This window comes from Silene latifolia, chromosome Y (assembly GCF_048544455.1).
Source record: "Silene latifolia isolate original U9 population chromosome Y, ASM4854445v1, whole genome shotgun sequence".
NCBI classification, from domain to species: domain Eukaryota; kingdom Viridiplantae; phylum Streptophyta; class Magnoliopsida; order Caryophyllales; family Caryophyllaceae; genus Silene; species Silene latifolia.
The window spans coordinates 425373121-425445209 of record NC_133538.1 but is presented as its reverse complement, the minus strand read 5'-3'; the positions used below and the strand labels follow the sequence as shown (position 1 = coordinate 425445209).

General features: G+C 39.5%; 1 long non-coding RNA gene and 1 other non-coding gene across 2 annotated transcripts; both read right to left on the bottom strand.

Moving 5' to 3' along the window:
• Positions 1-38828: 38828 nt before the first annotated feature.
• On the bottom strand, positions 38829-38935 carry LOC141635020 (small nucleolar RNA R71). The gene has a single exon (XR_012539729.1). It is a non-coding gene; the product is annotated as a small nucleolar RNA R71 (small nucleolar RNA).
• A 25843-nt stretch (positions 38936-64778) lies between these two features.
• Positions 64779-66663, bottom strand: LOC141626633 (uncharacterized). Its single transcript, XR_012536237.1, has 3 exons — positions 66495-66663; positions 65774-65890; positions 64779-65055 (listed from the first exon to the last, which is right to left on the bottom strand). It is a non-coding gene; the product is annotated as an uncharacterized LOC141626633 (long non-coding RNA).
• Positions 66664-72089: the final 5426 nt, after the last annotated feature.

Sequence of the window (72089 nt, the reverse complement as noted above, 5' to 3'; positions counted from 1 at the left end):
AAAAAAAGAACGGAAAAAAAAGGTAAAAAAAAACAAACAAAAAACAAAAAAAAAAAAAAAAACGAAAAAAAAAAAACGAATCAAAAAAACCGGTCGAATATAAAATTGGATTCTTACCTGCAGAATGATGGGACTTCCCAAATAAGGAAGCTCGCGGTTGGCTTTTCTATTATTCAAACCAAGGAGGGTCTCCCTTAAGACTAGGCATGCTGGGCTCCTGCGCAACTCCATTTGCTCTACTATGCTCAGAAAACGAGGATCACCCCTCATCTCCTTATCAACATGTCCTTGAAGGACATAGCAATGAAGTAGACAAAACCCGAAGGCCCTGCGCCTTGCGACATAGGAAATGGTAGGGTCTTCCCTATTTATAAATTGATCAACAAAGTCAAACATGGAGACACCTTTTGAAGTCACAAGACGGTCCACCTCAGGCTTGGTCAATCCAAGCAAATCCCTGAATTTATTTTTAAAGCCTTGAGAGATAGGGGGTATAGCCGGTACATTTTCTGAATCCCATCCTCCAATACCAGCTATTTCTTCAGGAAAAGGACAAATTTCGCCTCCCGGAAAGGCGAATATGTGACAATCTGGGTCCAATTACTCAAGACAAGCATCCAAGAAGGGCTTCACCACTTTCACTAACTTGAGACTTATGATCGATCCTAAATTGAAACCACCCATGTCGTGTTTCTCAATATTTGTAAACTCATTCGTCCATTCCTTCAGAAAAATTTCAAAGGCATCCATAATTTTTGGAAATTTTTCGAGAGGATATGTGAGATTTATGTAATAGACGGAAGAGAAGAAGAAGGAATTGTGTGAATAAAAGCTCAACCGAAGCCTCTATTTATATTATTCACTGTTTCCTAAATTCAACTGAGGACGGACAAGCTTGAGAAACGACGCGGCAGTTGCTCCGCCTCTTCCCCAGGTCCTTTTTCCGTGCTGGCAGCCACGGATCTTTCCTATTTTGCTTTTAGCTAAAGTTTCCTATTCCTATAGGAACTCAATTTGGTAATTTCGACTAAATTACCAAGTTTAATGTTTCCTAATCCTTTTCGGGTTCGCTTTTCGAGGCAAAATCGACATTCTCGCTAAAACGCGCACTTACTCATTTTCATTTTTTTTTGGCGAATTATTCACTCCTCTTTTCAATACATTTCACACTTAGACATTTCATTTTTTTTAGGGGGTAGCCCTCCCTACCGTCCGGTCATTTTGCTAATTTATTGCTCATTTATAGGCATTTTTGTCATTTTTGCTCATTTCCGGGCACTTTTTTACTTTTTTTTTTTTTTCATTTTGCGCCAATTTAGGCCACCTATATGCTATGAGTTTTACTTGTCAGTTCTTGTAATCTTCGGCAGCATGACGGCACAAACTGTCACCTGCCAAACCTGTTTTTTTTGTGAAAGCTAACCTTCAGGAACAATAAACACCCAGCAGCAAAGGCACTCAGGCCATTATATACACAACCAAAAGACAGTATATACATCAAACTGGGGGCTCTCGCCCAAAACAAAGTCCGAAAGGTCGAAAATGTGCAGATATAAAAAACAACAAAAAACAACAGTTAGTCCTGGCGACCCCTCAGCTCAGCTACGGTCGCCTCAAGAGCGGTAACCTCGGCATCCCTGGCCTCAAGCTCTCTCAACAAATGAGCCATCTCCTCCCGGGATTGCGCCAGCTGGCCCTCCAGGTCACGCTCTCTCTACGTAAAAATGGATAAATGCCTCATTTTAATAAAATGAAGTAACATTTCGTTGCAACAAAATTCGAAATATCGAAAAATAAATAAGGAAGGGAAAGATACTGTTGGAGTTAGTGTCCTCCACAATAGTGCGTTAACATAATAAATCTCATTAATGGAATATCATCAGATATTTAATTATTTGATTCTCGTCCGTTGATTAACGTAAATCGATAAAGGTTGGTTGACTAGAGTTTGACGTTATTGTCTTGAGACGGCGGTGATCAACTGACCCCTTTCGGTTACACCTAAAGGAACGAACCCCAATAGACAACTAATTAATTGTATGAGATACAATTTATTTAGTCCCTTGATTTGTAGACAAAAAGTTAGTCGATTATTTTTAGAGAGATTTCGAGTTGCGAACTCGAGGAGCGGCAGTTATTATTTAGTTATGCGATAATTGAATAATAAGTTTTTGGAAACGGGTTTTAGTTAATTAACTGTTAATTTACTAAAATTGTACTAATTGATTAATGTGATTAATATTAGTACGTAAATAATAAGTGTAGTGGTACACGTATATTTACGGAGTGAATTGGACGAATTAATTATGGAAGTATGTAAACAAGATACGATGTTTAAAATAAAAAATACATCGATTTTTGCGACAAATATAAGAACCAACATGGACCCGTAAATGGTCAAGTGGACCGTGTAAAATAAGAGTAGTGGATGATTACTCACATACTCATTTCACCTTATTTTGTATACTACCATAATTTATCTTATGTAAGAGTTTGCATGTGATGTAAGATAAAAACATAAGACAAAATTTATCTACTCCCTCACTCCACCTCCACCCGCCACATCCCTTCCTATTTCACTCCATCTATTTCACTTCTATAATAAACATGAGAACAAAGTGTTTGTGGCTCGTGTTGTTGTCTTCCTCGAAAAGGAGTTTATTTCTAGGAGACAGAGTGGGAGAAAATTTGAACTTGAAGAAGTTCGAGAGCCACAAACCAAGAATGAGGTAGAGGAGAACATGGAGGATAGCATTCCCTCTTCCTCTGAAACGGTAATTATTCCTAGAAAGTCAAGTAGGATTTCTAATCCACTTGACCGTTACCTTGGTAACATCGAAGAAGATGGTGTTTTGTTACTTTTTTAAAGTGATGAACCCACTACCTACAAATCGGCCATGTCTAGTCTCGACTCCTCGGTTTGGCTAGAAGCCATGCGGTCCGAAATGGATTCCATGTACGAGAACCAAGTATGGGACTTGGTGGATTTACCTAAGGGAGTGCGACCCCTTCAGTATAAATGGATATATAAAATTAAGCTCGGCGTGGATAAACATGTGGATGTTTACAAAGCTATATTGGTGGCATAAGGTTTCACCCAAGTTCATGGTTTACACTATGACGAAACCTTCACTCCAGTCGCTATGCATAGGTCCATTAGGATAATCTTAGCGGTTGCCGCATTTCATGATTATGAGATTTGGCAAATGGATGTCAAAATCGCCTTCTTGAATGGGATTCTGGAAGAAGAGGTGTACATGATACAACCTGAAGGTTTTGTTGATACATCTACCCCTAAGAAGGTGTGTAACCTTAAAAAGTCCATCTATGGTCTTAAGCACGCATTTAGGAGTTGGAACCATCACTTTGATCATGTTATTAAACAATACGGTTTAACTAGAAGTGTGGAAGAACCGTGTTTGTACATGAAGTTTAGTGGGAGTAAGGTTGAATTCCTTGTCCTATATGTGGATAACATATTACTCATTGGGAATGATGTTCCATCACTCACTTTCGTTAAGGAGTGGCTAGGGAAACGCTTCCAAATGAAGGACTTGGGAGAGGCACAACGAATCTTGGGTATCCGGATCTATAGCGATAGGTCCAATAGGATACTAGCATTGAGTCAAAAAGCTTATATTGACAAAGTTCTTGACCGGTTCAATATGAAAGACTCCAAGAAAGGATTTCTACCTATAGGCCAAGGGATCACTTTAAGCAAGTCACAGTCTCCCTCCACCCCTAAGGAAATTGAACACATGAAGACCGTCCCTTATGCTTCCGCTGTTGGGTCTATCATGTATGCTATGATTTGCACTCGTCCCGACGTTGCGTATGCCTTTAGCATGACAAGTCGGTATTAAGCCAAGCCTGGTGAGAGTCATTGGATAGCCGTAAAGAACATCCTTAAGTACTTGAGAAGGACTAAGGATTCGTTCTTAGTGTTTGGAGGAGAAACTGAGTTGCGTGTAAGAGGTTACACGGACGCAAGTTTCCAAACCGATCGGGATGACATGAAATATCAATCTGGCTATGTGTTTATGCTAAATGGAGGAGCTGTTTGCTGGAAGAGCTTCAAGCAAAGCGTTACTACGGATTCTACAACAGAGGCTGAGTACCTTGTAGCGTCTGAGGCTGCGAAGGAAGCTGTTTGGATTAGGCAATTCATGGAGGGGCGAGGAGTAGTCCATTCCGCCAAAGATCCTATCACACTATATTGTGATAACAGTGGAGCTATTTTTCAAGCAAAGAGCCTAAGTCTAGTAACAAATCTAGACACATTGAAAGGAAATACCATGTAATTAGGGATTATGTGGAAAGGAAGGAAATTGACATTTATAAGGTTGGAACAGATGATAATATTACTGATCCCTTAACCAAGCCTTTATCAAAGGCTAAGCATGATGGTCATGTCATCGCTATGGGATTGAGACAAGTACCAGATTTTCTTTAGATTATGGATATGTAATAATTGGATAGTGTATATTTTATTATATATATGATAATCACATTCATTGTTTTCGTATTCATTCTTTTATGAATCTTTTATTTAGTGTGACGAAATTTTAATACCTTGTTTATCTGAATAAGTTGTGGAGACAATGTTGAACACTATTCAAGTGAATAAGATGAACATTGTATTTTGTCCCTAGTCACTTAATGAGGTGACGTCTCGGAGTGACTAGATTGTAAGTCGATTGATGGTTGTTGAACACCATAAGGTCATACGTGATGACTGGTCGATTACATAGGCAGAGTGTATGACACTTGCCGGATACTGACCATTTAGAGAGTCCCTAAGCTCTATTATAGACGCCGGGTCGTGGCGGGGATCTCTAAGATGTTCTAATGAGTCGATTCTTTTGACTGGAGACTATTATCTAAGCAGGTGCAGTTTTCGAGTGACTTTGGTATTTGTCCTAGGTCGTGCCGTGAAAGGAGGCCAAAAGGGCATTTACTAGGTCATGGTGAGCTATATTGTGCAAAAGGATAGATAGGGCATACGGGAATTGTCCACCCACGTTGGGTAACTATATCTCAAGGCCACTCGAGGAGTTAATGACTACAAATGCGTGGCCACGCTCGGAAGTAATCTGTGAGATATTTTTCCGATCAGGTAGTCACACTCCCGATCTAGAAAACCACTCGCGATGTGTTTATGTGCATGTGCGACCTGAAAGACACCTTGCATTGAGTGGGATATTAAAACGAACAAGAGAATTGGTAGCGCACACCTTGTGTCGGACAAGTGGGAGATTGTTGGAGTTAGTGTCCTCCATAATAATGCGTTAACATAATAAATCTCATTAATGGAATATCATCAGATATTTAATTATTTGATCCTCGTCAGTTGATTAACGTAAATCGATAACGGTTGGCTGACTAGAGTTTGACGTTATTGTCGTGAGACGGCGGTGATCAACTGACCCCTTTCGGTCACACCTAAAGGAACGAACCCCAATAGACAACTAATTAATTGTATGAGATACTATTTATTTAGTCCCTTGATTTGTAGACTACAAAGTTAGTCGATTATATTTAGAGAGATTTCAAGTTGCGAACTCGAGGAGCGGCAGTTATTATTTAATTATGCGATAATTGAATAATAAGTTTTGGGAAACGGGTTTTAGTTAATTAACTGTTAATTTAGTAAACTTGTACTAATTTATTAACGTGATTAATATTAGTACGTAAATAATATGTGTAGTGGTACACGTATATTTACGGAGTGAATTGGACGAATTAATTATGGAAGTATTTAAACATGATACGATGTTTAAAATAAAAATTACACGGATTTGTGCGAAAAATATAAGAACCAACATGTACCCGTAAATGGTCAAGTGGACCGTGTAAAATAAGAGTAGTGGATGATTACTCACATAATCATTTCACCTTATTTTGTATACTACCATAATTTATCTTATGTAAGAGTTTGCATGTGATATAAGATAAAAACGTTAGACAAAATTTATCTACTCCCTCACTCCACCTCCACCCGCCACTTTCCTTCCTATTTCACTCCATCTATTGTTCATTTATTCACTCTACCTCAGTTCTTCACTCAACACTTTTGCATGTGAATAATTTCTCCAATATCTCTCTAAAATAATATTCATCACTACTAAGCTTGTTAGTACAAATAAATATTATTACTAAGACTAGTTAGTAATATTATTAATAATAGTCTAGGGTACAATATTAACAAGTTCTAGTTCAATACTTGTTATTATTATTGGGTTAGTTATTGGGTGCAACAAGAAGGAGATCTTCTTTTTGCAGATTTGCAAGGAGGATCTTCCATTTGGTTTAAGCTCAAGAACAAGCTAGTAAGGTGAACTAATTTGTATCCTTTTTACCACTAAATCAATGTAAGGAAATTGTTTTTCCTTATACTTTCTTTTTATGCTTTCATATTAGCATGCATGTTACATAGATCACCTAAATGACAATTTATGAGATCAATTAATTTTTTAGAGAGTCTAATATGGATCTATGATCTTTCACATACTTGTCGTCCCGGGCCACCTACGATTGCCTCGATTGCCCTAGCTCGCAGCCGGTTGGCCATCCTCCACGGCTCTACGTATCTGGACGGTGCCACCTGCATTCAAATACAAAGAAGGTTCAAAAAGGAGCAAAAGCATTCCTATGCAATAAAAATAATAAAGACAGCCAAAGTTGGGGGCTTACCCTCCTCACGACGTGCTGCCACTCCTCCAAGCCAGCATATGTCACCTCTTTGCTGAAGTCGCGGATCTCCGAGATCGTCGTCATGCCCGCCGCGTCAGTGTACTTCAGTGTCTCTGGGTAAGCTGGAGGCTCGATGCCCGCTACCTCGATCTCCTATAAAGTTCAATTGTCTCTTTATTTGATGATCGTTTGCCATTCATCAAATCAATTCAAAAACAAGTAAAAAGGTAAAAATTCTTACCACGATCGGCCAATACGTCAACCTCTGACGGACGAACTCGGAGTACTCCTTGCCAGGAAGAAAGAGGGCGTCACCACCCGAGTTAGCAAAGTCAGCCTCTCTCTCAGCCGCAAAAGGCTCCCTAAACATCGTCCGTGGAGGATCGATGGGGACCGTAAAGGTGTCACTAGAGCACTGCCGAGTCAAACACTCGCCCAAGTACCACACCAGTCCCATGGGTGTCGTCATCAACAGCCGACTCAAGCTCCTGGGACGAAGGACTTCAACCACAAAAGCTGGAGCCTCATGGTAGCTCTCCCAACGTCTAGGCACCCATTAAAATAAGAAAACGAGGGGTCATTCCTATGATCGGCTCTAAACGGGAAGGGGTCATTCCTATGATCACTTCTAAATAAAAAGACAGAAAAGGAAAAGTAATTGAATAAGGATCAAAGGCACTTACGCTGTCCAACATCAGGGTATTCACGCCCCTCACATAAATTTCGTAAGAAGAGCGCTGGCTCTTCCTACGGCACGCCACCCAGTCCCTCACGACAGGGTACGCCCTCGGCTCGGGCTCCGTCCTCTTGGGCGCAAAGCTCGGAAAGTAGTACACCCACGCCTACAGACCGAATAATAATTATTTTTCTATGAAGGCAATAATCGCAATATAGAAATGAAGAAATAATGATCTTTCATAATTCAAAGGAAAGGTTCATACCTCCAACAGGAGTCCAGGACCAACAATGGCAGGAGAAGTCCCTTTCTCCATCAGCTTCGGACGTACCATGGCCCTCATGTAACGGGTGAGGACCGCAAAGCCATGAGTAATCTAGTCCCAACGACCTAGGCTACTCAAGTCAACAAGAAAGGGAAGAAGCTTCATCGATATCCTCTCCCCTTGTCTCCAAGGTAAATCGAAGACATGAACCACCACAACCACAGACGAGCCCTCTACTCAGGATTACAGGGAGGAGGAGGCATAATCCTCCCCTCCATCGTCACCGTCGCCGGGACCCTACTCTGCAAATTAGTCCCTGACGTAGGAACTTGGTACCAACCAGGGAGCACTGGCAGCACTCGCCGCTAGGTTCCAGCCAATCAGCCTCCTCGCCTCGGCAGAGTCTACTCTCATGGCTGTCAACGGCCGCACCAAGGGCTCCTCTCCACATGGAAGACCCGAGATCATGCCGTAGTCCTCCAAAGTGACCCCGACCTCTCAAAAGGCATATGGAAAGTCGAGGTCGTGTCCCAGTACCGATCAAGGAATGCTCGAATCAGGCTAAGGTTAACCCGAATCTTCTTTTCCCTGATCGCCCTCCAGGTTCCTACCAAATCCCCGAAGGCTCCCACCTCGATGATGGCCTTCTCCTCCTCCTCCGACAGCTTCTCGAAGGCATCCATTATCGTCGTGTAACCGGAAAAGGACCTCAAGTTCTCGTCCTCCTACATCAATTCAAATCAAAAGCTATCTTTAGCAAAATACAAATGAGAAATGAAACGACAAATAAATAGGAGAGGTAATACATAATAACAAGCTCAAAACTTACCAAACTACTCGCCGTCCTGTAAGACACATGGCTCTCTGCCACCCAAATAAGATGTCTACCATCCCATTTCACGGCCCACTCAGGTGCACCCACGAGCTAGCGGCCGCCTCGCCCCATGTTGGCCCTCCGTCGAACCTCCTCAATCTCCTCCACGAACTCCTCCTCCTGTCTCTCTCCCGCCACGGGAGCACGAGAAGGGTCGAAGTCCACGTCCATGGGGTCTCTCCCCGACGTAGAAGGAACGTCACCTACGAAGTCAAGACAAATAAGGCCATTTCAAGCCATGACAAGCCTCTTTGAAGCCATTTCAAGCATTTTCGAACATTAAAAGTGGTTTTTCTCGCCATCTTTGGCCATTTCTTTCAAAACCCAACCACACATGTGGTAGAAGAGTGTCCTGAAAGAGTTGTTACAAATTGAAAATTTGATATGATAGCAAGTTTACCCGTTACATAAGGGTTCCAAAACACCGAGTTTCATAAAAAATGGACAACCCTAAGGTCATTTTCGAAGCAATTTTCAAAACAGCGAGAAACCGTCTCATTTTTCTTCCAAATGCTCAATACTTGATGAAAATTCAAAAAGAATACATGGTTGTGTTCCTAACATTGCCAATTACCCATTTCTAACGTCAATTTTGCAAGAGAAATCCATTTGAGGCAAAAGCCCCAAATTTTCGAAATAGGGGAAGATGAAACCCTAATTTTTTCGATCAAATTCAAGCAAAAAACACCAATTAAAGCAAGAATAAGATACATACCTCGATTAGTCATGATTTATGGCACAATTAGATCAAGTTTTGGTAAGATTTGTGGGAATTTGAGAGAATTTAAGAGAGAATTGTGTTTTGTGTTTATGAAAATGAAACACGGTTTAATCGAGTTTTTACCCTGATAGGGACAAGCCCAATAAAAGATGCAGAACTCGCTGCGCCTCTGCCAAAAGTCACAGCTTGTGCTGCGCCTATTCCCCAGCGAGTCTTCAGCTCAAAATTTGAAAGTTCGTTATAAGTTTGTTATTTGTGGGCCCAAGTTTTGTGCGCCTCTTCTCCACTTGTCTCTCTTGGGCATTCTTTTCGTTCAGACCCAAGTTTTTTTTAATAGACTGCAAAACCATCACAGTATTTTATTTCCTAGCAAAGAACCTTTCAACACAGTTCACGGGCTCATCTTTTATTATCAGGATTTCGCTTGCGACAACCGAGCGGATTTCCAACGGTGCTTAGGATGCGCCACAATTAGTCAAGCCTCTTCATTTTCCTCGACGGTGTTTAAGATGCACCTTTGTCAATACATTTATATTCCCCGCGAGAGTTCATTATAGCCAATGTACTTCTCGGGAAGTGAAGTTTTTTTGAGAACTGACACAAGCAGATCCCCCCAAGAATGATTCAATCCCGACAGAGTCATCCATATATTCCACCATCAATATTTTGTAGTGTTGCTCATGACTATCCAGATGTTCCTAGTCGCCAATATATATTTCTCCAGCGATATTTTGAAGTGTTGATGTTGACAATCAAGACATTATATGTTTCCCCAAGCGAGATTTCGTTGCCATTCATAGCCCACGAATTTCTCAAAAACAGAGTTCGCTTGAGACCGACGCAAGCAGATTCTCCAGCAGTTTCTCCCAACGTCCTACTGACCCTCATAATCCTAATGCCTTCAGACACCAAGTTATCTTCAGACAAAAAGTTTCGCCGAAATGCCTTCAGTCCCGTTTCACCCAGGGGTGTCCCAGGTATGGTTTTTTCCTATGGCTGGCGAGCTTCTTTACATAGTCTAATGGACTTTAAACAACCCTACCCGATAGTCGACAGACTCTAAAATGTTCCCGACGACGGGTCCTTGGTTCAGACCCCTTGAGCTGCCTTGTGTCGCCATAGTCGTCAGGTTGTCATCTTCGATTGACCTGATGGCTATACTTTGACTTTCGCCTTGTCTAATCCTCAGTCAAAGTGGGGGCTCTGTAGATACCTCATTTCTACACCTTCTGCCAACCACCCAGTGATGATTGGGCCGCATGTTTGGTACACGGAACGATTTATGACAATCCGTAAGTTTATCGTCTGGTGATAGCTCAAACACTCAAGTTTACCCCTTGTCGTCATCTATGATGCGTGTGTTTTATATAAGGTTTTTACCTCATTTTTACACGCATTTCTGTACTATGTACGTGGCATCTAGCTACAAATACCCCCGAATAGTCGACTTTGGTTCGTTTTGTGTAAATTGCAGGAATAGACCGAAAAGAAGATAAATCAAGCCCAAACTCATCCCATTTGCATACATTTAAGGAGAATAGGGAATCGGAGCTTGGAATCTAGTACTTTGAAGACGTGTGAGCTGGTTTTGGAAGGTGTCATAGTGTCTAACGTGCCAAAATAGCTCGATCAACTACATTTCCAGTCGATCGAATGCTTTATATCATGAAGACTACACGATCGAGTAACATTTCTACTCGATCGAGAAGGCATTACAAGGAGTTACTCAATCGAGTGGTTTATTTCCACTAGATCGAAGTGGTTTGCCCTGTAATTTAGTTTTTCCGCCTAATTTTGTATGGGCTTTTGTAAGTAGGCCTTAAGATTAGGTTTAGAATAGATTTTTCGTATGCTACTTAGGAGTAGACTGCGTAATGCACAAAGACATCATCTTTCACTACTTCATCTTTTCCACTGCTTCTCTTTTGTTTTACACTTTCCTACTCTAGAACTCGGATTCGGAACTTGTACTCGGTACTATTTTTCCTTTTATTTCTTGATCGTAATTATTATTTTGTTTCTATCTTTCTCTCATTCCTTTCATTATTGTTTTGTTTTATTCGTCTGTTTTTATTATTATCATGTTTAATTCTCGTTATCTATATACTATTGTTGTTGATTCGATAGTAATGTGTAGCTAATTCCCTTTTGCTAAGACTAGGGAATCCATGATTATGAATTTAGAGTGAATGAATTATTAGGTTAATGTTTGTATAGTCCTTGTTAATCGCTGCACTTATTTGTATCTGTCTAATTGAGTCGACCCAATTAGGCATTTAAATTACAGTAAACCTTGACCTGGACTGGATGGTTGGAAAGGGCGAGACTCGTAGCGAACTTTAGGGCACCGTAGTGAGGGCGGAAGCTAAGCTATTTGTGCTTTAGGGCGAATTGAGACCGGAAGGAGATATTCACTACTCATTTGACCATACTTGCATTGACCTGAGACTTAGATTGCTTGAATGAATGATCATGGTGAACCGTCTGTCTTAGTTGTTTTTCCTTTATCTGCTTAATCTTTACTCTTTGCCTTTTCTCTTCCTCATTCTCATTTGTTTAGAACAACCCAATTAAACCCCCCAAATCGGTTACCGTGACGAACTTAGACAAAGTTGACGTTTTCCCATCTCCCTGTGGAGATCGACCCGACTTCCCTAGCTATATTAGTTAGAGCCAGTTGGTTATTTTTGATCGGTATACGACTGCCCTGTCAATCTACGCACCTATACGGAAGACCCGAGATCATGCCGTAGTTCTCCAAAGTGACCCCGACCTCTCAAAAGGCATATGGAAAGTCGAGGTCGTGTCCCAGTACCAATCAAGCAAAGCTCGAATCAGGCTAAGGTTAGCCCGAATCTTCTTTTCCTTGATCGCCCTCCAGGCTCCTACCAAATCCCCGAAGGCTCCTAGCTCGATGATGGCCTTCTCCTCCTCCGACAGCTTCTCGAAGGCATCCATCATCGTCGTGTAACCGGAAAAGGACCTCAAGTTCTCGGCCTCCTGCATCAATTCAAAGCAAAAGCTATCTTTAGCAAAAGACAAATGAGAAATGAAACGACAAATAAATAGGAGAGGTAATAGTTAATAACAAGCTCAAAACTTACCAAACTCCTCGCCGTCCTGTAAGACACGAGGCTCTCTGCCACCCAAATAAGATGTCTACCATCCCATTTCTCGGCCCACTCAGGTGCACCCACGAGCTAGAGACCGCCTCGCCCCACGTTGGCCCTCCGCGGGACCTCCTCAACCTCCTCCACGAACTCCTCCTCCTATCTCTCGCCCGCCACGGGAGCACGAGAAAGGTCGAAGTCCACGTCCATGTGGTATGTCCCCAACATAGAAGGAACGTCACCTACGAAGTCAAGACAAACAAGGGCATGTCAAGCCATGAAATGCCTCTTTGAAGCCATTACAAGCATTTTCAAACATTAAAAGTTGTTTTTCTCGCCATCTTTGGCCATTTCTTTCAAAACCCAACCACACATGTGGTAGGTTGAGGTAATTCAAGTCTAACAAGTGTCCTAAATCAGTGTCCTGAAAGAGTTGTTACAAATTGAAAATTCGATATGATAGCAAGTTTACCCGTTACATAAGGGTTCCAAAACACCGAGTTTCATCAAAAATGGACAATCCTAAGGTCATTTTCGAAGCAATTTTCGAAACAGCGAGAAACCGTCTCATTTTTCTCCCAAATGCTCAATACTTGACAAAAATTCAAAAAGAATACATGGTTGTGTTCCTAACATTGCCAATTACCCATTTCTAACGTCAATTTTGCAAGAGAAATCCATTTGAGGCAAAAGCCCCAAATTTTCGAAATAGGGGAAGATGAAACCATAATTTTTTCGATCAAATTCAAGCAAAAAACACCAATTAAAGCAAGAATAAGATACATACCTCGATTAGTCATGGTTTATGGCACAATTAGATCATGTTTTGGCAAGATTTATGGGAATTTGAGAGAATTTAAGAAAGAATTGTGTTTTGTGTTTATGAAAATGAAACACGGTTTAATCGAGTTTTTACCCTGATAGGGACAAGCCCAAGAAAAGACACAACACTCGCTACGCCTCTGCCAAAAGTCATAGCTTGTGCTGCGCCTATTCCCCAGCGAGTCTTCAGCTCAAAATTTGAAAGTTCGTTATAAGTTTGTTATTTGTGGGCCCAAGTTTTGTGCGCCTCTTCGCCACTTGGCTCTCTTGGGCATTCTATTCGTCCAGACCCACGTTTTTTTCAACATACTGCAAAACCGTCTTAGTATTTTATTTCCCAGTAAGGAACCTTTGAACACAATTCACAGGCTCATCTTTTATTATCAGGATTTCGCTTTCGACAACCGAAGGGATTTCCAATGGTGCTTAGGACGCACCACAATTAGTCAAGCCTCTTCATTTTCCTCGGCGGTGTTTAAGATGCAACTTTGTCAATACATTTATATTCCTCGCGAGAGTTCATTATAGCCAATGTACTTCTCGGGAAGTGGAGTTTATTTGAGAACAGATGCAAGCAGATCCCCCCAAGAATAATTCAATCCCGACAGAGTCATCTATATATTCCCCCATCAATATTTTGTAGTGTTCCTCATAACGATCAAGATGTTCCTAGTCGCCAATATATATTCTCCAGTGATATTTTGAAGTGTTGATGTTGACAATCAAGACATTATATGTTTCCCCAAGCGAGATTTCGTTGCCATTCACAGCCCACGAATTTCTCAAAAACAGAGTTCGCTTGAGACCTACGCAAGCAGATTCTCCAGCAGTTTCTCCCAATGTCCTACTGACCCTCATAATCCTAATGCCTTCAGACACCAAGTTATCTTCAGACCAAAAGTTTCGCCGAAACACCTTCAGTCCCGTTTCACCCAGGGGTGTCCCAGGTATAGTTTCTTCTTATGGCTGGCGAGCTTCCTTACATAGTCTAATAGACTTTAGACAACCCTCCCCGATAGTCGACATACTCTAAAATGTTCCCGACGACAGGTCCTTGGTTCAGACCCCTCGAGCCGCCTTGTGTCGCCATAGTCATCAGGTTGTAATCTTTGATTTCCCAGATGGCTATACTTTGACTTTCTGTAACACCCTCTCATACCAAGGTACCTTACCAAGGACTACCTTAGCATGGAAGGCTGTTACCATCTCGGTTTCCCGAGGTTAGTATATCAAAGTTTCCAATTCCAAACAACCTTTATTAAAGTATAAAGAGTTAGTGATTACATGTTTCCAACACTAAACCAAAGTATAACTGTGAAAGGTCTAACAGCTACGAAGAATGCAAGCTAAGTCTCTTGACGGCGGACGCTAGACTCGAGTGATGACTCCCAATGACTGTCCCGTAGCTAAACATCTGCATTACCTGTCATAATCTGCTCACCATCCCCGAATAGATCACCGCAGGTTTTACAAAACAACAACAATGGGGTCAGTACCGTTCAATCAAGATAAGACAAACAAATAATGTAACCGGCTGATCATCCTCCATCCCCGGTCTCCCGATCTCACACAGTAACCGACTACACACCGAAGTGTGTAGCCCTGCCAGATTACCCATCGCAACAGGTAATCCTCGCCGCCAGTGGTTGACCGCAGCCCATCCCCACCTAGTCCAGCTCATCAACGAGCGACTAACAATCCCTGTCCCTTAATGTGTACATCCCCTCTCATGACGGGTTCCACGGAGGGCGAACTAGGGTGTGAAGCCATTCCCGCAAGTGACTCCACCACAATCGCACACACAACATCACAACTGTCACAACACCACAACCGTCACAACACCACAACCGTCACAACACAACCACATCACCACCGCCAACACAACACCCATACTCCGATGATCAGCAGATAACAACAATTACAACACTAGCACAATCTTAAATCAATTAACAGTAACTGAGTAGGGAAACCCTACCTTTTTCGCAATCCGCTTACGCTGCAATCAACCATACAAATGCATAATAATTACCACATCGTCACCTACAACAACAATCATATAATTCTAATCACTAACTGTAAAACCCCATTTCCCCCAATTCATGAATAAAGACAAACCCTAGAAGAACATGAATGACATGGAGAACAAGGACTTACCAACAGTAGAATGAGGGATTGAATGCAAGAACTACGACGATTGCACACACACAATGGAGGATTAGGGAATGATTAGGGAGTGACTAGAGAAATCGTAAAATGATTAGGGTTGAAATGACGTTTAGAAACTAATTCTTAATATTAAATAACCCTAAACACTCCCGCATCAAACCGCTAAAATATTACTCGCCAGACCGGATACTCGGTCGAGTAAAGAGTATACTCGGCCGAGTATCCTCTACTCGGTCGAGTATTCATCATACTCGGCCGAGTATTCCTCGGCAGAACCAAAACAGAATACACAATTAGCACTACTCGGCCGAGTAGGCTCTACTCGGTCGAGTACCTAGCTTATGAAAATCCGTAGTATTACACTTTCTCCTTGTCCAATCCTCAGTCAAAGTGGGGGTTCTGTAGATACCTCATTTCTACACCTTCCACCAACCACCCAGTGATGATTGGGCTGCATGTTTGGTACACGGAACGATTTATGACAGTCCGTTGTTTATCGTCTGGTGATAGCTCAAACACTCAAGTTTACCCCTTGTCATCATCTATGATGCGTGTGTTTTATATAAGGTTTTTACCTCATTTTTACACGCATTTCTGTACTATTTACGTGGCATCAAGCTACAAATACCGCTGAATAGTCTACTTTGGTTCGTTTTGTGTAAATTGCAGGAATAGACCGAAAAGAAGATAAATCAAGCCCAAACTTGTTCCATTTGCATACATTTATGGAGAATAAGGAATCAGAGCTTGGAATCTAGTACTTTGAAGACGTTTGAGATGGTTTCGGAAGGTGTCATAGTGTCTAACGTGCCAAAATAGCTCGATCGACTACATTTCAAGTCGATCGAATGCTTTATATCATGAAGACTACACGATCGAGTAACATTTCTACTCGATCGAGAAGGCATTACAAGGAGTTACTCGATCGAGCGGTTTATTTCCACTCGATCGAAAGGATTGCTGCTTAGTTACTTGATCGAACGGTTTTATTCCACTCGATCGAGTGGTTTGCCCTGTAATTGAGTTTTTCCGCCTAATTTTGTATGGGCTTTTGTAAGTAGGCCTTGGGATTAGGTTTAGAATAGATTTTTCGTATGCTACTTAGGAGTAGACTGCATAATGCCCAAAGACATCATCTTTCACTACTTCATCTTTTCCACTGCTTCTCTTTTCTTTTACACTTTCCTACTCTAGAACTCGGATTCGGAACTTGTATTCGGTACTATTTTTCCTTTTATTTCTTGACCGTAATTATTATTTTGTTTCTATCTTTCTCTCATTGCTTTCATTATAGTTTTGTTTTATCCGTCTGTTTTTATTATTATCATGTTTAATTCCCTTTTGCTAAGACTAGGGAATCCATGATTATGAAGGGAGAGTGATTGAATTATTAGGTTAATGTTTGTATAGTCCTTGTTGTTAATCACTGCACTTATTTGTATCTGTCTAATTGAGTCGACGCAATTAGGCATTTAAATTATAGTAAACCGTGACCTGGACCAGAAAGTTGGAAAGGGCGAGACTCTTAGCGACCTTTAGTACACCGTAGTTAGGGCGAAAGCTAAGCTATTTGTGCTTTAGAGCGAATTGAGACCGGAAGGAGATATACACTGCCCCTTTGACCATACTTGCATTGACCTGGGACCTAGATTGCTTGACTGAATGACCATGGTGAACCGACTGTCTTAGCTGTTTTTCCTTTATCTGCTTAATCTTTACTCCCTGCCTATTCTCTTACTCATTCTCATTAGTTTAGAACAACCCAATTAAACCCCCCAAATCGGTTACCGTGACGAACTTAGACAAAGTTGACATTTTCCCATCTCCCTGTGGAGATCGACTTGACTTCCCTAGCTATATTAGTTAGAGCCAGTTGGTTATTTTTGATAGGTATACGACTACCCTGTCAATCTACGCACCGATACGGTCGTTTTAACAGTAATTAGATTTCATTTGGAGTCTGGGTCAAAAACCGCTTCATTTTCTAAGAAACCGTTTAACATGCCGAGTCAGAATGTTCTAGAATATTCTAGATATTTATTCCCAATCAAATTTTTTATCTTCTGGTAAAATATCTTCCGTATATTATATTTTACGGATTAAGGAAGTATAGATCTACCACAATTCTATAACAGAAACGCGGAAATCTTTCTTTCATATGAGGAAACCTCTGGGGAAATGACGCAGTAGATGCTGCGCCTCTTGGAAGAACCGCAGCCGCTGCTGCGCCTCTTCTCTAGCCCTTTTTGGCTGTTTATGGAATATTTCCGTGATTTCTTTCCAAAGTGTGTGTCATTCCAAAACTCTTTCACATATTTTAGTATAAATAGAGACCTCAGGTCTCTATATTTTTCACGCGAGTGTCCGCCCGTGTCTTCTCTCTTTGCATTCTAGACCTTGCTCTAAGCTTTTGATGCTTACGTGTTTGATCAATCGACCACGTAAGCTCAGATCATTCTGAGTACCCGTCACATTGCATAGACCGACCAATTTGACCACTACACATCAATAAATCAATTAATTTAAAATCTTCTAACGAGGGCACTTTCTACATATATTCGAGTCGAGCAATTACTACCGTTAACTTAGTCAATCTCGTTTCGTCAAACATGTAAGTCTAAGGGTGTAAATCCCACTTTTATTTTATTTCTTTACTTTCGTACCACTTAATGCAAGGTTTATGTCAAATGTACATTCAAAACCGATTTTAAAAACCACCTTTCAAAACCGTATTTACAAAAGAGCGGAGATCTGACGTCGAGAAGAAACGCAGCAGTAGCTGCGCCTCTTCGAAGAGTCGCAGCATATGTTGCGCCTCTTCCAGAAGCTGCTTGCTTCTCCTGCTCTTCTTCTTTGACAGGCTAATGTTAGATGCCTCAAATTAACAATTTATATCACTTAAATCCAAATACAAAACAGTAGTAAAGCGGAAATAAGGGTCGAACCTAAGGGAATCAGATTAAAAATTTATGCAAATTATAATGTAGGAAAAGTCGATCTCTAATGTAATTAAAAATCGTAGTAACACAAAGGGGGAATTTGAGTTGATTTTCTAATGAACTAAGATTGAAAGCTAACGCAAATTGAGTAATAAAACCAATAACTTTCAGTGTATCAAATAATTTAAAAGGGTCTTAGAGCCAATCATATATCCACACTCAATAACAATTGATCAATGTAACACGATTTCAATTACTAATCTTGATTACTCTATCGTGAATGACAAATTCCAATTCTCCTTACCAATAGTTAATCAAAACGAAGCCCGTTCTTAATCAACCCTAACTGTTAAACAACCTTAACAATCCAGTTCAAGAATTAATTTAACAACAGCAATATAAAATAGAGAACTCGATAGAGAATAAATAATGCATACAATCCTGTTGCACTTTAGATATTTATGTGAATCGCTTCTAAGTACTAATATCAACGTATCCCGTTCAATATTAATTCCTAGTTGTTACTAGCGTAAAGTTAATCAATAAATCCTATTCAATTAACAAAACTAACAATGGAATGGAGAAATCAATCACTAGTTGTACACCTTGCAATAATAAATCAACATTCTTATAATTAATAACTAAGCAATTCACAATAATCAAGAAGAGGAACTAAAACATTCAAACTCACAATCGGTTTAAGAGTGCTTCAATTGCTTGAATCCAAGAATAAAGATTAGTTATACATCATCTGCCAATAACAATAATAGGGTTTTTGTCTCTCCAAGTTGTGTAAAAATCTTCTAAAGCTCTAATAACAAGTTATATAGTAATAAGGTCTAAAACTAGATTAGGAAATAAAGTGTTAAATAATAAAAGTAAAAAGCTGAACAAACCGTCTGAAGTAAAGAAACAAAACAATCCAGTGTAGCTCGCGCCTCGGTCGAATGCAGTTGCTGCCGCGTTTTAGTCACTTGTCCCATGCGCGCACGATTAGTGCACCTTAAGCGCACACATCTCAGGTATCTTCATAGGTATCCAGGCCCATCTTTCCTCGGCCTTGGACTCCGTTTTAATCTTGTAAAACCGGCCCAATAGTTAACCAAAGCTCACTAACAAATAACCTGCATTAAGCTCATAGCACTACTTCAAACCGTCAAAACCATACTAATTCGCTCCAAATAACTACGACTAAATGAGTGGTATCAAATTCCCCAAGCTTGAACTTTTACTCGTCCTCGATGTAAAACAAAAGGACACAATGAAATGTATACCAACACAAGCTCAAACCCAGCACATGGTAGAAAATGACTCACAACAAATAATGCTCTCTTCCCTCTCACGCCCTTTAAAGCTTCCTCGAATATGAAACCAAACCACTACTACCCACTCACGGCAACATGTATATAGCAGCTCATCTCATAAATTTTCCGCATCTTCAAAATGAAATAAAGCAACACAACAGTCATGGTGAAAAGAGGTCACCACAAAACAACAATACAAAACAATGCTACGCCCCTTATCGCTCCAACCTAAATACATTCACATGACTCACACCAAAAAGAAACAACCAGCCATATGTAATTCCTTGACATCTCTACTCCACTCACCTGCACAAGACAACAACCGCATACCGAAAGTGCAAACAACAACAACAACAAAGCACCTTCGTTTCACCTTAGCCACTAAGCCTACCCGACCAACCTTCTTAGGCACCCTTCTTATGACTCCACACCAGAAAACAGGACAAAAGATTAGTGTGAGATCGAACTTTTTTTCCTAAATCTCTCATTTTCCCTAGAGCGCCCGCCCTTACGGGTTTTCACTCTAGCTATTTTCCTCACACTACTCTCGTGGCACATATCTCAATTCTTCATTTTACCCGGAGCGCCCTTGCGGGTTTCCACTCCGTCCTCGGCCACTTTTCCCATTTTTGCCTAGGTGCCCTTTCAGGTTTTCAACAAGCCGGGTATTTCTCTTTTTTGTCTTTTGATTTTTTCAATTTTTCATTTTTTTTTCAGTTTTTTTTTCGGTTTAAGACGGAAAGAAAGCAAATTAATTTACAAGTGACGGAATAAAATATGTACAATAGTGCATATACTCCTCTCCATGCTTGAACTTAACATTGTCCCCAATGTTGTATGGGAACACAAAAGAAAAAGAAAGGGGCATACCACCAACTAGGAAGAACTAGACCCGAAGCACGAACGACGGGTCTGCTGCCTGGCTCAAGCACGAGCCTCTCTGTCAAGACGTCTAGTAGCTAACTCCGCATACAAGGTAGCCTCATGGAGTTTATAAGACTCCGGATACATGTCCTTGAACATGTCACTCATGACATGCTGAAGTGCCAAAGACTCCATGTTCTGATCATGAATAGCCTCCATCTTATCCCTCAATTCCTCCATATCAATCTCCACACAGCCTCTCCAAGTAGCATCACCAGCTACTAATCTAGTACCAGCAATAATACTAATACCCTCACCATCATCAGTTTCCTCTTGCTCATCATTCCCAGGTTTGCCCGAACCATCAGCCTCCTCCATGGTGACATCCTCACCGCCCTCAAGTCCATTAGTCTTCTTCTTTGAGGCGACCAGAACACGCAGCTCTGCAGGGTCCTAGGGAATGTATAGATCGCTGTATCGCGACCCCACCGGAATCAGCACTCCCTCCGGGCGAGGTAGTCTCAAGTAGGCTTTCTTCTTCACAAAGCCTAACAGTAAAGCATAGGCCACCTCCTCGTAAGGAATGCGACCCAACATTTGCATATGGCAACACATGGACTCAATGGTCAAAGAAGAGATCCCGCGGACGCGATCTCGGGGTTTAACTCATACCCCAAATGAGTAGCAAGCAAAGTTACCATTCCTCCCACAGGAATCTTAACAATTGTTACAATGCGAATCTCAATACACATTTGAACAAACTCGCTCACCCAATCCGGCCGACCTACTCCTTCCGGCCTCATACACCACAGCATGTCAATCTCACTCCGGTTGATATTAGTAGGTTCTCCTTGGCACAAGAATGTCATGACAAGGACACGGTGAACAAAGCGGAATGCCCAGTGAGGTATCCTAGAACTCTTCTGAGTGCGACCAGTACTACGCTGATGCGTAAGAGCATACCAAAAGTCATTCGTTGCTGCCCAAGAAGTACCAGCGCAACTCTCCATATTAGCTCTCGGGGCTACACCAAATATTTCCCTCAAAGTAGGATAGGACAAAACGGTTTCTTTGTTCATTAACTGAAATTTAATGCTAGGGGGGTCACTATGAGACACACGCTCAACGGTAAATAAGAACTCCAACGTCAATCTCTTATACGTTTCAGCCTTCTTATTCAAAAATTCACTAAACCCACCCCATCCTAATAACAGCTCCACCGCCTCAAGGACTCCCAACTGACGCAATGCTTCTCTGTCAAAAAATTTGGTTACACGAATGGTTCTATTTGGAATTATAAGGGCTCTCTAGTATTTCTTTTGAGCCTCAGTCAGAGTACTTCCCATATGATCTACAGTGGCACTAGCACATGAGATACTAGCCGCGGCTTTTGAGGTAGTTTTTGTAGCTTTTCTAGGTGGATTTTTCCGTTTTGGGGCCATCCCACGACACCAGCAGTAACCAGCAACAAAAACAACAACACTGCAGTAACAACTTCAACAACAAGTCAGCAACACACTCCTACAATTCAAAACACAACCTCCTTTACCAACACTTACAACACTCACGACAAAACCCGACACAGCACTCACGACACAACTCCCCTCAGCAACTGTGCAACACCAACACCAACAATACAGCAACAACAACACTGCAACCCAAAAGCAACACTCTTGACACTTCACAAAACCAACTTCATAGTGTCCCTGCAAATCAAGAACACTCACAAAACTCCAACTCCAGTAATGATATGATTTATTGAATTCAAATTTATGCAATTAGAAAAGGAAAACACAAAGAGATGAGTACTGACAACCCAAGCAATTACGAAGAACTTGAAACTCGTCGAAACAGATGCAACAAACCCAAATTAGTCCTCAAAATCGCCTCAACTTAAAAGCAAATTTTCAGTTCATAAATCAGGGTTATAAAACCCAAGTTTTTGTCTTAATTTCAGCAAGAAAGGGACGTAATTCAAGCAAGAAGGGATCGAAACTTACACGAATTGGGACAGAAATTGTTCGATTGTTTCAATTCCAGAATCAAGGTTGGAAAACCCACCAAAATATCAGACCAAATTAAGCAACAATGGGACGAATATTCCGAAATAACAGTAGATGAACACGATTTGGGATGAATTGCAGCAAGAATCCCCAATTTTTAGAAATTAGGGTTACAAAACCCCAAATTTTTCGAACCAATTGCAGAAATATGGAGATGGAGTTGGGATGAAACAAAGAACGAATTTAATCAATTGCAATTTGTGTGGAATTATCGTGAGTTTGAGCAACAATTGAGGGAAAGAAATTTGGGATTTTAAGAGAGGATTTATGTTGGGAAAAGAATGTTTTATGAAAATAGATGGAGAAGAAGAGTAGTCGTCTTTGGAAAAGAGTTACAAACTGAGAATGAGGCGCGCGAACCTCGAAAGTGAACCTCGGGTGAGCGTCGAGCGCGCGTTGAGTGCGCATAGGGTGAACGTCGTGCGCGCAATAGAGACTGCCTCGTCATTTATATGACGGTATGCGCGACTAATTAGTGCGACCTACATTTAATATGTGGCACACAGTTCGAGACACCCTTCTCGCTTATTGACCTTTCCTTTTCACGACCTTTCTCCTCCATCTTGAAGTATTATTCAACGTTCTTAGTATACATAATAAACCGTCAAAATGAAATTAAATAAAACGAGTAATAAATATAAACACAATAATATTTCTAATTACTAATTAAACGAAATAAATTAACTAAATATAAACCACAATTAAAGAAATATTACAAAGAAAAAAAGGATACAAAACCTGGGTTGCCTCCCGTTAGCGCTTTTGTTTATAGTCGTTTGCTCGACTTAGTGGTGAAATTAATCTTCATAAATGGGGTCGTAGAGATCCAGTGACTCTACCAACTCAATCTCGACACCATCATGATAGGGCTTCAGTCTTTGCCCATTTACTTTTAGCACTTTATCCGTTGTCGGATCTCGTACCTCAACTGCACCATGAGGATAAACATTAGTGATACGGTCGTTTCTGTACCAAAAATAAACCAAAATATACTAACGGAAGCTAGTGATAAGTAGGGTCGATCTCCACAGGGAGGCAAGGTATCTATCTGTAGTCCGTATATCTAAGTCACAAGTGGGGGGTTTTGTATTTGATTCTCTAGACTACTGAAGGTTTAAGGGCAAGAGAAATAAAGTAAGAGCAGTTAAAGCGAGAAAATGTGATAAAAGTGATCAAGTAAAAGAGAGTATGTCAGGATTTCGATTCACCATGGCAGTCTAACGACTCAATTGCAAATAGCCTAGGCACTTTACTGTGAGAAGGGCATGGGAAAGGGCCTTCCGGTCCGCTATCCAACCTATAATTTCACTAACTTAAATTCCGTCCTCATTAGGGTACTCTACTGTTTATAGCAGGTCTGTTTATTCCAATCTTCCGATCCAGGAACAAAGCTAACCAAATTAAAATAATTTAGAAGCATGCATTCAACGAAATTGGTGTTACAGTTATATAGCTATGGGGAAAGATTCTCACAAATAAATCGTCTAGTCTATTCGCTACATCGTCACAATCCTACCATGGATTCCCTAATCCCGACATAGAAGGAATTAGCTACTCATACTACAAAGGATGTCAACAATAATAATATAGAGTGTACTAATTAAAGACATAATTAAATAACAACAATTATGCATAAACTGATTAGGGCAGAAATAATAAAGAGAGAAAGCAAGAATTAAAGCAAACAAATAAGAAGATTAAGATTAAGAAAGAAATGATGATTACAATCAAAAGCAATCCGGCGTAAAGATCAATCCACAAAAGCAAAGAGCAAAGGTATGAGATTAAGCAGTAAAGTGTATTAAGAGAAGTATTAAAAGGTAAAAGAAGAAGTGTCTATTAACCTAATTACGACTCCCTTATATAGGGAAGTGAAAATTACCAAAACTAAACCTGTCACGGGGTAAAAATCCCGAGTATAATAGCTAAATACTCTATAGAGGACTTTTATATCACTCGATCGAACAAATCCAAGCTAAATCCTCTCGATCGAGTACTTTAGGTACTCGATCGAACACTTATTACAAAGGCACTTTCGATCGAGTAGAAAAAGGAGTCGATCGAACATAATAGTACTCAATCGAGTACTTCCCAGCGCACAATTCCTGCTTCGCGCACTAAACTTCATACGACTACCATTTCTTCGTTACTTGGGCAAACAGAGCGTTTTCGGTGGCGTTGGAAAGGTAAGATGACAGGCTTTCAGAACCAATTGGAATCACCTGAAAATCAGTTGTAGACCCGAGATATGGCTCTTCAAAGTAGGCACTAGTAATTTGAAGTTCTTCCTTTGTTCGCCTAGCTATCTTACTTCTTTGCGCATCATAATATGTAGTTTCCAAGCTCCGACTCAACGTATCTCCTAAATCCATGCATAGGGACATGTTTTAGGCTTGATTAAGTTCATTTCCGGTGCATACCTGCAAATAATACAAGACAAACCAAAGTACACTATTCGGAGGACATTTGTAGCCAAACACCACACAAAATGCATAGAAATGCGTGCAAATGAAGTACGAAATACCTATATAGAATGCACGCATCAAATCTCCCCAAACCAAACCTTTGCTTGTCCCCAAGCAAATTAAATGCAAACTAATGGAACGGAAATGAAGACTCAGAGCTAGCTATAACTTGTCTACTTGAACCAATTTAATGCAACAGAAATCAACAGTTACAACTACAACGGTCAACACACAGACGAGCTATAAGATGTCCGTAAATAAAGCATACCTATCGACCTTGCAAGACCAACAAAATCGGACTCTCACGTGATCACTCTTATCTCATGAAGCAAAGGGTGAACTATATAAGTATAAGAGAGAAAGAGAAACAATCACTCACCTAAACTGCGACCTACATAACATGCATGCAACAAAAATGATAGACGATTCAAGTACCGCATACACTCCAACCAACAATGTCCGTCACAGGCAAGGGCATACAAATAGTATGGGAAAGTGAGGCTACAGGTGAGAAAAGACAAAACAGATCATTGAAATCTAGAGGTAAAGCGTCAAGCTAGTTCCTAACCAAGACCATATGGGACCATCCGAATCTCAGTTGTCTAGAAAATAAAGCACAGGTGCCCTTCTTTGGCTTATATCTCACTATCCAATACACTATCTCCTCAAAAATATATGAATAAAACGGAGGTGTGAGACCGTCACAAGATAAAAATAAGCACAGTCGGTCTCTTATTATTCAACCAAACTCAAAAAATTTCAACTTCTTTCTTCTTTTCTTCCTGTTTCACGTGTGATTTCCAAATTTTTTCAAACTTTTTTTCTTCCTTTGTTTTTTGATTCCTCACACGTTGCTTTCCCCTTTTTTTTCACGTTTTTTTTTTTTCATTTTCTCATCCTTCCTCATTTTTCTACCAACTCCAATCAAATGAACAAACGAGCCAAACTCGCAACATGGATCAAGATACCAAAAAAGTCACACTAAACTAGCTTGACAAGGCAGGCTTAATTATGGGTGTAGCTAATGGGTCAAAAAGGCTAAATTTAGCTTAAGTGGAGCTAAATGGGTGAAAAACGCAAGAAAAGGAAATTTGCAAGCACCTCTCTGCATGTGACGCCGACCACAAACCCGATTGTATGCGGTTGACAAGAAATCGAATTTCATAATTGTGCAATAATGATGAACATGCTATGCAAGGAGTACTACTTCAATTCCTATGTAAACCGATCATGAATGTCACCGGTCATATGGCTCTAAATCTCAGACATTGTAAAGTAGTTTGCCAATTTATCAGGTCAAGTCTACACAATCAGCTAAATTTTTGACAATAACTCGTAGATATGCGCATGACTAAGCTAAAAAATGTTAATTAGATGCAAGGCTCAAGTAAAAATGACAAGTTAAAGTGCAATATCATCACGGAAATCTACCGTTCCGACTTAACCTATATGCAAAAAGAAACGTGAATATTTTATTAATTTTTTGAAATTTTCTAATTTTTATGATATTTTTAATTTTTATAAAAATAAAGAACAATGCATACCATATTTAAACGTGACAACAGAAATGCAATAAAGACAACATGCAGACACAGATATGGATGCATAACCTCCCCGGCAACGGCGCCAAAATTTGATACCATCGTCAGGTACCAAAAATAAATACCTAAAACAACTGACAGAAGCTAGTGGAAGTAGGGTCGATCTCCACAGGGAAGCGGTCACTATCTACTTGTCAATTTAGTCCGTCTAAGGTCACAAGATGGGGGTTTTGTAATTTGTTTTCTAAACTAATCAAGATTAAAGGGCAAGAGAAATGAAGTAAGAGCAATAAAGTGAGAAAATATGATAAAAGTGATCAGATAAAAGAGAGTATGTCAGGATTTCGGTTCACCATGGCAGTTTATCTACTCAGTTGCAAATAGCCTAGACAATCTACTGTAAGAAGGATAAGAGAAAGCTCCTTCATAGGGAGTGTCAATCCAGGTGCGAATAGCATAGATCGTTTCAGGTTGCTTAGAAGTTTGCTGGGCAATTACTTGAGCCAACTGAGTCTCAAGTCTATCGATAATGGCGTCTGTAGCTTGCACAACCTCTTGCATTTGAAGAGCAAGTGACTTCACTATAGACGTCAACTCAGCAATTTCTTCTTTCTGCTTATTAGGAGGAGGACTTTGTTGTGACGGCGGCCAAACAAATGGAGACTCTTGATAGCCTCTTTGCTGAAATGGATGTGGCGGCACATGTGCAGAAGAATGACTTGTAACACCCCCATATTCAGAGGAGCCTTAACTAGGCCTTCCTTAGCATATAAGGGCGTTACCATCTCGGTTGCCCGAGGAAAGTAATTATCAAACGCCAATAAAAGAACTATTAAGTTATATTACAAGTGATTCAAACCAAAATACAATATAAAGGTACAACTCAAAGACTACTCGCTATGACCATCATATCTCGTGAAGACTCATCCCCGCCCTGGGACCTCACTATCAACAACATCAACACCGCTAAGACCGATTTGCTCACCATAAGGGATCACGGCAGACACATAACAAACAAACAACCACACAAGGTCAGTACTGAGACAAGATAAGACAATGACAACTACAATCAACAATACAAACAACACTACCAACTCCAACCGCAATCACCACAATCCAATCAACTCACACCGATCGTCCTTTGGACTAGCCCCGCCAGTGGGGGACCGCAGCCTGTTCCACCTAAGCCCCCGCTCATCATACCGAGCGATAACCCTGTCCCATTAATGTGCACATCCCCTTCCGTGGCGGGTTCCACGAAGGGCGAAACTAGGGCGTGAAGCCACTCCCGCAAGTGACCCCACTCAGCCGAGAACGCATCTCGAGAACCATCAACAGCCATCACAACCACAATCACAACACACACAAATACTATATCAAACAAGCACAACACTACCACAACGACCGACACACTAGACCGTCAACAGAAACTGAGTAGGCGAACCTACCTTTAAGCAACCGCAACCAATCCACGCTGACAGATAACATATCCAGCGACCAAGCAAAGCCTATTACCATCATACAAACATCTATTACTAACAAGCAAACCCTAGCTATAGAGACAAAGGCACGGATGATGATTGTGACATACCTATTAGGGGGAAACTCAGCAAAAGACCGCTACCCGACTCAAGAGGCGCTCTCCTAGGCACAAGAATCTTCCAAAAGACATCCATGGAGGTTTTGAGGTGAAGGGAAGGGAAAGGGGCGACTGAAGGATAGGAGGAAAGTGGCGGAAGTGATTTGCGGATTTGACAAAACGCGATATAAAACCCTCGCTGAAAACCCGGTACTCGATCGAGTACCCAACCTACTCGATCGAGTGGCCCCCTACTCGATCGAGTACCATAGCTACTCGATCGAGTAGCCTCTACTCTATCGAGTACCACCCTTAACACGCAGCTCAAACAGGTTTTTGGCATACTTTCTTAAGACTACCTCCGCTCCCAAGGTCGGTCAACGACGGTCAAAGGGTCCCTAAAAGGGCGGGTATTACGATCTCTTCCCCTTAAAAAGAACTTCGTCCCCGAAGTTCACCTCCCCCATCTCCCGCTCGAGACACGAGAACAACACGTCCTCACTCCTCTTCCCGCTCACTCACTACACCCTGGAATATCATTTCCCCCCCCCATGTCATCATCATTACCGTCTATACTTATATCTAATGACTTTTACTATTATCATGCGAGCACTATTACCGTTAACCGTTACTTTATATACATGTAAACATCAAACTCTCCATGCGAATCACCACCTACGATCACCCGACATAAGGTATCGACATACCGTATCGACTATCAAACTAACGATCAGGACATGTCTCATATCAATTATCATATGGTACAACCAACGCCACCATGTTACTTGGCAACGTGATTCGAGCACGATTTATTACACTATAACTATTTTTCATGACCGTCTCTTGAAACATACAACCCCTTCACTTTAAATAACTAAAGTAATTCGTTATATCTCAGAAATTTTTGTAACTAAAGCAAAACATAATACCAACAACATTGTAAACAAGCAAAGCATTATTCAAAAACAGCCTTTTTATTTCGCGACATTACTCTTCCCCTCTAAAAAGGAACTTCGTCCCCGAAGTTCACCACCCAAATATCAACGCGTATTACCTATTATTTGTATCTTAACATTAAAGGAAACCATATTATTTGTTGTGGACATTACTCGCTAACTACATACTCATTAATTTAGAAATCATACGCAAGTCACCGGAATAACTAGTTACCGTTGACAACACACGTTAAAATGATATGCACAAATATAGGCGGAGTTACAACTCCGATAAGTAGATCGTAATGAGGCGTATGCAATATTAAAGTAACAAGAAAATGATTACCGCTTCACTACTCGTGACAACTATGCTTATAAAAGTTCAACCACAACTTGCAACATATGCATTAACGGTTTAAAGGTGTTACTACGCACTCACAACTACTTTAAAATTTAAACTCGCACTTATAAAACAATTGAACATTTTTAATTTTCGAAAATCTTCTGTAACAGTGCTACTCGATCGAGTAGGTAACGGTACTCGATCGAGTGCCATGCTACTCGATCGAGTGTCTTGGCTACTCGATCGAGTAGCCCGAGATCAGAATGTTTCCTTTCTTCCTTTCCTGCAGCTACTCGATAGAGTGTGGGGTACTCTGTCGAGTACCTGCATGCCAAGTGCCCTACACAACCTGTCATAGACCGACATATATACACACGATTGTCACACAAATTGAGTCGGGATGATGCCCCGACTCTTAATTATCCTGCAAAAGGTTAGAGTAGCAAATCTGGCCTTATGGCCTAACGATACAAGTTCTCGAATAAAGTTTCCACTAAACGAAAACAACCGAAAAATCTAACTCCGCTACCTACAACAACTACTAATAACAATCGTGAATGAAGATAGAAACAAGGAGTATCACTCCTCCTGCTGCTGCTGCTGCTCGATCATCACCTCATCATCACCACCACCACCTCCAGCCATACCCGCACCTGATGAACCCACTCCCGCATCACCTCCTGCTCCTACTCCCGGGCCCACGTACCACGGGGACAAGCCACCGTAAGGGAAGGACTGGGGTGCCCCCCACGTCGACTGATCCACCCCGTAGGAATGGAAAACCCCTGTGTAGTCCCCAACTCCGCTCCACCAAATCGGATGGGGTCCTCGGTCCCTATCCCCGAGTGTACGCCATCTCGTGCATGTTCCGGAGTGTCAAGCTAGATGACACTCTCTCCGCGGTGTAATCGGATCGCGTCTCCGGGGTGTCGAGGTAAGGGTAGCATGGAAAAGATCGCCGTCGCTGTGGTGCCGGGTCGTGGCCTAGTCTCTGAGGCCCTCTCCCTCACTCGACGGGGTCCTCTCCCCAACCTAGGTCTCTCCACTGCCATGACCGATGCATTCTCCCCCTTCTTCGGCTCTGGCATCACCTCGAGAAGGGTGTCGTCAATGAGATAGGTCTGCAGCTGGCGGGGTCTGTCATCATCCTCCTCCTCCTCGTCGTCGGAGTCCACCGTCACTACAGTCGGCTCCAAGGGCTCCGTGGGTGGAAGGCGCTCAGGGGCTGGAATCTTCATCCAACTCATCCCATACACCCTCCATGCTAGGCTGCCGTCAGCCAAGGTCCTCAACCATTTCAGGTCGAGGTAGTATTCACGATCCTTGGTAGGCACTGGGGTAGCTAAAGGCACGTACGCCGAGGAAGCCTCAAAGGAGGTTAGCTTTTCAGCTAACCGAGTGGCAATGGCACCACAACTCATGTACCGGGAAGGGGAAGAAGCCATCAAGGCAAGGGCAGCACAAACTATGGAAGGAGCATTAAAGACCACTTTCTTGGCCCGCTCCGGGTTCAAGTAGGACATCAGAAGTAACACCTCATGGTTGTTCAGCTTACTGATATCCGGTCAGTCATAGAGGAGGTTCGAGAGGGAACGGAGAAAGACCCTCAAGGTAATATGCTGAACATCATTAATCAGCATGTTGCTCGAGGTGGGAGCTTGCTTCCCAGTCAAGCAAGGCATTAGGCGGCAGACGCCGCACTCAGCTGGAATGTCGGTGATGGAGTCCTTGGGAGGCTTGGCCAACCCAAGGTGAGAGGCAAACAAATCCATGGTCAACAAGAAACTGGTATTCATCAATCTAAACTCAACAGTCTGACCCGCTGGGTCATAGATAAAAGAGCTCATGAACTCCAAGGTAAGAAAAGGGTAGGTATGCTTCGTCAGCCTATACAAACCCGTAAAACCCAAGGTCTCGAATATGTGACGGACATCCGTCTCTATTTCCAACTCCTCTAACACACTGGTGTCTATACACTTGGTAGGTCTCATTTTGCGTTTTTGTAAGGCCACAAAACGTTCCCTTTGCTTGAAGTCAACAAAAACAACTGTAGGGTATTCGGAGACTGCAGGTACCACAGGTCCACTTCCTTCCCCTAACTCAGGTGGGTTACCCCTCCCCCGTTTGCTTTGACGGGTCCCAAGGTTCAGTTTCGGCATCTGCTTTAGGTATAAGGTCAACAATTTGTGTAAAACATGTAGGCATATACTTCATACAATTTGAGTTCTATGTACTTAGCAAGTTCACTAACTCATCCACCAGTTCAATATTGAAGCACATAAATCATGCAATTACGCTTAGATGCTCAGCTAAGTACACACATTTCATTAATGGTTTCCTCAATTTTAACATATAGTCTCAGTTTGTAGCCACTTATAAACCGCAATTATGAAAATTTGGCATGTGAACACATATACTCAGCAATTCAAATATCCTAGCATGCTTCTAGAGGTCATTCCGTTTACATTGCTAATTACATGTTACTAATTCAAGAGAAATAATAATTTATAACCTATCATTATCCCTTTTCACTATTATGTACAACAACTCAATTAAAATTTTCAGACGGTCTTTACAGGTGTGAAAATTTCGGCATGTATTCATCAATCATCGATTCTATTAGCATAATGAAGTTCAACTCATGCTTATACTGTCAATTACAACCTAAATTTTCAATTATAAATCACGAATTTCCATTTAAGGCACTTTTAAGACGGAGTTTTAAGGCAACTTTCTAAGGTAAAATCACCAAAAATCTATCCTTCAACATGATATAAACAACACTTAAGGCTCAATTCTACCATCTAACCATTGTAAAACAACCAAAAATCAACTTCAATTTTGGAAACCCTAGAAATTTCGGGTTCATCTTTACAATTTTCTAATCTAATTTACAGCAATTAACCACCAACAAACATGGAAATAAGGCATGTGAATCATGTTTCAACAATTAAAAGCACCACATTGGTCATTATAATCGAAAATTTCAGATTATTTTACTATTTTAACACATTCAAAGCAATAAACCATGAACATTAGGAAGAATAGCATACCTTGATTGATGAACAAAGTAGAGAAACGAAATTAAACTAAGAAATCAACCCCAAGATTCACTACTAACCCAAGAGAAAGAGAGGATTTGAGAGGAAATAAGGAATTGAGAGTGATTTAGGTGTAAGAGTGTCGAAATATAGAGGAAATAGAAGAAGAAATAGAAAGATTTGGGGTTTTAAGAAAACCCGTAGGAATTACTGCACAGTAACCTACTCGATCGAGTGCCTGGGGTACTCGATCGAGTACCACCCTACTCGATCGAGTAGGAGCTAAATCGTCGAGTAACTGCAGGAATTTTCCCACATCCCGACATCATAGCTTCCTAATTAGATCGAGTGAGGTCTACTCGGTCTAGTAAGCACTCGCACTCGGTCAAGTAGAGTTAAGTACTCGGTCCGAACACTAAGTAACTCGAAGATACCTGCAAAACAACGCCGCGTGTCGATTCCAAACTAGGTTCGGGATTCGACACTAATTATCACATTCAATCACGTTTTATGACCATTGTCGCGCACAATACAACCCTTCAACAATTAAGAGACATATCACGTTACGTTGTACAAATTGCCCAACTCGGTCTACCTGTCACCGAGTTATTTATGAACTAGCCGTGTCATTTTATTACACTTAAACTTACTTTACGTGCTATTACTAAACTCGTGTTTACTTCAAATTAAAGCGGATGTTTAACATTAGTTCCTTCTTTCACGTACTACATAAATGCATACTTTTCAAAACAAATTAATTTACCGTGTTTCGCATTCTATCATAAGCAATTTATTTTAATACGAATCACATATTACGCAGCGGAAAAATTTCAACCAACAAATAGGCATGAACTCATTACTATACGCTATATCTCGAATTATAATTCAACTATGCTATAACTATCATCATAGTGATTAGTAGGGATTTATAATCTCGTATATGACTTCCGTCATCAATAGCTTATAGCAAACATCTCTTCATGTCACAACATTCAGTTCCACATTTTCACGCATTCCTATCACGTAAACTTTCGTCACATATCTCATAGTCATTACATAAGCTCGCTAACCATCCAAAGAACCCCACTAATCTCATCAATAATTACCATACACGGCCTAATATATCACTATTACACCCCTATCAATTCTAACAAAGACTCAACCGGAGGTAGCTCCGGCACAATTAACATACATAGCACACATAGACACACGGACTCCACATTCCCATCCCATATGACTGGCTTAAGTGTCATGGGGCCAAGATTTTGAAATGAGGGCGCCTACTCACCCAAAATCTAGCATCAGCCGGGGCTCCCATTACACATACACCAGGTTCATTTTATTAGACTCCCTACGTTCATTATGTTAATTTGTTACAGGTTCCAAAATCGTCGCTCTGATACCACTTTGTAACACCCCCATATTCAGAGGAGCCTTAACTAGGCCTTCCTTAGCATATAAGGGCGTTACCATCTCGGTTGCCCGAGGAAAGTAATTATCAAACGCCAATAAAAGAACTATTAAGTTATATTACAAGTGATTCAAACCAAAATACAATATAAAGGTACAACTCAAAGACTACTCGCTATGACCATCATATCTCGTGAAGACTCATCCCCGCCTGGGACCTCACCTATCAACAACATCAACACCGCTTAAGACCGACCGCTCACCATAAGGGATCACGGACACATAACAAACAAACAACCACACAAGGTCAGTACTGAGACAAGATAAGACAATGACAACTACAATCAACAATACAAACAACACTACCAACTCCAACCGCAATCACCACAATCCAATCAACTCTGTTGATGACTGTCCACTGGACCAGCCCTGCCAGTGGGGGACCGCAGCCGTTCCCACCTAAGCCCCGCTCATCATACCGAGCGATAACCCTGTCCCATTAATGTGCACATCCCCTTCCGTGGCGGGTTCCACGAAGGGCGAAACTAGGGCGTGAAGCCACTCCCGCAAGTGACCCCACTCAGCCGAGAACGCATCTCGAGAACCATCAACAGCCATCACAACCACAATCACAACACACACAAATACTATATCAAACAAGCACAACACTACCACAAAGACCGACACACTAGACCGTCAACAGAAATTGAGTAGGCGAACCTACCTTTAAGCAACCGCAACCAATCCACGCTGACAGATAACATATCCAGCGACCAAGCAAAGTCTATTACCATCATACAAACATCTATTACTAACAAGCAAACCCTAGCTATAGAGACAAAGTCACGGATGATGATTGTGACATACCTATTAGGGGGAAACTCAGCAAAAGACCGCTACCCGACTCAAGAGGCGCTCTCCTAGGCACAAGAATCTTCCAAAAGACATCCATGGAGGTTTTGAGGTGAAGGGAAGGGAAAGGGGCGACTGAAGGATAGGAGGAAAGTGGCGGAAGTGATTTGCGGATTTAACAAAACGCGATATAAAACCCTCGTCGAAAACCCGACTCGATCGAGTACCCAACCTACTCGATCGAGTGGCCCCCTACTCGATCGAGTACCATAGCTACTCGATCGAGTAGCCTCTACTCTATCGAGTACCACCCTTAACACGCAGCTCAAACAGGTTTTTGGCATACTTTCTTAAGACTACCTCCGCTCCCAAGGTCGGTCAACGACGGTCAAAGGGTCCCTAAAAGGGCGGGTATTACATGACTGGCCTGACTATGCCGCCTAAACGCATAGACTACATCATCATCTGCTAGACAAATGACAGCTTCGTGCCCCGTAGTACCACATCTCTTACAGTGGACCACCTGTTGTGCCATAGTAGGGAGCTGAGGTGGACCACTCCAAGACTGTCTACTCTCCAGCTTGCCAGATCTTGCATTCTGAGCTTCAAACTGTGCTATAATTCGAGAGACACTAGACATCTTGGTAGAAGGGTCAAAGGTACTCAAGCCTTCCCTTTGACGATCTTTCTCCTTGAATCCTGTCTAGGTAGAACCTGTAGGATCTATCAAAACAAGACTGAAGGAAAAAGATAAAAACTGCCTCAAGGAATAACTCCCTTGAGGCGGAAGACAAATGAAAATAAACAGATAAATAGGCCAATTGCCTCCCCGGCTACGGTGCAAAAATTTGATACGGTCATTTTTGTACCAAAAATAAACTTAAATATACTAACGGAAGCTAGTAATAAGTAGGGTCGATCTCCACAGGGAGGCAAGGTATCTATCTGTAGTCCGTCTATCTAAGTCACAAGTGTTGGGGGGGGGGGGGTTGTATTTGATTCTCTAGACTACTGAAGGTTTAAGGGCAAGAGAAATAAAGTAAGAGCAGTTAAAGCGAGAAAATATGATAAAAGTGATCAAGTAAAAGAGAGTATGTCAGGATTTCGGTTCACCATGGCAGTCTAACGACTCAATTGCAAATAGCCTAGACAATTTACTGTGAGAAAGGATTGGGAAATCTCCTTCCGGTCCGCTATCCACCCTTGAATTCCACTAACTTAACTTCCGTCCTCATTAGGGGAGTCTACTGTTCATAGCAGGTCTGTTTATTCCAATCTTCCGATGCAGGAACAAAGTTAACCGAATTAAAATAATTTAGAAGCATGCATTCAATTAAATTAGTGTTACAGTTATATAGCTATAGGGACAGATTCTCAAAAATAAATCGTCTAGTCTATTCGCTACATCGTCATAATCCTACCATGGATTCCCTAATCCCGACATAGAAGGAATTAGCTACTCATACTACTAAGGGTGTCAACAATAATAATATAGAGTGTACTAATTAAAGACATAATTAAATAACAACAATTATGCATAAACTGATTAGGGCAGAAATAATAAAGAGAGAAAGCAAGAATTAAAGCAAACAAATAATTAGATTAAGATTAAGAAAGAAAGGATGATTACAATCAAAAGTAATCCGGCGTAAAGATCAATCCACAAAAGCAAAGAGCAAAGGTATGGGATTAAGCAGTAAACTTGATGTGACCATAATTGGCGCATATTTAGCCCCCAAATTAGCCTTGTTTCCATGCTTTTTAGTGCTTATTTGGGTCATTTCTTATCTTTAGTTCTTTGTTTTGCATATTCTTTGAGATTTTGATCCCTTGGTAGGAAAGGAGTAAGAATCTTGCATTTTCATGGCAAAACAAGACTAAATTGATCGAATCCAATGAAAAAGCATCAAGGAGAGACAAGATTAGAAGGCCTTTGTACATACCATAGTAGAAGAGCAATGTTGAGGAAAGATCCTTGAGTCCCCAAGGAAATCCCCAAGGAATTTATGAAGAAAAGGGAAGAAAAAGAAGAAGATACTATGCTGACGGACAATCCGAGAGGATTGCCAGCAATCCGTCCGTCCTGCACAATCCGAGCGTCCCTTGCCAGAATCCGCTCGGATTCCCCCTCAACAATCCGTCCGGATTCCCTAGAATCCGCTCGGATTCCATCGCCCAAATCCGGCCGTCCCGACCTTATTCCGCCCGGATTTCTTCAGAGCACGGATTGCCTTCTTCAAGCTACGAAAAGAGAAGCCCTTCTCTCAGAAAATACCGAGTCCTCCTTGCTCAACTTAAAAAGTGTAATTACTAGTTTAGCCCTTAGTTAACCCTAATGCATCCTCCCTAATTTTCACTATAAATACCCCATTAGGCTAATTAGAGGAGCATGTTCTTCTTATCAATAATTAGTGTAGTTAATATCAATCAAAACTCTCTTCAATATTGTAATCAAGTATTAATCAAGTTTTAATCCAAGTTTTAGTTCTTTAATCTCTCTTTTGTTCATCCTTTATTTTGGGTAATTGAAGATTTTTTGGGTTATTATTGGGAGATTGACAACCTCTCAATCTAGCATTCAAGTACTTCTATTATTCTTGCTTTATTATTGGAATCATTAGTAGGTATAATCTCTTAATCCCTTTTTAATTATTGTTAATTACTTTCATTTATTCATCATGTTTCATATTGTTAGTATGATTGACAACCTTGCTAGCATGATCAACATGATAATGAGTGAGTAGTCTCTTAGCTAGGGTTAATGGGTGATTAGGGAAACCAACATGGGGAATGATTCATGCTTAAATTAATATGCTTTCATGCTTTATTTGCTTGCTTGTTTTGATCTCAACTCATGCACATGTTATACTTGATGAAATGCTAAGCCTATGAATCCTTGCATTTACTATCATCTCCTATCTTTTCAATGAGACTTGTAAGACATAACCCAACTCGAGTCTCATTAGACCATGCATGTTGTTGAGTAGGGAAGATTAAGTCGACTTGTAGGTGTTGTACAATCTAATCGATTCGGCTCCGGACCCAAACTTTCCTAGGATTGTAAGATATAACCCAACTCAATCCATCACAACAATAATTGCTTGCTTATAATTTGAGAACATGTTTGTATGATCATATCCCATGATTCCCCTATGATCCCATGACACCCTAGTGCCTTTAATCAATTGTTTACACCCCCTTTTTATTCATCTTGCTTGTTTATTTTCATTGTTATTCTAGTTTAGTAACCTTCTACATCAACCCAATTTGTGACACCCTTAGACACCACTAGTTACAATAGAAATCTCATTTCAACTCCCGTCCCTTGGGATCCGACCTTTACTTGCCTCTTTACTAATTGTAGAGTTGCTTGTTAAGCTATAAATTGTGTTTTGATTCGACCGTGACCAACGACCACATCTATTTATTTGTGAATACGAAACGGACCGATCAAAAATGGCGCGTTCTTTTCGGGAACGGTGTTTGTTTGATTTAGATTTCTTCTTTTTGTTATTAGTTGTGTCTTTCTTCATCTTGAGGAAGTAAAACTCCTCAAGGTTTGTTCTAATTGTTTTTGAGTTGTTTGATATTTTGCATGTCTAGAAGGTTACAAAGTGATTTGTTACCTTTTGACCGTGAAATCGAAAGAACCTTGACGAACAATAGGAGACTTGTTAGGAGGAATTTGAGAGGTGTTGGTGAAGTTGTTCAACCCACTAGTGAGTTTGTCAATCCTTTCGCAATAGAAGGAGAAGAAAACCCATTACACAATACCCCACAAAATCCACCTACAATGCCAAAATTCTCGTCACACTCCGTACCCACCGAGGATAATCTACCAAATGGTACTCCTACACCGCAACATCTCACCGGAAATTTTATTGCCAAGTCCGCCTTCATCCAACTAGTTGAGAGGAGCCAATTTGGGGGGATGCCTAGTGAGGATCCTTATTCTCATATGGAAACCTTTTGCGATTATTGTGATGCTATCTCTCAAACGGGCGTGACTCAAGACCAAATTAGATGGGTCTTATTTCCTTTTTCCTTAATCGGCACCGCAAGGCAATGGTTGAAGGGCCTTGATAAGGCCACCCTTGGAATAGATTCTTGGAAGAAGTTGGCTCTAGCTTTCTACAAAAAATTCTACCCACCGGAAAAGACCAACATGCTAAGAGCTCAAATTACGGGTTTTAAGGAAAGGGATGAAGAGTCTTTGTATGAAGCTTGGGAGCGGTTTAAAGGTATTTGTCGCTCATGTCCTCACCATGGACTTAGCGAATGGTTTTTGGTGCAACAATTTTGGAATGGTTTATATGAAGATTCTAGGAACATTCTCAATATGGGATCAAATGGAATGTTCACCGAAGTTGATGACAATCAAACATGGAACAAGATTGAGGAAATGGAGGTCCATAACTAACAATATAGTAGACCTCGCAAGGCTACCAGAGGAGGAAAGCATGAAGTGGACTCCGTTACTCAATTAGGTGCTCAACTTAGTGCTCACATTGACACAATAAACTTGAAGTTTGAACAAGCTATGGCTAGACTTGAGGAAAACTCAAAATCATCGAAGCATCATGTCAATGCCATGACGGCATCCTCATCAATCCCATGTGGGATATGTGAGAATTGTGGAACTTTGGGTCATGACCCAAGTGAGTGTAGGGGAACAACCGAACAAGTTAATGCTTTCCAAGCTTACAAGAGTGGTACCCCTTATTCCAATTTTTACAATGAGAACACCATGTTCCATCCAAATCTCTCATACAAAAGCCAAAATGTTCAAAACCCTCAAACAACATACACTCCACCACCCATGAGAAACCAAAATCAAAGACCCTTTTACAATCAAAACCAAGGTTACCAAAATCAAAATCCATACAATCACCAAAACGACCAAGGTTTTGATGTCCAAAAAGCGGTCCTCCAAATGCAAAAGAATCAACAAGAATTTTTCACCCAAATGCAAAAAGATAGCCAAGCAAAGGAAACCACCATCAACAACATTCTAGCTCACACCAAGATGTTGGAAACACAATTGACTCAACTAGCATCTTCAAGCTCACAAAGACAAAAGGGGCAATTACCACCTCAAAGTAATCCCCCTAGACATGAAACGGTTAGTGCCATTCACTTGAGAAGTGGTACAAGGTATGAAGCACCAAAGAAGCAAGTTGAGGATGAAGTTGTGGAAGCTAGTGAAAAGGAAGAAATTGTGCAAAACTCCAAAGATGGAGAAGCAACAAAAGAAGAAAGTTCAAAGAAAAGTGAAGACAAGGCCAAAGAGAAGGAGCCTATTATGATTAGACTTCCTTTTCCAAGTCGTCAAGCCAAGCCCAAATTTGATGATCAACTTGGAAAGTTCATGGAAATTGTGAAGAATTTAGAAGTCTCAATTCCTTTCACGGAATTAATCAATCACGTTCCGGCCTATGCGAAGTATATGAAAGATATCCACACAAAGAAGAAGTCGATCCGGAAACTTGAGACTATCGCCTTCACTAAGGTGAGTAGTGCAATACTTCAAGGGAGTTCACCTCCAAAGTTAAAGGATCCGGGAAGCTTCTCAATACCGTGTACCATTGGCGACACAACGATCAACAAAGCCTTATGTGATCTAGGGGCTAGTGTGAGTGTCATGCCGTACTCGGTAAGTAAAAGGTTGGGGATGGGAGAGCTTAAATGCACCAACATCACACTCCAAATGGCCGATAGATCGACGAAGACACCGTTAGGGATATGGGAAGATGTCCCCGTGCGAATTGGGAAGTTTTTCATCCCGGTGGACTTTTTCATTGTTGATATGGAGGAAGATTCCAACATTCCAATCATCCTAGGAAGACCTTTCCTACACACCGCCGGTGCGGTGATTGATGTGAAACATGGAGAGCTCACTCTAGAAGTTGGAGATGAAAGCATAACTTTTAATCTTGACAAGACTATGAGAGCTCCTCGTTTGCATGAGCCGTGTTTCATGATTGATCATTATAGCCGAAAAGATGAAAGGAAGAAATCGGAACTCCAATGGAGGAAGAAAGTTGAAGATGCTCCATTCAAAGAGCAAGTGAATTATGACAAGGAGAGCTTGCAAAGCTCATCAAAATCAACCAAGGAAGAAGAGGATGGCCTCATTGGCCAAGAGAAGAAATTGGGAGAGTTGTCTCCATCTAAGCAAGAGATTTTCAATGATCAACTCAATGAAGTTTGTGGTCTTTGGGACGACGAGTTTGAAGGGATTTTTAATCCCTACATTGGACATGCCATCGATCATGATCAATAACAAGGGCCACTGTCTATTGAGGACCTCTACTATAATAATGAACAAGCTTTTGATTACTTTTTCAAGGTGTTGAGCAACATCAACAACAGCTTGAACATGCCCCCTTGACATCTCATCAAGAATGAGAGTTTGGTGGAGTCCTCCCTAAACCACCACTTGTAAATATTTCTAACTCCCTAACTTACATTTCAATTCTTGTATTACATTTTTGTCATCTTTGGATTTTTATTTACTTTGATCAAAATAATTGTCATGAAAGAGAGAAGTGAGGGAGGGACTAACAATTTCAATTGATGTGTAGTGCTTTACCTTAGTGTGGGGATGGCAATTGCCTAGGCTATCCATGCCTTAGTAGTGCCCCCACAAAGAAGAACACAAGACTTGAAAGAAAGAATGGAAGAATGATAAAGGGAAAGCGATGTGCACGGGTGGAACTGAATCCGTGTACACAGAGGACGAATCCGAGCGGATTCCCAAGAATCCGCCCGTCTTATGCAATCCGAGCGTCCTGCAGAAAAGACGCACGTCCTTAACTGAGCTGAATTTTGAAATTTTCTTGACTGTTAAAGAATCCGAGCGGATTCTTGAAAATCCGCCCATCCTGCAGAATCCGTCCGTCCTGGGGAAAAGACGCCCGTCTTTGCAGCTGAGAAAAACAAGCAAATTTCTCTGGACAGAAATCCGTCCGTCTTTGGAGAAATCCGCCCGTCCGTGTTCAAGCAAATCCGAGCGGATTGTACCAAATCCGCCCGTCTTTAGGCGAGCTTTTGCAAAGGTAGAAGAAGCAGAATCCGCACGGATTGAGCCTAATCCGCACGGATTGCCCCTGCAGTTTTGAAATTTTCGGCCTCTTTAAAACCCCTCCCACCTTCATTCATTCATTCATTCATTCATAAACACTACCCACAACATCAAAACCCTCATCCCCTCCATCATAAAAACAAAAACCCTCAACAACATTCAACAAAAACAAATCAAACCACCCTTCCAACAACAAATTAATCACTCCTTCTTCAACAAAAACCAAAACCAAGAACAAAATCTTCAACCTTTGAGTCGATTTTTGTTTTCATAAAGGCAAAGCCTTTCACCTTCAAATCGATTTGGGCATCCTACAAATTGAAGATTTTTCACTCTTTTCTTGGTTAAGCTCATTAATGGCAAGGACTAAGGGTGAAACAAAGGCAACAAAGGCACCAAAGGCTAAGGCACTCTCACAAAGGCAAAAGGCTCTTCAAACAAAGAAAGCTTTGGCTATGGTGGTGGCAACACCAAACTTGGAAGTGCAACAACAACAACAACCTTCTATGGGACCATCAACACCTTCTACTCCGGTAATTAATCAACTTTTGCATTATCCGGAGGTAACTTTTATTTCCGATACCCATAGAAATACCTTTGTCAAGTTTGCTATGAAATCTATTCAATCCACCAAATTCATATGTAAAGATGCCTTGGAAAAATTGGGTGTTCTTGAACAAACAAAAGCCTTTTTCAAAGCCATGGGGTTGGAGAAATTGTTTGAAAGAAAGGAATTGACATACCCCTCCCTTGTCTTGGAATTCTTAAGTTCTTTAAAAGTCACCAAAGTTGAGAATAGAGAAAATCTCGAGTTTCGTCTAGCTAATGTTAGTAGACGCATTACCTTTACGGAATTGGGTGAAATTTTGGGTCTTAGTGATGAATCAAGTTATCTTAAGCATTATGGAAAGTATGACCCCGAGCCTCTTTGGGAGGCAATCTCCGGGAAGAAATTTGAGGATTTTCATGCATGTCGTGCTCTTTTGGTCCATCATCCGGGCATAAGAGTATGGCAAAAGGTTGTGGGAAATACCATAATTGCTAGGAAAGACACCAATCATTTCACAAGACTTGACTTTATTCTCCTTGAATCGGCTTTGAATATCGGAAGAATTCATACCAAGCCTTACAATTCTTTGAGGCTCTTGGTAGAAAGATGGCTTAATGTTGATAATGGGAAGAAGGGCACAACCGTTATTGTCAATGGCGGCCTAGTCACACTCCTAGCCAAGCACTTTTATCCTAATTTCAATGAGGATAAGAAGTACAAAGCAAAGGAAGGTGGCCATCTTATTGATATGCATATTATGATTCACAAGTTCAAGTGGGTTGCTCATAACCCCCTTGACAGTAAATATGGATGGTTAACTAGTGAAGCTAGATCGTTCACCTTGCCCTCGAAGATTTGTCGCCTAAGCGTCCACCAGACCAATTATCTACTTCCCCTTTCCGAAGAAGCCGAGTATATCATTCAACAACAAAAGGGTGATCTTGAAGCTCCCTCCTCTTCCATTGTCATACCACCTTACCCCTTTGAGTATGAAGAGTTCAAACCGGAAGGAATTGAAATTGGGAAAGACTATGTGACTCTCCTCATGCAAGAAATGCACAAGCAAGCCTATGAAGATCGGAAAAATGCGTATTTGGCTCAATATCCACCCCTCCTACATCTAGCTAGGCAAGGACTCCTTGATCCATCTTGTCCTTTGCCTAGTTGGGCGGATAGAGAAGTCTTATTTCCGGGTGCATCTAGGGACGTGGTGGGAGACAATGAGGTTGTTGGAAATGATGAAGAAGTTGATGATAATATTGAGGAAGAGGCAAGTGAAGAAGAAAGGGATGGTGAAGAGGAAGATGAGGAAGAAAGTGAAGAAGCAAATGACAAGGAAAGTGGCAATGTGACCACTTCTCATGAGGGAAGTGGTGATGATGATAGCATGATGGAAGACTAGCAAGCCTTGGAGACTCCTACACTCCCATGGTTTGTGTCTTGTCTCTTTGTATTTTATTTCATTTTGATCATTGTTGGAGTAGTCCTCGCAACATCAAAGGACTCACACCTCGGTACCATTGAGGTGTTCTTATTTTATTGTTCCCATTTGTAAAATCCAAAATGACAAACTAGTTTCATGCATAAGCATAGTGTATGCATAAACTATACCCATCCTTGAACATTAGCAATAGTGTCTCACTCGGTTTGGGGAAGTTAATGCATACGCAACGGGAGGTAATCTAAATTATCCTCTCCGTCATAACAAAAACCATGCATCATGTAGTGTAACTTAGTGTAGAATTGCATTTAGTGTAGAAATCATGCATCATCTTTGCATAATTTCCATCATTTTGGCCATTGAGGACAATGCCCATATTAGTGTGGGGATGGGAATTCTAACATTTAACTATTATTTCAAAAATCATAAAAATTGAAAAAAATTGAAAACCCAAAAACAAGTTCATTTCCTTTGTATATATTGTTTTGTATATATTGTGTTTGTTTTATCCTTGTTCACATTGATTGACTACGCCACATCCGAGACATGAGGATATTGAAGACCGCATGGTATGATCTTTCCAATCTCCTTTTTCCTCTTTATGTTAATGACTATGTGGCTTCATTTTGATTGATGCGGTACAACAATGTGAACTTAGGACTTGCATTTAGATTGTTTGTCATATTAGTTGGTAGAATCATATGCATTAGGATGTTTATATGGTAGTTGCATCATGGCATGTAGTTTGCATGTTAGAAAATTTTGCGAAACCGTCTACTTGGGAAACTTGACAAGTGTATATAGGCCATAGTAGATGCTTTTTCTTCTTAAGACTTTGCTTGTTAGAATACTTGTAAAACACCCTAGGATGTGTCATGCTAGTATCCTTTGACCCATGGTTTAAGGCCGAGTCAAGAGTACCTTGTGGTGTGATAACTCCTTGGCTACCGTTTATTCCAAGGTGACCCTTGAAACCATGCATACAACCATCATCCATGTTCTACCACATTTTTGTCATCAAAGGGAATGGGCACAAAAAGAAATCAATTTGAGTTCAATGAAATGAAAAGTGAAAGAAAGTTTGCAAAAATGCATCAAATGAAAAGAGGAGCAAAAATAGAACTCCTAAGCTTCAAATACAAGGCACCCTCGTTACTAATTGGGGTGACTTTGAAAATGTTCAAAAGAAAATGCAAAAAGTTGAAAGTTGTCAAGTGTTGAAATGCCAAAAATCAAAAGAAATGGCAAAAAGAAAGTGTTCTCAAATGTTATATGCCACAAGAAATTGGGGGGAAAAACAAAAACAAAAGCAAACTCCCAAAATGAAACTCAAATACTATCGATCCCTTTATCCATCATATCCATTTTTGTGCATGGTAGAGAGGGGACGACCCTTCTTCTTGTCTAGGCAAGAGGGGGAATTCCGCGATCCTCCAGTGTTTCTAACGCCATAGGGAGTATACTCTTGACAAAAGCATTTAAGGATTGAGGACAAAGGTACCCTAGCTTGACACATTTTGGAGGTGATTTATTGGTATCCTTCTAGGCTTAGTAGTTTGAACAAATTGCATCTATGAAGGATTGTGTACCCTTGAATTGCTTCCCTTGTAGATAATTTCCGCCACTTAGATGAGGAATGTGGCTATTCTTTTGTAGATGCATCCATTATGTGTTTTTGTGTGCTTTAATGTTTGGATGTGTCGCCATTTTGGCAAGACCCACCTTGCCTTGCAAGAAGGCATCCTACCTCATGGTTGTCTTGTTGTGAGTTGAAGGGGCGGAGTGAGACCCGCTAATTGTCTCATATCGGCTATATTATTAGGATAGGTTAGTATTGGTCCTAGTCTTTGTCACCTCTTTACTCGGGACGAGCAAAGGTTCGGTTTGGGGATATTTGATGTGACCATAATTGGCGCATATTTAGCCCCCGAATTAGCCTTATTTCCATGCTTTTTAGTGCTTATTTGGGTCATTTCTTATCTTTAGTTCTTTGTTTTGCATATTCTTTGAGATTTTGATCCCTTGGTAGGAAAGGAGTAAGAATCTTGCATTTTCATGGCAAAACAAGACTAAATTGATCGAATCCAATGACCAAGCATCAAGGAGAGACAAGATTAGAAGGCCTTTGTACATACCATAGTAGAAGAGCAATGTTGAGGAAAGATCCTTGAGTCCCCAAGGAAATCCCCAAGGAATTTATGAAGAAAAGGGAAGAAAAAGAAGAAGTTACTATGCTGACTGACAATCCGAGCGGATTGCCAGCAATCCGTCCGTCCTGCACAATCCGAGCGTCCCTTGCCAGAATCCGCTCGGATTCCCCCTCAACAATCCGTCCGGATTCCCCAGAATCCGCTCGGATTCCATCGCCCAAATCCGGCCGTCCCGACCTTATTCCGCCCGGATTTCTTCACAGCAGGGATTGCCTTCTTCAAGCTACGAAAAGAGAAGCCCTTCTCTCAGAAAATACCGGGTCCTCCTTGCTCAACTTAAAAAGTGTAATTACTAGTTTAGCCCTTAGTTAACCCTAATGCATCCTCCCTAATTTTCACTATAAATACCCCATTAGGCTAATTAGAGGAGCATGTCCTTCTTATCAATAATTAGTGTAGTTAATATCAATCAAAACTCTCTTCAATATTGTAATCAAGTATTAATCAAGTTTAATCCAATTTTTAGTTCTTTAATCTCTCTTTTGTTCATCCTTTATTTTGGGTAATTGAAGATTATTCGGGTTATTATTGGGAGATTGACAACCTCTCAATCTAGCATTCAAGTACTTCTATTATTCTTGCTTTATTATTGGAATCATTAGTAGGTATAATCTCTTAATCCCTTTTTAATTATTGTTAATTACTTTCATTTATTCATCATGTTTCATATTGTTAGTATGATTGACAACCTTGCTAGCATGATCAACATGATAATGAGTGAGTAGTCTCTTAGCTAGGGTTAATGGGTGATTAGGGGAAACCAACATGGGGAATGATTCATGCTTAAATTAATATGCTTTCATGCTTTATTTGCTTGCTTGTTTTGATCTCAACTCATGCACATGTTATACTTGATGAAATGCTAAGCCTATGAATCCTTGCATTTACTATCATCTCCTATCTTTTCAATGAGACTTGTAAGACATAACCCAACTCGAGTCTCATTAGACCATGCATGTTGTTGAGTAGGGAAGATTAAGTCGACTTGTAGGTGTTGTACAATCTAATCGATTCGGCTCCGGACCCAAAATTTCCTAGGATTGTAAGATATAACCCAACTCAATCCATCACAACAATAATTGCTTGCTTATAATTTGAGAACATGTTTGTATGATCATATCCCATGATTCCCCTATGATCCCATGACACCCTAGTGCCTTTAATCAATTGTTTACACCCCCCTTTTTTATTCATCTTTCTTGTTTATTTTCATTGTTATTCTAGTTTAGTAACCTTCTACATCAACCCAATTTGTGACACCCCTTAGACACCACTAGTTACAATAGAAATCTCATTTCAACTCCCGTCCCTTGGGATCCAACCTTTACTTGCCTCTTTACTAATTGTAGAGTTGCTTGTTAAGCTATAAATTGTGTTTTGATTCGACCGTGACCAACGACCACATCTATTTATTTGTGAATACGAAACAGACCGATCAAAACTGTATTAAGAGAAGTATTAAAAGGTAAAAGAAGAAGTGTCTAGTAACCTAATTATGACTTCCTTATATAGGGAAGTGAAAATTAACAAAACTAAACCTATCACGGGATAAAAATCCCGAGTATAATAGCAAAATATTCGACCGAGGACTTTTATATCACTCGATCGAACAAAACCAAGCTAAAACCTCTCGATCGAGTACTTTAGAAATCGATCGAACACTTACTGAAAAGGCGCTTTCGATCGAGTAGAAAAAGGAGTTGATCGAACACAATAGTACTCGATCGAGTACTTTCTAGCGCACAATTCCTACTTCGGGCACTAAACTTCAAATGGCTGCCATTTCTTCGTTACTTGGACAAACAGAGCGTTTCTGGTGGCGTTGGAAAGGTAAGATGACAGGCTTTCAGCTCCAATTGGAATCACCTAAAAATCAGTTGTAGAACTCGAGATATTGCTCTTCAAAATAGGCACTAGTAATTTGAAGTTCTTCCTTTGCTCGCCTAGCTATCTTACTTCTTTGCGCGTCATAATGTGTAGTTTCCAAGCTCCGACTCAACTCATCTCCTAAATGCATGCATAGGGACATGTTTTAGGCTTGATTAAGCTCATTTCCGGTTCATACCTGCAAATAATACAAGACAAACCAAAGTAGACTATTCGGGGGACATTTGTAGCCAAAAATCACACAAAATGCATAGAAATGCGTGCAAATGAAGTGCGAAATACCTATATAAAATGCACGCATCAATTAGTAATTATAAGTTGACCGATCCAAGGGGATTTCAACTTACCTGGAAATAGACGAAAGCGGGATTGGAACAAAAGGACTTTTTGACCAACTTTAAAGTCCCGTCTCAATATCATCTTGTCATGCCAAGCTTTCGTTCTTTCTTTATTTGTAAGTAGCTGCATTCTCATATGATTCAAGTCGGAGCTCTTCCACCTCTTGTAATTGCAACTTCTGATGCAACCCCGCGTCATCCAAGCTCATATTAAAGCTTTTTATCACCCAATATGCTCTATGCTCCAATTCTACAGGTAAATGACACGCCTTCCCAAACACAAGCCGATAAGGTGACATACCAATTGGGGTTTTATAGGCCGTTCGATATGCCCATAATGCATCATCTAATCTCAAGCTCTACTGCTTCCAATTAGGATTCACCGTCTTCTCAAGGATAGATTTAACTTCCCTATTAGACACCTCAGCTTGTCCATTGGTCTGCGGATGATATGCCGTGGAGACTTTATGTGTAACACAATACTTTTTGAGCAAAGCACTAATTGTCTTGTTGACAAAATGAGTTCCACGGTCACTTATCAAGGCCTTTAGAATTCCAAATCGAGCAAATATGTTAGCCTTGATAAACTCCGCCACCACCTTGGAATCATCAGGCTTAGTGGGAATAGCCTCTACCCACTTAGACACATAATCTACCGCTAACAATATGTAAAGATTTCCATATGAACTTGGAAAAGGACCCATGAAATCAATCCCCCAAACATCGAAAATTTCACAGTTAAGCATGTAACTTTGCGGCATCTCATTCTTTCGGGAAATATTGCCGACTCTTTGGCAATTGTCCCAAGCTTGACAAAATCCATGAGCATCTCTAAATAAAGTAGGCCAATAAAATCCACAATCAAGCACCTTTCTCGCTTTTCTTCTTGCACCAAAGTGGCCACCACAAGCATGTGAGATTTGGTCGGAACAATGCTTCCATAAATAAGGCTCATCCCACACATAATACTTCGCATCACTACGAAGCTTGTCTTTTTGAGATTTGGAAAAACCTTTTGGAAATTTAGAGGAGCAAAGAAAATTAACAAGATTGGCATACCATGGCTCCACGGAACGAATAACGAACAAGCTCTCATCAAGAAATAATCCTTTCACCGGATTTTTCTCATGTGGATTTACATCAACATCCAATAACCGGCACAAATGGTCCGCTACAACATGTTCTGCTCCATCCTTTCTTTCACCTTAAAATAAAATTCACTTAGCAATGGAGTCCATCTTATCAATATGGGCTTAGATTCTTTCTTTGTTAGGTTCATATACCCCTTATTAGATTCATCTAATTCATTTTATAAATTACTCATTAATTTATCTCATGGATCTAGTTGCATGCATAACAAAAGAATAAGAAAAACGAATTTCTTACATTTAGAAAGGTACGAAATGGGCACAAGTAAGGTCTCCTACCTTCACTTGTTCATGAGCTATGAATAATAGGATGATCCTCCAACCTCAAGTATAGAGATACTCCTTAAAAATTGCATCCAAGACTTTCCCTTAAAACTAATACATTAATTAACTAGATTAATATACTAGTTATCCTTAAAATGATTCTAATATATATATTACTACACTAGTAATCTTATATTGTAATATTAGAATTTAGTAGAACAATTTTTGACATCTAAAAACTATTTCTAGAGAGAATAATATAGAGGTTTTACTTGAAACCCTAGGAATGTGTAAGAATGAAAAATAAGAGCAAAAGATACTCTTATGAGCCTTGGGAGGCCGGGTAAGAGAGGGGAAAAGGGGCCAATACATGGCCTTTGTCTTACCCATAAAATGTAGGGTGAAGGCTAGTAAGGGTAGGGAATGATTATGTTTATTTTAACTATTAAAATAATACACCCACTATCCTCTCAACCCTTCAGTATTTCGGTCCATTTCATAAAATGGACATCCATTTTATTTTTTCAATTTGTCATTTGTCAAACAATGTATCACATGTAGCATGTAACATGTTATTAATTAATTCTAATGCATATTTAACAATTAAATATCATTATACAAATTAATTAAATTACATATAACAAATTGTCTAGTAATTCTTGATTACATAAATAAAATGGGTTACGTTAATATAATTCACAACATATTGTAAATATAATTAACCATTCATTTTTATCTCAATTGTTTCATAAACAATAATCAATTTTAGTAATAAAATCTTTTAATTACTAAAATAAATCTCATTTATTCAAATTACTATAAGATAAGAATATTCTCACTCACAAATGAATTGTTCAAGTTTAAGGAATTGATTAACTTGTATCGACATACAATTAATCAACTTATCTATTAAGGGAATTGTCCTATAGGTGTGACCTTAAGGGATCAACTGATCACCACCGTCAAACGATAGTAATGTTAAACTCTAGTTAGCCAATCATTAGCGATTAATGTTGATCAGTTTACTATATAATGAATCATCCCTTACGTATTCTTATTATGAGATTTAATTATGATTTTTAATCATGTGATCGCACTATTGTTGAGGACACTTACTCCAACAATCATCCACTTGTCCGAGACAAGTGTGCGTCACTAATTCTCTTGTTCTATTACAATCTCCCACTAAATGCAAGGTGTCTGATCTTGCTGGTCGTACTTGCATTTGATCATATCTTGAGTGGTTTCCTCGATCTGGAGAGTAACTGTCTGACCGGAATTATCTACCGTAGATACCTTCCGAGCGTGGCCACGCATTTTCAGTTCACTACTCCTCGAGTGGCCCTGAGATTTTAGATAACCCTAACAAGGGGGTGAACAATTCCTATCGCATTATTCCCTTTGAACAACCACAGCTCATCATGACCCAAAAGATGCCCATTTGACCTCAGTTACGAAAATCGTATAGCATAAATCAAAGTCACTCAGAAACTGTGCCACCTTGGGCGAACAGTCTCTAGTCAAAGAATCGACTCAAAAGAATACTATAGTAGCTCTCGCCACTACCAAGCTTTATAAAAATTACCAAAACTCTATAAGCGATCACTGCCCGACAGAGTGTCCCATACAGTCTACCTATGTGATCGACTAGTCATCTCTTATGACTCTATCGCACTAGAACTTGCCATCAATCGCATCACACTCTAGTCACTTCGAGACGTCACCTCATATAAGCAACTAGGGGCCAATACTATGTTAATCCAGTTCACTTTAATAAGGTTCAACGTTGTCCATACAACCTATTTGGATATAACAAAGCAATAAAAGAGTTTTTAATAAAACTCAAACGATGAATGCATTATCACATATGTAAAATTGATACCATATCAATTACTACATAATCTATAATCCATACTTTATATTGTATATAACTATACATCTCAACTTAATTGAAATGGCATGACTTATAATGCATAGCCTATGAAAAAGCCTTGGTTAGCAAGTTTTAACAATACATTGCACTTTCCCTAACCTTACTATATACTATTTCCCATTCTTGTGAATAATCTTGTATTATAAGAACTTCTTTGAGTACGTGTCTAGATCCAATCTGGACATAGGCTCTTTTGCCTTTGATTAACTCCCACTGTCCACATAGTGTGTAGGGGTAAGACCTTCGGTTATTGGAACGAACTACCATAGTTCCTCCAATTCATAAAACCGAATCCTAATATGATCCCTTCCTTCTTGCATATGCCATTATTGCAAGTGTACTCAATTTCCGTTATGTATATCTCATTGGTCAACTACCTAGGATGTGCTAGCAGATATCCTCCTTAAATAATATAGCCAAGATGGTTCTCTAACCATCATTATGTGTTTAGAATATGCTTTTTGTGTAACTTCTTGCACATAAATCCATATCAATTCTAATCACTTTAGCTTCATCTCTTTAGTGCTTCATGAGTACTTGTGGGAATTATCTGTATGCTTCCCTTTAATTATAAGGATTATAACGAATTTATTATGATGATAACTAGTCATAAAAGAAAATTACATAAACAAAATTGAAGAGGGTGAAGAAATAACCTTCGGTCCTAGCTAATATGGCCTATGAACAATATCGCAATGATATTCTCCTATCAGTTGCACCCAAGATGATATGAGATATGCCTTTGTTCTTCTTGTTAGAATCGATCCCCAATTCATTAATTAATTAGGGTTTTTGTGTTTTGTTTTGATGAGAGAATTAGGTTAAAAATTCGGTTAAAAATTATCTCCCTAATCTCCCTTTAAACCGAGTATTAAGAGTGATTAGGGTAGATTTTATCTTCTAATTTTTTGGCCCATTTCAACCGAAATAATAAGAGGATATTTCTTCTTATCTTCGGTTTTGTCACCTACCAAAATAAGGTGATTAAATCTTCTTATCTTTGGTAGTTTACAAAATGTATATAAAGTGTATAATTCATAAATTGTCATTTAATTTATTCCGTATTAATAAGTCTACATACAACAGCTTGCAGTCGATTTATTAATGCCGGTCTGTAATAATATATTAAGACAATATCGTATAATATATGCTTTAACTATAAATATTGCATATTTATAATTAGCTAATTAAATATAACCGATTACATTTAATTACGAATTAACATCTTAATTCGTTTTAGATAACATTATATACATTAATTAAATATAACTTATTATATTCAATTTACGAATTGACAGTTAATTCGTCTCAGCTAATATTATTTAATCGGCATTAAATAATCGTCTCATCAACACGTTGACTAACTGTTTAGTCATATAAGGCATCAATGTGATTACATTTCCATAATCACATTTCTCAAACACATCCTTTAGGTGTGACTTTTAGGAACCAGTTGATCACCGCCATCAGTATGATAATAACGTCAAACTTTCTAGCATGCCAACCGTTATTAGGTAATCATTAATCAACTGATAAAATACGAAGTATACCCTTGTGAACCTATAAGAGATTTATAAATGTTATCACACTAATTTGTGGAGGACACAAGCTCCAACAAACTCCCACTTGTCCTCACAAGTGTATGTGCGATAACCGATTCTCATATCCTAAAATTTCTCCCACTCAATGTAAAACAATTTGCAAAATCTGTATTCACAAAGGTCGTATTTTACAAGTGATCAATATCAAGAGTGGTTTCCCCGACTAGAGAGTAACTTAACTGATAAATGAATCATCATTCGAGCATGGCCATGCATTTCAGTTACAACTCCTCGAGTGGCCCTGAGAAATAACAAAACCTGATAAGGGTTGGATATTTTCCTCAACTCGAATCTTGCAGATGTAAGCACAGTATGAAATGACCCTGAAAACATCTACTTAGTCTCCAGTTACGGCAGACCATGAGTAAGAAACCAAAGTCACCCAAAAACTGCCGTAATATCAAGAGACAGTCGATAGTCAAAAGAATCGACTCTAGGAACACAATTGACATCCGATTCATGACCTGGCACTGAATGTTTTTAAACATTTAGGACTCCATTACGTTGTCACCAAAAATTTGTCCTACGAGGTATCGTTATAATCTCGCATCTGTGATCGATCAGTCAACCGTTTGAGTTATGGCTCGTTGAACCCACCATCAATCGACTGCACAATATAATAGCCAGAGTTATCAGTTCATTAAGGCAATTACGGACCAAAACAAATATAATGTAATTCAGTTCACTTTGTGTCGTTCAATGTTGTCGGTACAATCCACATGAAAAACAAAATATTATAAAAACGATGAAGTTATAAATAATATATGAAAAAGATAATGTCTCAAATCCATAATCAACTACTACAACTCAGGAATACTTTTAATTCCCATGGAAATAACGTGCCCTTCGTGCTTATCAAAATTCAACGGTTTAGTGAGAGGATCCGCGATGTTGTCATCCGAAGCTATTTTGTCAATCACTATCTCTTCTTGCTCCACGTAATCACGGATCAGGTGAGCTTTCTGATGTACATGTCTAGACTTGTTGCTAGACTTAGGCTCCTTAGCCTGGAAGATGGCACCTCTATTGTCACAATAGATGGTGATCGGGTCATTCGAACTAGGGACTATCGTAAGTCCTTTTAAGAATTGACGCATCCATATAGCTTACTTAGCTGCTTCCGAAACGGCATAGTACTCGGATTCAGTGGTAGAATCTGCTACAACACTCTGTTTGGAACTCTTCCAGCTGACCACAACACCATTAAGAGTAAAGACGATCCCGGACAGAGATTTTGAGTCATCTCGATCCGTTTGGAAGCTAGCATATGCGTAACCGATTGCGCATAGCTTACTATCTCCTCCATAAGTCAATACCCTATCCTTAGTCCTCCGTAGGTACTTAAGGATATTTTTAATAGCTGTCCAGTGTGTTTCACCTGGATTCTTTTGGTACCGACTCGTCATACTCAATGCATATGCCACGTCTGGACGTGCGCATATCATGGCATACATGATCGATCCTATTGCAGATGCATAAGGAATGCGACTCATGCGTTCAACCCCTTCAGGCGTCGTGGGTGACTGAGACTTGCTCAACTGCATCCCAGACGTCATTGGAAGGTTCCCCTTCTTGGAGTTGGTCATGCTGAACCTCTCAAGAATCTTATCCAAATAAGACTCCTAACTAAGTGATAACGTCCGTCGTGATGTATCTCGGTAGATACGGATTCCCAAAATGCATTGTGCCTCACCCAGATCTTTCATCTGGAAATGGTTCTTCAACCATCCTTTAACCGAAGATAAGAGAGGAATGTCATTCCCAATCAAGAGTATGTCATCGACATACAATATCAAGAAAACAATCTTGCTCCCACTCGACTTGATATATAAGCATGGTTCCTCGACCGATTGAGTGAAACCATACCCTTTTATCACCTGGTCGAAACAATGATTCCAACTCCGAGAAGCTTGCTTAAGTCCATAAATGGAATGCTTAAGCTTGCATACTTTCTTAGGATGTTCAGGTTCTTGAAACCTTCGGGTTGCACCATGTACAACTCTTCCTCCAAATAACTGTTTAAGAAGGCGGTTTTCACATCCGAATGGAACGTAGCATGACTACAGGTGCAAAAATTTCATCATAATGCAATCCGTGCACTTGAGTGAAACCTTTTGCCACTAGTCGTGCCTTATAGGTATCTGGTTGCGCGTCTACGGAATGCTTTATTTTGTAAAGTCATTTGCACTGTAGAGGTTTTACCTTATTAGGTAAATCAACAAGATCTCATACGTCATTCTCATACATGGAGTCCATCTCGGATTGCATGGCTTCAAGCCATAGCTTTGAGTCGGAACAGGCCATAGCACCTTTATAGGTAGCGGGTTCAATACTCTCTAGGAGCAAAACGTCATTCTCCTCGACCATACCAATGTATCTGTCCAGAGGATTAGAGACTCTACCCGACCTCCTAAGTTCCTCAGGAATATTAACCGTATCATCAGTTGGAGGAACTACTTCCTTCATCTGTTCCTCGGTTGTTGGTTCTTAAATCTCCGACATCTCGAAGGTTCTATTACTTGTCTTGTTCTCGAGAAATTCTTTCTCTAAGAACGTCGCACTAGCCGTAACAAAAACTCGATGTTCGGTAGGCGAATAGAAGTAATGACCAAACGTTCCTTTTGGATAACCAATAAAGTATGTATTGACCGATCGCGGGCCGAGCTTATCCTCGTGTCTCAACTTAACATATGCCTCGCAGTCCCAAACCCGAATAAAGGACAAGTTAGGGACCGTTCTCTTCCACATTTCATAAGGAGTCTTGTCGACAACTTTAGTCGGAATTCGGTTAAGTATAAGAGCAGCTAACAAAAGAGGAAAACCCCATAATGAATCAGGTACTACCGTGTGACTCATCATGGATCGAACCATATCAAGTAATGTTCGATTTCTCCGTTCGGACACACCATTTAATTGAGGTGTTCCAAGTGGAGTTAACTGTAAAACGATTCCACAGTCTTTAAGGTGTTAATCAAACTCATTTGAAAGATATTCGCCACCCCGATCTGAACGGAGTGCTTTGACCTTTCTACCCAATTGGTTCTCAACCTTATTCTGGTATTCCTTGAATTTCTCAAAGGCCTCACTTTTATGCTTCATCAAGTAGACATATCCGTATCTACTCAAATCGTCTGTGAAAGTAATAAAATATCTATAGCCATCTCTAGCGGTAATTGACATAGGTCCACATACGTCAATATGTATGAGTCCTAATAGGTCACTAGCGCGCATTCCAACACCTTTGAAAGAAATTCGAGTCATTTTGCCAATGAGACATGATTCACACGTGCCATATTTAGAAAAATCGAATGCGGGAATAGTCCCATTATCGACGAGTTTCTTTACACGTTTCTCATTTATGTGTCCCATTCGACAATGCCATAGATAGGTTTGATCATTATCATCAACCTTTAATTTCTTATTATTCACGTGTAATATTTCCGTGGTTTGATCTAAGATGTAAATTCCATTCATGGAAACTGCTTTGCCATAAATCATTTCATTGAAAGAGAAAATACAGTTATTATCGTTTATTAAAAATGAAAAACCGTCCTTACCAAGTACGGAAACAGAAATAATGTTCTTAGACAAAGTGGGTACATACAAAAAGTTATATAAATATAACTCAAAACCACTAGGGAGTTGGATTACATATGTTCCCTTCGAGACAGCAGCAACTCTAGCTCCATTCCCGACTCGCAGGTCCACATCACCCTTTCCGAGAGGTGTGATGTTTCTTAGGCCCTGCAAATGATTACACAGATGAGAACCACAACTAGTATCAAGTACCCAAGTTCCGAAACTTGCATGGTTAATCTCAATCATATGAATATAAGATGACATACCAACAGGAACGACGCGGCCTGCTTTTATGTCCTCATGGTACACGGGACAATTCCTCTTCCAATGTCCAGTCTTGTGACAATGGTGGCACTCTATGTCACCGCCCTTGCTCTTTGCCTTGCCCAGTGAGCCACTAGTCTCACCAGGCCCACTGTTACTGTTTCTTGGCTTCTTGAACTTTGGCTTACCTACAGTTAGGTCGCCTGAAGCTTTGCCCTTACCTTTATTCTTGATGGAAATCGTGAGAACATCCTGCTTCATGTTCCCACTCAATTTCATATCCTTCTCGGTCTGTACGAGAAGTGAGTGTAGCTCATAAGGACTTTTCTTTAAGTCATTCATGTAGTAGTTTGCCCTGAAAAGGGCAAAACCATCATGAAGAGAATGAAGCATTCAGTCAATGACTATGCTCTCACTGATTTTGCAATCAAGTGACTCCAATTTCTCGACATTCTCAATCATGTTAAGAATGTGTGGGCTAACCGGTTGGCCCTTTTGGAGTTTCGCATCAAAGAAGCAACAGGTATGCTCATAAGTAACGATTCTCGGTGCTTTTGAGAACTCGTTAGTGAGCGTGGTGAAAATGTTGTTTGCACCTTGGGCAATGAAGCGTCTCTGCAAATTGGTTTCCATTGCAAAGATGAGTACGTTCTTTATTGCACCCGCTTCTATGACGAAATCACTATAAGCAAGTGACTCGTTAACTCCTGCATTGGGGCCTGGGTTTACCGGTATTGGCTCAGTTAAGTACTTGAGCTTACCGTCAGCAATGGCAGCATTCCGTAGTGCTGCCTCCCAGTCCGCAAAGTTGGACCCATCATTCTTCAGTCGTGTGAATTGATTCATGTTATCCATAAAAACTTTAAGCCAGGACTCGCGTCCAAGTGTGGCACTCGGCATTAGGATTTCGTTATTTCCAGCCATTTGTTGTAACAGTATTATCAAAATAAACGTATTTTACACTGCGAAAAGAAAAATAAAAATAATAAGCATATGCATCGTTATGATTTTAACTCTTAATGCAAAACTGTTATAAGCGAAGACTCGTGCATTTATACAATTGACCTCTCTCAAGAATTATATAAATGATCCCAAGACTCAATTATCTGCAAATTGATAAGCCAACCTTTTGGCTAATTCTACTGTTAGAATTCTTGGTCGATAAATTTCTGTAAATTTTATCTTTAGTCCATCATAATCACGAGAAACTCTTCGGACTATAATGTTGAGATAAACTAAGTCAACATAAACTACTTACCCAACGTAGAAGGGGTCATATTATGCCTACCGACGAAGAAGGGATTCATAGTTGTTTGCCCTTATAAAGACTAATCTCAATTTCCGTTTTAGAGGAAGATCCCATCAACTTTATTTTAATTCATTTTAAGTGAACTAATATCTAGCATGCGTGAATGAATAAACTAAGGCGATGCCTTAAACTGAGTGACATCTGGATGTCTATGAAAACTAACATACAATCTATATGAGTCAATTTTCATGCATTTTAGTAGGTGGTTTGGTTTAGGCGGAATATGATGCACTAACTATCATGTGAATGAAAAGCAATAAGAACGGTAAAACGTAAAACAAAAATAAAGTCCTAGGGTTGCCTATCTATCAAAATGAACATAAATACAACTTTGGAATCCATCCTTGGACCCGAGAAGCTTGTCTTGATGTTCCATCTTGATCCATGTAGCGGGAGTGAGCTCCAATCTCCATCTTTAGTCTTCTCAAAAATTACAGTTTAAAATTACATAATAAACCTATTTACATTCTAATTTCAAAACCGTAATAAATAAAGAAAACCAAACGGAGATACGAGATCTCAAATTACATTAAAAATTATGTTTTCATCATTACGAAAACATAATTTGACTAAGGCCACACTAGGTATTACAAATTACAACCGATTGCAAAAATACGTAAATAAATCCATTCAACGATTCATTCAACTAAAAAAATGCATCAACTAAAAAAATTAAACATGCAAGACATAATTCCTTAATTATGTAGATCAATTTCCCAAACCACCTATTTAATTGATCAAATTAAGTGACAGTTCCTTAATTACTCACTATAAATTTAATCTTAATTCACATGAAACTTGTAATATGAATTTAATCCAACATTATTTTAAACTTATTTAAAATAATTAGGTATCTAAAAATTGTGAACTTCTTCACAACAATTAATCATACATTATAAATTTCAATGTATAATCAATATAGGCCAAAACAAACCAAACAAAAAAACGAAAACAATCCCTTTTTTATTTCTGGTCTCGGCAAAATAGGAGAAAAAAAACAAAAAATTTTTTATTATTTTTCAGCACGGCTAAAAAACAGAAAACATAATTTTTTTCTTTCTCATTTCGGTAATTATGCAAAAACCGAATCCAACAGTCCTTTTCTTTTTTTATCTCGGCATTTTAGGAAAAAAAACGAAACATAAAAAAAACAGAAACTTTTTTTTTTCCTTTATGCTCTCGGCTGAAAAAAAAAAACAACAGCCCTAATTTTTCATGTAGGCAAAATGCCCTAACAACAACAAAAAAAAAAAGTTTTTTTTTATTGTACTCGGCTGAATCAAAAACAAAACAGCCCAAAATTTTTTTTTTTTAAAAATGAACAAAATCGTTTATAGTTGCTATTAGAACAAGATTAGCATATTAATTAATGATACATGATTAACCGTATATGCCAAAAACTATATAGCAAAAAAAATTTTAACATCATCAACAAGACGATTTCCATTTACATTTTAACTTAATCTATCATTAAATCAAACATCTACTAATTCTTCATATAATCATTTTAACTGATTAAAACAACAATATGAAAAATCAAAATGGAAATATAACATCAAAAACAAGGACTAATACTCGGCTGGGAAAAAAAATTCTCCTCGGCAAAATAAAATTTCAGCCGTGTTTTTTTTTCCTTTTTCGATTCAACAATTTCGTTTAAATTCAATTTATGAAAATCATCAAAAAATAAAATTTGTGGCCTTGGCTCTGATACCACTTGTGGGAATTATCTGTATGCTTCCCTTTCATTATAAGGATTATAACGAATTTATTATGATGATAACTAGAAATAAAAGAAAATTACATAAACAAAATTGAAGAGGATGAAGAAATAACCTTCGGTCCTAGCTAATATGGCCTATGAACAATATCGCAATGATATTCTCCTATCAGTTGCACCCAAGATGATATGAGATATGCCTTTGTTCTTCTTGCTTGAATCGATCCCCTATTCACTAATTAATTAGGGTTTTTGTGTTTTGTTTTGATGAGAGAATTAGGTTAAAAATTCGGTTAAAAATGATCTCCCTAATCTCCTTTTAAACCGAGTATTAGGAGTGATTAGGGTAGATTTTCTCTTCTAATTTTTCGGCCGATTTCAACCGAAATAATAAGAGGATATTTCTTCTTATTTTCGGTTTTTGTCACCTACCAAAATAAGGTGATTAAATCTTCTTATTTTTGGTAGTTTACAAAATGTATATAAAGTGTATAATTCATAAATTGTCATTTAATTTATTCCGTATTAATAAGTCTACATACAACAGCTTGCAGTCGATTTATTAATGCCGGTCTTTAATAATATATTATGACAATATCGTATAATATATACTTTAACTATAAATATCGCATAATTATAATTAGCTAATTAAATATAACCGATTAGATTTAATTACGAATTAACATCTTAATTCGTTTTAGCTAACATTATATACATTAATTAAATATAACTTATTATATTCAATTTACGAATTGACAGTTAATTCGTCTCAGCTAATATTATTTAATCGGCATTAAATATTCGTCTCATCAACACGTTGACTAACTGTTTAGTCATATAAGGCATCAATGTGATTACATTTCCATAATCACATTTCTCAAACACATCCTTTAGGTGTGACTTTTAGGGACCAGTTGATCACCGCCATCAGTATGATAATAACGTCAAACTTTCTAGCAAGCCAACCGTTATTAGGTAATCGTTAATTATCTGATAAAATACGAAGTATACCCTTGTGAACCTATAAGAGATTTATAAATGCTATCACACTAATTTGTGGAGGACACAAGCTCCATGAGTAATAACCAATGAACTATATGGCTATATAGAGACTTCTCTCAAAGATTCGTTTTGTAACTTTTCGTCATACTCCAAGTATACGAAATTTAAGAATGGTGATACATCTTAGCGTAATGAATTAATCTCGCAGCGGAAGCATGTGGATTCAATTTCTACATGTTCAATTCTTTTGAACTTGTCACGATTCTTATTAACATAAGAATATTCATTTAACGCTAATATCCTCTTGGAACTATCTTTATAGGTCTGGATACCTTAGAGATGTATTATTCTTCTCCTAAGTCTTCCATCATTCACAATGATCAATATGTCCCTTACATATAAGACTAGTAACACCACTTTACTCCCACTAAAATCCATGTATAAATAGAACTACTCGACAATTCGAGAAAAGTTTATCACATGACTGAAACATATCATCCTTCAACTTCTTGACTTTTACTTAAAATTTCTTCTTAAGTTTCCATCCTACCTTAGGATAGTTGCGATTTTCAAAAATCATGCAAGATGATTTTAAACTCCAACTGTCAACTCATATCCGAATTCAATAAAGCGTTGTTGTTGCGTGCAAAACCCTTTGCTACCAATCTTCCAAGCTAAGTAAACATTTTCATGTTTATGCTCATTTCGGACTCTTGTGGAGTTGAGACTAGATAAAGCATCTTAATAAATTACAGGATTGTAACTTTCAAAAGGTGACATGACTCCTATTAACATAGAATAATAAGAAATAATCACTGATTTTGACCAAGAAGGAACATTTTCCTACGTCTTATTCTCAGTTTGTGGCTCTTGAACATTTTCTCCCACTCTGTCTTTAAGAAATAATCCTCTTTTTCTTAAAAGACAGCATCACGAGCCACAAACCTTATGTTCTCGTGATAGTTGGGTTACAAGGCGACATGCTTTCTTCCAAAACAAGCTACAACTTAGGTACCATGCCTAATCATATCATATATGAATTGTACTTGATTGCTTTAACTATGTTTTGTTTAGGTGGGAAAAATAAATACTAGACAAATTGTGATAGAAACTACTTCCAACTTTATAGTAAAGATTCAATCATATCGTATAGGAATCTTCGTATCCTTATAGCACACCTTATCTTTATAGGGTGTGATTATGATAGTGATCTTGTGATACCATATCACACTCTATTTGGTGTAAATCAAAGTCTTCACTTTATTGTTTCCTATTTTAACAAAGTACTAGTACTAACTTGGTTTCAATTATCGAACTTATTCATATAATTTCTCTTTTTACCTCATTAAGTGGATACCAGGTATCTACCTAGTTCGTTGATAAAAGAGATGAAGAAGTAATAACCTTTTCTTATTGAAATTGTATTCGACCATACACTTTGAAGTGTAAATAGGGCAAATATCTTGCTCCATTCATAATCCTTTCCAAGAAAAGTCATGAATTAACTTGTTTTGAATACAAGATTTGCATATACCAAAGATTCTCAATCAAATGGTTTGGGACACTAGTCAAAACTAGTTTCTAAATGCGATTTTCAATCAAGAATCAAGAAATAATAGGGGTCACCAACTTGAGTCTTTTATATATAACATTTATTTTAGTTTGAATATAATTACCTTGATTTGTATGGTCTCCCCATAAACTTAATCGTGGTATGTAAGAGCACAACAGTTGTTTTAATTGCATAATGGTAAAACCCTTTACCTTTTGTGCAAAACTCAAATTATATTCTTATTTAGACATATTGTACATCATAACAATTATTGAGGTACATTTCTAAATACAAAACTAAAATGAGTACACTACAACATTCATATGTTCATGGATGAAATGGCAACTACCCATGTAAATTTCTGAACTTATTCTTGCTAGTGATCATAGGATTATTCAATGTTAGAATTCTAAGGATTTACAAAACCCTCGGATTGTGTTATGAACACATCCTCCTCTAAATACCTATTTAGAAAGGTGGTTTTGACATCCCTTTGCCATATTTCATAATCATGAAATGTGGCAATTTCTAACATGATTCACAAATTTGTATCAAATACTCATTATGTGATAATTGACAAGAATGTTATGTCAATGTCATAGATTAAGAAGGAATATGTTGGAGTCACACGACCAACTTTCTAGATCTTTACTTATTTGGGGTTTGTATCTATTCTAGTGTCTAACACCTTCTCTTTCGAGCCCAGTTCTATCCCTAACAATTAAGATAGGTACTTACTTCTTATTGCTTCCACTGACTTCAAGAATTTCTACTTGATGAAGACTTATCATCATATAAATTCCTTGTTAATCCTTCACAAGGATGAACTCTATTTTGGTATTTGGTTAATCAAAATTTCTAGCAAATTAATTTACCAATATAATATTGTCATGTTCTTAACAACTTAAGTGTTTGATGACAAGTGTTTAGGTTGAGCAATAAGGCTTTTGAATCATGGATGTAAAGAAGAAATTATACTTCTAATCATCCCCTTTTATAAGAAATTATATATAGGTATGTAAGGAATTTAAGATGTTAATCTTATATTTGTATAGGACAATTCCTATCAATTTCTATGGAATAGAACGATTCCTATGGAGCTAGTCCACAACCTATGATACGGTTCATTTTAGAAAGAGATTTTTTGTCGTTTAGCAATAGTGGTTTAGCGGAGACTCGTGTTACAATCGAATTGATATCGTATATTAATAGGAGAAATGATAAAGAACAACATAAAATAACGAAGTAGTGGGAAAAGAAATATTCATAGTTAATATATATATGAAAACCTTTTAGCATGTTTTAGCATTTATATAATGACCTCCGCCCAATTATATAAATGATTCCGAGAACCAAATCCATATTAACTTGGGCACAGGGAAACGGATACATCCCTTACTAATATAACTCGGTGGGTTAACTCTTTAACCGATTCTACACCTAAAACTCTCGGTCGATGAAATTACCTTAAGTTCATCTCTAGCCCCGGAACATACGACTAGTCTTCATGTCCCGTTGAGTCCAACCAAATTTCGCATGCAATAACGTTTTATTACCCCCCTTACCCAATGATAAATGAAAGCACCACGGGATAACCGAACCTACCTCAAATGTCACGGGGATTCATGGGTCCTACTATTTGGTAAGGCTTAATCTCAATTTTTAATAACGTGACAGGTCGAGTCAATTTATTATCTAACAAATTTAAGTGAAATAAATTGTTGAACTATCGATAATTATAATTGACACGGTCGAATACTCGATATGACACTACTACATTTAGATTCTATAGCAACACTTTGCTATTGTTGCATAATGTCATATAAATGTTGCAATACAGTTTATGCAACACTTAATCAAGTGCTACATCAGGTCTTGTTGCATTAGGTCATTGCAACGCTTAATGCAACACTTTTTAATCTGAAGCAACACTTTTGAAAAGTGTTGCATTGGTCATGTTTATGCAACGCTTTTTCAATTGCAAAGGCAACATTTTTTATCTTCTAATGCAACATTTCTTATGTAAAAAAAGCAACACTTCCTGAACTAATGCAATACTTTTCATGTTGATAAGAAACACTTATATCAAATTAATGCAACATTTTTATTTTGGAAACGCAACACTCGTTACGTCCCAAAACAACACTTATAATAAACAAATGCAACACTAATTTATTCAAAAACAACACTTAATAAAGTGCAACGACATAAGGACTTGTAGGGCACGCAACAATTGTAATTCTCTTTAATTGTGCATTCAATTGATTCAGTCTCAAAAATATATGTCAATTACATTTCAAAAAAGGATCAAAAGTAGAACTTCGATCGCAAATGTTCAATTATTTAACTAAAACAAATATAACAAATTTTTAAATAGAACAAATAATAATTCTTAACAACTATTTGAAAGCTACTAATTATAAGTCTTCATTCTTGTATTGTGAGCATATATATGTTGCCAACCGGACAAAAAATCAACCCGTCATCATTGTTAATACCTCAAATGCAACCTGTAACATAAAAAATAGAACATTATTAGATTTGAGGATTCAAAGGCTCAATAGGCATAGATGATACGTCAACCTGAACATTGAGTCGGAGCTAGGATGAATAGGATGCCCGAGAGAACACATTAAAGTAGGTGTAGAACCCAAGATGAATAGGTGTCGAGTGTAGTCTAGGATCAATCATGCCTATCATATAAATACGACAACCTGAACATTGAGTCTGAGCTAAAATTTCAAAGACAATAAACCATTCAACAAGTCTCTCTTGTGACGGGTATATTAAAAGAAAGTGGAGTTGAAATTAAAAGAAGTGAAGTTGAAATTAAAAGTGGAGTTCATAATAAAAGAAAGTAGAGTTCAAATATACAAAAAGAAAAAAAAAAAACCGCACAAGCACCAGCAGGCCTACCCTAAATAAAATATATTAGAGTGCCATTAGGCCTACCCTAAAATCTCACTAATAACGTAGTTTTAATAGGTCTGAAACTAAAAATCAAAGCTTGAAACCATAAGGGGTACAAACGAGAAGATAGCCAACACTATCTTGCAGCAATAAAAAAACTTCATAGTACAACAATGATAAAATCATATCGCAGTTTGTAAGTCAATAAATTTGAAGTTTTAGAGAATATTACGGAGTACTAAACTTATGTAAATTTAAAGTTTAAAATAAAAAGGGAATATTAATATTACTTACTCTTTGGATCGGGGCATCACCTACCTTACACATCAGCCATACTCCCGTATTTAATTTGACAGCCATTTTTCCAGCCTGGTTTATATAAGTTTCACCAGCTGCTCCGAATTCTTTAACCTCCTACGCGTATTCATTCTCAATCTAACAAAACATGTTATCCAAGTGAGAACCAATTCCCACAAATCCGTAAAAAATCGACAAGTGTTGAAACCAGCACATCTACATTATCATTATACAATAATTCGATCAAGTTCTCCAACAAGATTTGTTATGAGTATCAACTTTAAAGAAAATCACAACAACCAATTGTAAGATATAGACTACTCATGCTTCAACATGTAAATAATCTCAGAGGAAAAATCCAAAACGAGTATATGAGATAGGATTATTGGACCTGACCCCAATCTCTCGCTTTTCATTATTTGAACAATCTTATGAGTGAAACCTTACATTGCTTTTTTGTACAATCAAAACAAAATGATACCAATTTAATTAATTATTATCCACAGTCCACTCATTTTAATAAAGTTTCAGTTTTGTTAGCATAGAACCATCTTATAAACAAAATAATTGTGCCTTTTTATCCTTTATTATTCATCTACTCACAAAATAATTGGCTTTTTACCCTCGATTATTCCCCTAGTAAGTCCACTTGATATCAAAGATAGCATAAGTTACGAGAACATAAACTTGATCAAGAGCGCTAGTAACAATGTTGAAATCAGACAAGAATATGCTCACTGACCGACTCGGTTGATCACCCCCCCCTGTAGGGTGTAAGTACAGGCAACTAGAATATTCCGCAGCCCGTACTGCAGCCAGAACTCAACAATATCAGAATTGCTAACAAGATACCACTGCCTAATATTGATGGTAGGAGAATCCTAGATAAGCTCGTGGCTTTTATTCAACCTGGACATTTCGCCAAACAGGTGGAGTGCATTAGTACAGAATGCAACATACAAGTATAACACAAATTAATTCACCGTAAGCACCAGGAAATGTGATCTTACCATTTACTATTCTGAGACGCCCAATAAAGCAAACCTAGTAATAGTTGAGAACTAATTTAGGATAAACAGAACTACAGAAGACAACTCATCGAGTTCCAGTTGGTAACTGCGGATTATGTAATTAATCAACAATCGGCATTATGATAGGATATGGTAAAACACGGAATTTCATCTTCTAATAAATTTATCATAGATCTGGTTTTCGATAAGCTAATCAATCGGTAGTATGATAATTTTTAAGCTATCGCCAAACACATAATTTGGTTTTATAATAAAGTTTCAGTTTTGTTAGCATAGAGCCATCACTATTCATCTACTCATTTTACATTGATTTCCGACACTCTACTGAGATTTATAGTATAGAACCATCTTTTAATTGGCCAAGATCGTATCATCTTTTTTATCCGATTAAACTTAAATTTGATTGAAAAACCCTAGCCCTCATACCTAACTGCATCTAAAATAACTAAATCCCTAATCCCTAAACTGATAAATGAGAATAAATGAGGAATCATAGAAATTGTGATGATTTAAACAAACAAAAACATACGTACCTGATTCGCGAGAGGCTGCCGATGAACTGGCTGGCTACTAGTGATGGCTGTTTGTGACGAGGTGGCTGCTGGCGGTGGGTTACGAGGTGGTTAGTTTTTTATTTCCCTCTTCTGGACTTGCGTGAATGAAATCAATGAATGGAGTATATATTTACTTAATTTAGTCTTGTTTACGGCTACGGTCATTCATTAAACCGTAGCCTTATATATTCTCCCCTATTTTTGGCTTCGGTTGTTTTCTAACAGCCGTAGCCTTTTATAAATGGCTACGGTCATTCATTAAACCGTAGCCTTATATATTCTCCCCTATTTTTGGCTTCGGTTGTTTCCTAACAGCCGTAGCCTTTTATAAATGGCTACGGTTATTTACAATAACCGTAGCCTTATGTACTTGTCTAATGTCATTTTTCTACTAGTGGAAGTGACGGTGCAGGGAAGATGATTGTCGAGGATGATCTAAAATGAAGTGTTAACTGTAAAAGGAGATGGTAATCTTATTTTTAGTTGGGGTTAAATGTTAGGGTTTAGGGAGATGAACAATCTACTAGGCGTGCGTTGGTTTGTGTACATTAACCAAATTCTCTTTGTTACAGCGTTTATGTTAAACCGATGAGAATGCTTAATTGCTTTCACATCGATTTTAACAAAACCGATGTTAGAACTGTTGATACTAATATTCTATTACATTGCTTTTTAAAAGTAACCGACATAAATAAAAAAAATGCAATCAATTGACATCGGTTTTTGAAAGAATCGATGTTATTTACGAACATTTACATCGTTTCAACTAAAAGAGATGTTATTGTGGCGATGTCAATAGGACTAATTGTACTAGTGATGTTGCTATTGTTGCTTAAAGTGTTGCGACAAAATGCAACATTTGTGTCAAAACGTTGCATTTATAACAATACAATGCAACACTTCTCTTAAAGTGATGCCCTATATCAATAAAAGCAACATTTTTGAATAAAGTGTTGCATGATTAACTAAAATGCAACATAAAAAACAAAGTGTTGCAGATGAAATGTTGCATTACATCAATTTTTGTAGTAGTGTGATATGCATGTTTAGTTTATGGCGATTTTGCAATGCATGCAACATATAAAAATAAATGCAAAACAATAATAAAACTTCCTAGTATGGCCTTCCTAAAATAGAAAATCAAATAATCTATTACAAATTTGGAAATCAACTCCATTGGTCCCTAGAACTTCAAGTGGCACGCTTCCAAAGGTAACACCGTCTTGATCGGAACGCCTTTCCGCATGGCACCGTCTTGAAGGAACTCCGAAATTACAAATAATAATAGAAATACAAAGCTATTCCTATTATACATTTGTAATAAAAATTTAAATCTATTAAATTACAAAACGGTATGGCCCGGCCCAGTTGAGTTGGTCTAGGTTGGTCGGGTTTGTAAAGTCCTCCCCATCTAGGTCACTCAGTCTCACTGCGCCCCCCGAAATTATTTTCTTGACAAGGTATGGCCCGGCCCAGTTGGGTTTGAATTTTCCCCTCGGATCGACGGGTAATGGTGCTCGGACTGAATTGATGACCAAGTCGCCCTCCCGGATGTTTTGGGGCTTGACCTTCTTGTTGAATGCCCGTTCTATACGTCGTTGGTATAGCTGGACGTTGTGCAAGGCGTTGAGTCGCCGTTCATCTAGAAGAGTGAGTTGTTCGTACCTCCGACGGGTCCATTCCGCCTCAGGGACTTGACTCTCTAGTAGGATGCGTAGAGAAGGGACCTCTAATTCTACCGGTTGAACCGCCTCCATAACGTATGCTAGGTAGAAGGGTGTGGCGCCTGTCGGTGTTCGAATGGAGGTTCGGTATCCACAGAGCGCGAATGGGAGTTTGCTCGGCCAATCGCGGTAGTTGTCTTGTATTTTCTTGATGATGGTAACAAGAGTTTTGTTCGCTGCCTCCACCGCTCCGTTGGTTTGGGGACGGTAGGGGGATGATCGATGTCGTTTGATCTTGTACTTTTCCAGCAAAGCTTGAGTTTCCGCCCGGAAGTGAGAGCCTTGATCGCTGATGATTTCATGGGGTACCCCATATCGGCAGATGATGTTGTTTTGAATGAACTTGGCCACTTGCTTGGCGGTCAAGACTGCATATGACTGCGCTTCCACGCATTTGGTGAAGTAGTCGATGGCGACGAGGACGAAGCAATGCCCCTTTGTGCCTATCGGGTTGACTTTCCCGATGATGTCGATGCCCCAGGTTGAGAAAGGCCAGGATGACGTCATGGTGTACAAAAGGGATGGTGGTATATGTTGTATGTTGGCGAAGATTTGGCAGTTGTGGCAATGTTTGACGCAGTTACGGCAATCGGCTTCCATGGTTGTCCAGTAGTAACCTAGCCGCATGATTTTCCGTGTAAGCATCATTGCACTCATGTGAGGGCCACATTCTCCATCGTGAACTTCTCTCATGACTTTCTTGGCTTTGTGATGGTCAATGCAAAGGAGGAGAATTCCTTGGGGTGTTCTTTTGTAGAGTTGATTTTGGTTTATCACGAGTTGTGATGCAAGTAAACGGATGGCTCTTTGTCCTCTTTGATCAGAGTTGGGAGGAAATTCGTTTTTGGTTTTGTAATTGAGGATGGCTTGGTACCAAGGTTCACCATGGATTTCCTCGTCGTCGATAATGGCACAAATTGATTTTGCCAGGGCATAGGGGCATCGATGTCACGTCGTCAGGTATGTTGACGAGCGCGGCAAGTTTTGCCAGGGCATCAGCAAATTGATTTTCCTCTCGCGGCAAGTGGAAGTAGTCGATTTGATCGAAGAACTCAGCCTCTTGACTGATCTTCGCTTGGTAGGGAGCTAAGCTTTCAGATCGGATTTTCCATGATCCGGATACCTGATTGATGATGAGTGAGGAATCGCCATGGACCCTCAGTCTCGTGATGCCAAGTGTGATGGCTGCTTGTAGGCCGATGAGACATGCTTCATATTCAGCGGCATTGTTGGTGACGGCGAAGTCTAACTTGACCGAGATCGGAACGTGCTCTCCTTCCGGTGATACTAGAAGGATTCCTACCCCGAAGCCTCTCAGATTAGATGCACCATCAAAGTATAGGTCCCATGCGTCGGAGTCGGCACAAAGGATATCTTCATCAGGAAGTAACCATGTGTCGGTTGTTGGATCCTCGTTAACGGGATTTTCTGCTAGGAAATCGGCGACCGCTCTTCCCCTGATAACCTTGAGGGGTACAAACTTGAGATCGAATTCAGACAACATGAGTGTCCACCTAGGCAGCCTTCCTTTTAGTACGGGTTTTTGGAAGATGTATTTGACTGGGTCCATCTTGGAGTAGATGTGGACCGAGTAGCTGAGCATGTAATGCCGCAGCTTCTTTGTTGACCATACTAGGGCAAGGCATGTCTTTTCCAGCTGGGTATACCTCGTCAGGTACAGGGACAGAGGAATCCCTGGTTGAGGTGGCATGAGGACATGAGGTTTGGATAGGATTTCCTTTATCCTGTCGAACGCCTTCTGACAGTCGTCGTCCCAATCGGTGTGATCGGAGGCGCGAAGCTTCTTGAATATCGGTTCACAAATCATGGTGAGCTTGGAAATGAACCGGCTGATGTACTGGACCTGACCGAGAAATCCCCGAATCTTCTTCTCGTTCTTAGGCCGAGGCATTTGTTGAAGGGATTTGATTTTGGTTGGGTCAATCTCAATGCCTCTTTTGCTGACGATATGTCCCAAGATTTTTCCGGAGGTGACCCCGAATGCACACTTCTGAGGATTTAGTCTGATGTTATATTTCCGCAGACGAGCGAAGAATTTCCGGAGGGCATTGATGTGGCCGTCCCGTTCTTTTGATTTGACGATCATGTCATCGACATATACCTCTACCTCCTTGTGCATCATATCATGTAGGAGAGTGGTAGCGGTTCTTTGAGAGGTTGGTCCGGCGTTGATGAGGCCGAAAGGCATGACCGTGTAGCAATATCTACCCCACTATGTAGTGAACGCAGTTTTGTGCATGTCCTCCTCAGCCATTTTAATATGGTTATACCCGGCATACCCGTCCATGAATGATAGGAGAGCATGTTCGGCGGTGTTGTCCACCAGAATGTCAACATGTGGCAAAGGGAAGTCGTCCTTTGGACATGCCTTGTTCAGATCTCTGAAGTCGACGCAAACCCGAATTCGTCCGTCTTTCTTTGGTACCGGCACAATGTTGGCCACCCAATCCGAGTATTCAGATACTTTGATGAACCCAGCCTTGAACTGTTTGTCCAGCTCATCTTTGATTTTTAAGGCCCACTCAAGTCAAATTCCTCATGATCATTCAGAATTGCATTGCAGTTAAAATGAGACGAGTCATAAGCAAACTTAGCGTTCATTAAGTTGACACGAGCAAAAAGCTCGAAAAGGACAGACATCTCGTGGTCAGTCAGAGGCGACACGACAGAGGAAGTGGACCCTGGAACAGGGTCCAGGTTGTCACCTTTCATTGGAGTGGGGGTGACCTTAGTAGACTCAGCCTCTGAATCAGCCACGACTTTGTGATAAAATAGTGGGAAGGGGACCTTGACTGGGACATCTGGAGTGTTAGGAGCTATAATGAGACTCGACTCCGACTCGGACTCAGACTCAGATCCTTCTTCACTTTCCTTCTTGAACATAGGGCCTTCTCCAGTTGTGATCTTGAGAATGCGGCCTCGGCGATCGGTCCACTTGATGGTTTTCCTCCAGCCTCGGGTGGCTTTCTCCGGGTCAGTATAGGAGATCAAGGCAGTTGGATCAAAC